This window comes from Lathyrus oleraceus, chromosome 6 (assembly GCF_024323335.1).
Source record: "Lathyrus oleraceus cultivar Zhongwan6 chromosome 6, CAAS_Psat_ZW6_1.0, whole genome shotgun sequence".
Taxonomy (NCBI): domain Eukaryota; kingdom Viridiplantae; phylum Streptophyta; class Magnoliopsida; order Fabales; family Fabaceae; genus Lathyrus; species Lathyrus oleraceus.
Window position 1 is genome coordinate 4,694,483 of NC_066584.1, and position 63,018 is coordinate 4,757,500.

General features: G+C 37.6%; 3 protein-coding genes across 3 annotated transcripts; all 3 read left to right on the forward strand.

The window, feature by feature from the left end:
* The first annotated feature begins 9,948 nt into the window (after positions 1 to 9,948).
* On the forward strand, positions 9,949 to 15,864 carry LOC127092423 (uncharacterized). Its single transcript, XM_051031289.1, has 13 exons — positions 9,949 to 10,403; positions 10,490 to 10,632; positions 11,441 to 11,557; positions 12,073 to 12,187; positions 12,707 to 12,844; positions 12,951 to 13,046; positions 13,146 to 13,259; positions 13,598 to 13,666; positions 13,835 to 13,905; positions 14,033 to 14,126; positions 14,993 to 15,121; positions 15,242 to 15,331; positions 15,469 to 15,864. Exons 1-13 carry the CDS (start codon positions 10,044 to 10,046, stop codon positions 15,565 to 15,567), a joined length of 1,635 nt encoding a protein of 544 aa, XP_050887246.1. The 5' UTR covers positions 9,949 to 10,043; the 3' UTR covers positions 15,568 to 15,864.
* Positions 15,865 to 43,118: 27,254 nt separating this feature from the next.
* LOC127092343 (peroxidase 9) lies at positions 43,119 to 44,844 on the forward strand. The gene is made up of 4 exons (XM_051031197.1): positions 43,119 to 43,424; positions 43,542 to 43,733; positions 43,964 to 44,129; positions 44,215 to 44,844. The coding sequence occupies exons 1-4, from the start codon at positions 43,155 to 43,157 to the stop codon at positions 44,625 to 44,627; spliced, it is 1,041 nt and encodes a 346-aa protein (XP_050887154.1). The 5' UTR covers positions 43,119 to 43,154; the 3' UTR covers positions 44,628 to 44,844.
* Positions 44,845 to 46,580: 1,736 nt separating this feature from the next.
* Positions 46,581 to 47,710, forward strand: LOC127093611 (uncharacterized). Its single transcript, XM_051032554.1, has 3 exons — positions 46,581 to 46,935; positions 46,984 to 47,499; positions 47,667 to 47,710. The coding sequence occupies exons 1-3, from the start codon at positions 46,581 to 46,583 to the stop codon at positions 47,708 to 47,710; spliced, it is 915 nt and encodes a 304-aa protein (XP_050888511.1).
* Positions 47,711 to 63,018: the final 15,308 nt, after the last annotated feature.

Consider the following 63,018-nt stretch of genomic DNA (forward strand, 5'->3'; position numbering starts at 1 on the left):
TAAAATATTATAAAATAAACAAAATTAAAAATTGCATCGAATAGAATTTTGGTAGATTTAGTTAGATAATTTAAATTCAATTTATTTTTTTATAATGTTTTAGAATTAAAGATATATTAAAAAAGTTAAATATTTTTCACTATTTTTTCTAGAGACTAACAAAAAAATATTTATTAGATTAAATCGTGAGTATATAAGACCTTTATTTGTTTTACTATGTAGTTAACCTATATTAGACCTCCAAAAATTTAAGACGGTTTTTAATATACCGGACTGTCCATATGACCTAATAAGATCGATCCAATTCAAAGGCTCAATCTAGAATTCACTTGCTCAAGATTGATGAATAAGTAGACCCTCACCACGGGGTCGCGTACTAGAGTCATGCATGAAGCTCATCTCATTCATTAGAGTCAATACAACGGTCTCCCGTGTTCTACGATGTACTCTCCAGAAGTGGTTCTATCTATCATTATGAATTTTTATAATCACTAGACGTGCTTTCATATTTTATCTCTTTTTCAACTTTGGAGCTTCAAGTTCCCTTTCTTATTTATCGCTAGTTTAACACTTCATATGGGACTTGACTCTTCTAATTGACGAGGCTTGAGATAATTTCTTGATCGAGTACCATCATTAAAGAATGTTAGACAGTTGTCACCAAAGACTTCATCGAACATTGTTTAACCTAGAGTGTTGTCGTCATTGATATGACTTGTTATTTGATCTCACAAAGAACATCTTGACCATTGAACCATATTAATATGTAAAGACTTCACAAAATTATGTTTGATATAAAATGTTGTCATCATCAAAACCAACAGGATCATGTAACTGTTATAAACACTAGTACATGCATAACACATAATCTACACAAATATATTAACCATCCCTCTTTTAAAATGTAAGTAGTACTGAATCGACAAAAATATGCACACACAAAATTTCACTTAAGCTATGGGCTCCCTCGAGTCCCAACTTTTCCCCAAACATGTAGTATGGTCTCAACTCCTTTTTTTAACATATTTGAATTCGTCATATGTGTCTCCACGACTACCACTACTTCGGTGAAGCGGTCAACGTATTTATATAAGGTTTATTTCTTCCACTGAGTGACCCTAATGAGTATAACCATTATTGTGGGTTTCCTGTTTTGGGTGGTGAATTGAGAGGTCAAAGCTCCACAAAGGTCCTTCTAAGAATATATGCTTCAATCTGGGAGGGTCTTGAACAACTTCATCGTGTACCCAGTTAACGTTAATGCAAATAGATTATGCTTTAGCGTCCCTTGGGCGTGATAATAGTCTAATTGGTTATCGATGTGTTTAACAGGTTCATTAGAGTCTCTATTTTCGTTGTAGCTCTGCAACTTCGAAGGCTTCTCTAATGACCTTAAAATCTTGCTATCAAGGATAAGAACAATCATATGGTTCCTTTTTCGCTCCGAAACCAGAGCGTCTTCATCATACCTCTCTCTCTTTCTAGGACGGTGGACCTTTAGGGGATTTTAGCTACAATTTTTTCCTTTAGGGTTGGGGGATGAATCCTATGTCTTCCGTGAAAGTCACGAGCATGCGACCTTAAAGCTTCTCCTTGTGGTACTGAGGCTAGTTTAGGAACAATTACTTGATTGCCTTTGGAGGCTGTCTCTCGCATAATATTGTTTCTTAGCATGACATGATGCAAACTCTCTTCAATTTTATAGAGCTTTTCTACCAAGAATTGAGAGTTATGTTATTGTGCCATATTATAAACATTGTTTATAAGATCGAAAGTTTCCTATATCCCAAGGTTGACCTGTAACAGCTAAATGACATAAAACATTTCCTCTCCTGGTATTGTAGGTAGTGGTGGAGGTTGATGTGATTGTTTTCCTTTGTGGAACCGTTGTATAAGCTCGAATAACCAAAAGTCTTGGAATGCTCCTTGGTTAACTCTTAGTGGATCATGAGTTTTATGTGAATGATTGGAAGGAGATGCTATTAGGACTACACCTTCCTCTATTTGAGGATGGGGAGGTGGAGCTTTATTAACTGCACTGACGAATTACAATTGAACGATATATTTAGTGGCTTTGGATGCCGTTGTGGTTGATGAATCGAATGATGGATTTGTTGGATGTTGAAGAAGACCACAAAACTTTAAGAACGAAGATCAAGAAATAGAGATTTGAACTTTATCATAAAGGAGATATGGATCTTTGGATTAGAGGAGATATCAATCATATAAATACATGAGAATCATATTTCGTTTTCCATAGACGACACCATTGTTCTACGGTGGAACCAAAGATGTATGGTGAGTGGAGCAATGATGCTTTTCTACGATGGACTTGAGCTTCAGATGTGGTGGAAAAGGGTCTGACCTGCAAGGTTAAAACTCTAATAGCTAAGTCAAAGAGAGAATGAAAAATAAAGTGAGAGTAAGAATGAATTTTTTTTATACTTTAGAATGAAGTGCCTTTCACTTTATATATTAGGAGCGGTTAAAATCTCCAACGACAGACACAACGTACTACACGAGCAGTCGTCTGATTGATCTAGACGGTGAGTGATGCATCAAAGGAATGATTTATCTACTTTGGGTGAGAACAAGCATGCACATATTCCTCACGTTCGCGTCCCTCATTCTTTCCTTTGGGTATTTCCATCTTGGACCTTACAGATGATCCAAAACAATAACTATTAAGGCTAGAGTTTATTATTGAGAAATATTATTTTTGTAACTCATTTTTAATCTCTTATAACAATATTTTGAGGTATAGTCGAAGAGTTTCTTTCTTCCTCATAGTAGATAAGTTTAATTGAATTGGATAAACAAATTATGTGTTATAATTTTTTATTTTATTCTTTTTCTGGTGTTGAAATTGCTACAAATTAATTTTGTTTGAGACCATTTATTTTATTTTCTACTGTTATTTGTCTCACACATAAAAAAAAGTCTTAATATGGTAAAATATTTATTTTACAATATTATGTGTAAAAAGTGTTAATATCATGGTACTTATAAAAGAAGACAAATCTTCATGTTTAAATGTTGAAATATTACTTAAATTCATGAGCTTTTGAAATTGTTATAGTATTTATTAAACACAAATATAAAAATATTAATGTATCAAACAAAACATTGGGTTGAGTCTAGGATTAGGTCTCTATCATTTGATAATTATTATTCTTTGCACATTTTCTTTTCTTTTACACTCTTGGGTTAGAATGTTGTGAGTTGCGAGTTAGATATTTGATTTAGAATGTGTGCGTGTATTGAGACTAATGGTGGTTGATGGTAAATTATGTATTGTAATATTTTTTCACATAATATTATTCTCTAGTTATTAGATAGAGGTCGTGGGTTTTATCCAATTTTGAAGTTTTTATGTTATAGTCTTGTGTTTTTATTGTGTTCATTTATTTTTTCTATGTTTATTTTGTTGGTGAGTCTGGGAGAATCAGGAACACCAATGAGACTAATGCTCCAGGTTCACAAGAGAGGGAGACGTCACATCTCAACCAAAAACCTTAAGGTGTTAGATAAATGAGTCATCTCTCTTATAAATTCAATATTTCACCCATTCATAGACAACGTGTGACTTTAACCACTCACACTTGCATCCAACATTCTCCCCCACAAGTGTGAGTCCCTACATCCTATAACAGGACCCAACACCGGATCCAGCTCCCGCTCCCCACAAAGCCAAACCAGGACTCTGATACCACTGTTGGGGAGTCCATGAAAGTTTAGAGCACCAATGAGACTAATGCTCCAGAACCACAAGAGATAGACACCACATCTCAACCCAAAACCTTAAGATATTAGATAAATGAATCATCTCTCTTATAAATCCAACATTTCACCCATTCATAGGCATTACAGGACTTTAACCACTCACATTTGCATCCAACATATTTTTCTTATATGACCATAGCAGTCCCAACTAGTGCAAATGATATGAAAACTTTTTGTACCAATCACAATTGATCCAAATTTTTCTGACCATTAAAAGGAAAAAAGTCAACTTCAACACAAACTCGGACAGATCTTTTACTCTTCACTTTCATAGTATTGTTAACCACTTTAAGGGCAAACGACCGTAAAGACATAACAAATAAAAAACTTTGATCATAATAAATCAAATTTAATCTTAGGAAATGTATCCGATACTAGTTCTATCCGAAACTAGTTTTAATGAAAGATCACAAGGTACTGGTCGAAAACCATCCAAGGTCCATATAAGATAACTCTTTCTTTATATGTGGCTTAATCAAATAAACCTTATATAATCAATTATCACTATTAGTGATCTTGAATTCTCCTTGATCATGGGGAGTCACTTCTTCACAGTTTTATATTTGATATTTTTTCCCCATAATTTAACAACAATATCAACCTAAAGTGTACACACGTCTTTAAAAAAATTGCACGAGATTAATTTATGAGTATCATAACTTCTTTATCTTAAATAATCAAGAGGTAAGTATTACACTGACCAATCAAAATATTTTATATTGCTAAATCATAATATTATTTTAAAAATAAAAATGTGATGGGATGAGATATACGAATCTTGTTAATTGACAATGTAAAAATATTTTTCACTATCGGTGCATATTTCTTTTTCTCAATAATTAATATATGATTGTGTTGTTTTAATATCTTATCACATAATGAGGATTTTGGTAGAGATGTCTTGTGAGAGATATTATAGGATTCTTTATTAGGTTGAGGACAATTTTTTTCTTATTATAAAAAAAACAATTTCACCATAAAAAACTTTAAAAATGAGAATCTTAACCTTAAGTGAAAATATATAGTTTTTGCATAATAGTTTTTCTTTCAATTATTCCTTTCATTTAAATTATTATAAAGCTTAAATTTAATTTTGCTTCCTTTACTTTTTTAATAAAAAAAAACACTATGTTATATAAGATTTTGCTTAAATATATATTATCTCTTGTAAATATAATTTATGAAAAAACCATATAAAGTGATTAGAGATAAACCGTAGCCTCTACATACGGCTGGAGAAATTGATTAGAAATAAAGGATTTAATGAGGTAATGAAAAATGAAATTATATTGAATAATTTGATCTAAGAGTTGAATTGAATGGTGCATAGGTTGAAGGACTTAATTGAAACTCAGCTTAAATCGCACCATATCTATAACTATATATAAAGGGGATACAAGTTTTTGGAATGACCTATTTTTGTTCCAAAATTACCCTTTATCTTTTTTATAAATAACTTGAGTGATTAGTATCTTTGGTTGGTTACCAATTGATAAACTAACTCTCATCTTCCACAAAATAATATATAATATCTATAACTTCCATTATCTCTTGAAGGATGACACAAGTTAAAAATCAACTCCTATTTTTCTTTTTTAATTTCATCTTTTTCTCAATCAACATACTATTTTTTTTGTTGAACTTTTTTGATTCTATTATATTTCTATCTTACTTTTGATTTTCTTTTGTAACTTTCTAATATGCAATTTTTTTACTTCCAATATAGTTTATTTTAATAACCTCTCACCGCATTTTTAAAATTGACAATAATTTCTTTTAATAACGATAATGACAATTTTTTTTTCATAACTTAAACACCTCATTGTTGCAAGATATGATCATATATAGTTGCTCTTAAAAAAGGATTTTTTTTTTAAACTTCACATAAATTTTTTAAAAGAATTGAAAAACACAAACCTAAAGATAAGTTTAATTTACTTTTCTCCATTATCATAAAAATATAAATTTATATTGGATATGATTTTCTTTTCCTAATTACACTTTAAATTGGTTTATTTATTCATTCTACTTACAAAATTGGTATCTCATTGTTGTGTAATAGATAATACATTAAATTTTTATAACCATGATTTATGCTTAACAAAATTGTAATTGAAACCATTGTTAGATTCCCAAAAGTGCTTATTTGAGCTATCATATGTGGGCATCTTTCACTCTTTTGCCTTGCTAAAATTGTAAAAATCACATTTGTTTTACATGGAATGCGTTACATTGATAAACAAGCTTGGTGCCTTTGATGTGTGTGTTATTGTGCAGGAAAGGCATGAATTAATTGATAATAAAGACACAAGAGAATTGGCAAAGGAACCAAAGAAAAGGAGCATTTCATCTGCCTGCTCGCTAGGCGAGGCTGTGGCGAAGAATGGGTTCGCTAGGCGAGCTCCTGGCGAACAGCTCCAGTAAATTAGCAAATTAATTCGCTAGGCGAGCTCATGGCGAAGTTTGCAGCGAATTCATTCTGTTTTGGTGAAAAGTGCAGCCAACACTCACTCGCTAGGCGAGGCTCTAGCGAGTCCCCAGCGAGCATTCCAGTAGCAAAACTTCTCAACCTCGCTGGGGCGAGCTTGAAGCGTTTCCTTCGCTAGGCGAAGGTATGTTCGCTAGGCGAACATGACAGTTCACCAACGCCCTGTTTTCTCTGGGCGCAGGGGCCTTTTGTGCTCATATTTGACCTTCGCTAGGCGAGCCATTCTGCTCGCCTAGCGAACATGACAGTTCTGCACTTGTCTATAAGTAGCAGGTGCCACTTTTGGGCACCATACCTCATTTTTACCAACTTTTCCATTTTTTGTACTTTCTTCTAGATATTTTACAGCATTGTTTTGTGGGAGCTTTTATGCCCTAATTTCATTTCTCTTCATCTAGCAACCATCTTCCACAAAAAGAAGGTGGATTCCCATCCAACTTCGATTATCCGACTTGGATGTTGATCAACCCTCTTTCCTTACTTGCCGACCAAGCTACCATGAAAATGAGTAGCTAAGTCATCCATTTGTCAAGGTTAGATGTAGGTGATTTCTAGCTTTGTGTGTAAATGTAAGGATCCTCATATGTAAACTCTTTAATGGTAAATATATGATGAAAACTTTGCTTCTATTTAAAACTATTTGTGTTGGTATTTGATCGAGAGATGTTTACCGATTCTTGACCTAGGTTTTCATCCAAACTTGTTTGTTAGCTAGAGATAGTAACGAATGATTTTGTTCACCATAAGGTTGAACCAAAAAGTTGTCATTTTGATAGATTGTGTTCGAGAGAAACAATGGATCAAAATAGCAAAACTCACAATGGGCGTTCGAGAGAAACGCATTGAGAGGACCTTGTGAAATTATTTATCATCTAAAGGAGTTTATAATATTGTTGACCGAGCAAATACATGCAAAGTGATCATTGAAACCTAACTTTGACAATATTTCTCATATTACTCAAAACATAACTTTTTCCGCAATTAATTACTTTGTATGCAAGATAACTTGATTAAAACCAAAACCCTAGTGTTACATTAAGTTAAGATTAATTCAACCATTGAACGGCAGTGATATCTTACAATCTCTGTGGATACGATAACAAAAACCTGACACGAAATATACTTTTCAACAACCATCATTATTTTATTTTCTTATTCGTATTAATTTAGAATTTTATATGGAAGTAATGATAAGCAACTGTCTATAATTTTATATATATGTCTCTCTTCTTTATTATCTCTATTTTCTTTCATGTGTTGCAAATCTGGTTCGATATCATGAATGGAAAAAGGAAACGATTATGAACACGTGGTTGTTTGAAATCCTGAAATCCAATTTGCAATTTTACTTTAAGCATGTTGCAGGTTTTCATTTCTTTTTTTTAAGAACCATTGCAGTAGTAGAAGTAGGAAGAAATGGGGAGTGACTGTGAGTATTATCATCACAAAGTTGATATTTGAGGAGAGAGAGAGAGAGAGAGAGAGGAGAATAAGGAACCACAAACACACAATTAGAGAGAGAGGGAGGGAGGGAGCGGAGGGAGATAGACCATATCACAAAGTTTTTTACAATACGTTATGAAAAAAAACTGTCATTATCGTTACTAAAAAGAAACTATTGCCAATTTTAAAAATGTGGTGAGAGGTTATTAAAATAAACTATATTGAAAGTAAAAAAACTGCATATTAGAAAGTTACAATAGAAAATAAAAAGTAAGATAGAAATATAATAGATTGAAAAAAGTTCAAAAAAAAAATATTGATTGAGAAAGAGATGGAATAAAAAAAGAAAAATAGAAGAGGAATTTTAACTATGTAAACTCATTGAGAAAGAGATTGAGCAAGTATTGTGGGAGATTATTGTGTTGCTTTCATAATTGCTTACAAATTCGCCTTCAAAATAACATTACACGCGTACATACGAATAATTTAATAACCAAATACATGTGTTATTGATTGATTTTTATACGATGCACATAGCAGAAAAAAGAGAAGAGAGAGAGTTCTGATTTTGATTATATGGTTGACCTTCCTATTAAGTAACAATGTCACTTAATATCTCTCTTTTAAAGTTTATGTTTATTTGCTTAATAAACTGTGAGAAACATTTTTTTCTTATTTTATCTAAATCTTCTTATGATTTTGAACAATCTATAACAATATATAAAGACAAAACTTAATTTTGGTGTCACCTATTTTCTTTTTTCATAATACCGTATTCCAAATCACCAAATTATCCCACTTACATTATTGATTTGTTTGAAAAAAAAAACGATTGAATAACGTCACGCCACAATGCGGTTTTCTCAATTCAAACAAAATTTAATACAAAAAATATTACATTGCAAATAAAATTTAATATGTATCTATACAACTATATATGTTTTATCAAATAAATAGTTTATATTAAAATCAAACTTATAAAAAGAGAAACTATTAATATTTTTACGTGTTAGCTCAATAAAACATTATTGATTTTTCACGTGTTAATATTTTACGATTGAATAAATATATAAACATATTCTCTTTTTTTAATGCGCACACCAGAGAAAAATAAATGACTGTTTTTCTTTTTATAAGGTTTCTATTGTACATCATATTAAAATAATATTATTGCAATAATATATATGTTTTGAAGCTATTTGGGTGGAGAGAGAGAGAGAGAGAGAGAGAGAGAGAGAGAGAGAGAGAGAGAGAGAGAGAGAGAGAGAGAGAGAGAGAGAGAGAGAGAGAGAGAGAGAGAGAGAGAGAGAGAGAGAGAGAGAGAGAGAGAGAGAGAGAGAGAGAGAGAGAGAGAGAGAGAGAGAGAGGTGTTCCGCCTTTTTTAATGTTGATTTCTCAAATTTAAGTCATAATTTACTAAAACATGTTGAAAGTGAATATATATCATCTTAATTTTATTTTTATGAAATGTGTCCAAGTAATATTCCTTTTAACATGACATATGTGAAAAACATCATAAAAGATATACACACGTAAGCACAATAAAAAAAGTGGACAGACGGATACGGGAGTAAAAACAAAAACTCAGTGTAGTGCAATAAGGAGACTTGAAAATGACCACGGGCTCAAATTAAATTTTCTTGATCCCACATTGTTTAGCTAAGATATATTTTGAATGTATTCTTTGATGATATGACGTTCCTTCATGTATTTGTAGTTTTTTAAATCTCAAGAGCGCATTAATAAAATGGTATATGAATAATTGATTTGAAGGTAAAAAAAGCTATATTACACTACGTACTATTAATTTTACTATCTTTTTCTATAAAAAAAATTCTAATTTGAGAGTCTTACATATTTTATTTACTATGAAAAATAATTGTAATGAAAAAGAAAATACTTCGAATAAAGATTTCATATTCGACATTCCTTTTAAAGAACATCATTGATTAAACAATATCAATAGTACTTTGCATGCTCCAATATAATTTTGAATATCTTTGTTTATCATTTTCAAAGTGTAATAACATTATTTTTAATGCGACCTACAATAGAAATCTCAAAGTGTAATAACATTGTTAAGTGTAATATCATTGAATAAAAATAAATATTTATTTTTCTCTGATGTGCGCATTAAAAAAAGCGGGCAGACGGGTACTCACGAGTGCCCGAGTGCCCGTCTGAACGCTAGTAGACTATAAAAAAAAAAAAAATAGAGATCCTTTTAATTTATTTTTAACGGCCTCATACACCTACCATCGGCAGCCACAAGTTAGTTACTACAATTAACAAGCATACGCAAAAACGAAGCAGCAGCTCTAACACAGAGATGATGAAAACATGCGCATGCCTTCACACTTCCTCTTATTCTTCTTCACTACCATTATTACCATCAACATTTCTATTTCAACAACAACAACTACGCTATCATCATTTTCTCAATTTTCGCTCCTTATCTCTTAACGCTACACCGCGCGAAATTCAACTTCAACTCTCTTCCTCTAACGACGCCGTTTTATCACAAAACCCTACACCGCCGCACATAGAAGAACCACCTCCTCCAACTCCACTTGTTCTCTCCGGTGACGATAAAACTACTACTAATAATAAGCTTAAAAAAAAGAAAGACATAAACGACGATAACAGTAGCAACTTCGATAACCGCTTCAAGCTCCGTAACGGTAAAGAGGTGAGTGATTTTCAATTTTCAATTTCGATTTCAATTTCAATTTCACTCTCTTCGATTTGATTCTTATCGTTTGCTTAATTTTTTAGGTTTTTGAAGAGAAAGCTTATCTGGTTGGTGTTGAGCGTAAAGGTGATGTGAGTGATTCTTTTGGTATTGAAGATTCTTTGAGTGAATTGAAACAGTTAGCTGATACGGCTGGACTACTGGTTGTTGACTCTACATATCAGAAGTAAACCGTTTTTCTATTCTTTCTTATTCTTCATTTCTATATTTGAAAGCTTATGAACTGATTTACTGAGATTCTCAAATAGTCTCATAAGTGTTTATGCTATTAGATAACTTCAAATTAGTTAATCCAATTCCAAACATATATCTTATCTTATTTTCACGTTCTAATATAATTTTCCAAAATCTATTTACGTTGTGGTAAGACATTGAAAACATTGAAATATGATTGGATATTATACACATAAAAATTAATTATACTGTTAGCTTGAATTGTCGGTGTATAGTTATAAACTCTTCTAGTGTTGTTTATTGTCCTGAAATTGGATTCAACTTTCTTTTAGTCTATATGATGTTGTTGTTGGTGTATTTCATTGCTTAAGTTTATGATTCTTCTTATTTTAATAGAACATTGCATCTTCATGCTTGCTTTTGCGTACATTGCTTTATATGTAGTTTGCCTTCTTTCCCACTATCTTTTTTATTTTATTTTTGTGAGTTTGGAAGAATTGTGCCCTAATGATGGAGATAATGGACCTTAGTTGCCAGTTAATATGCCACATTTTCCCTCAGACTCCTCTCTTTCTTCATGCTGGTGATGATAACTAATTGAAGCTTCCATTAAGGCTGTCGTTGCTTTGCATTGCACAATATTGTTTACAGTCCATAACTATGAATCATATCTTTCTTCTATTTGAGACATTGGCATTGCTGGATACATATGTCCCAGTTCCCTTTTTTCTTCTTCTGTTGAGATTTGGGACAACATTTTTTCATTTGACTCAGTTTCAGAGTTAATCTAAATGGTACAGGCTTGCATCTCCAAACCCTAGGACTTACATTGGCTCCGGCAAAGTTTCTGAAATTAAGAGTGCAATCAATGCATTGGATGTTGAAACTGTGATATTTGATGATGAGCTATCAGCTGGGTAAGGGACCTTTTTTCTGTGTCTCACATTTATGCTACGCCATGATCCAACTGCACACTTCCTGTTAAGTCTATTTTTTTCCATGCTGTCATTTTGTTGTTGACATTTGACTACTTCATTTATTGAAACTGGTTTGTCTTCAGAACTGACCACAAAATTTTCAACAACAACAATAAAAAAATAGCATTTTGATTTTTTTCTAGCTTTGATTTGAGATGATTGGAACCGTAAGAACCAGGTTGCTTAAGAGGTTCAGACTGAAATTTTGGTTTCCAGTATAATTGAGTATGATGATTTGGAAACTTTTGATTTTCAGGAAGATGGTTGTGAGGTATCTTAGACTATGCCGTATATTTGTTATTATTTTCCTTTATTCTTTTATAGTTCCAGGTTGTTCTGCATTGCATTATATTGGCCCACTTCTCCAAAAATGAATACATTATTATAGTTGCATTGTTGTGTAAGGAATGCCATTCTGAATCTCACACAAAATTACTGGTCCCTGCTAATTATAGGCAATTGCGCAACCTAGAAAAGGTTTTTGGGGGAGATGTGAGAGTTTGCGATCGAACTGCTCTCATCCTTGATATATTTAATCAGCGAGCAGCAACACATGAAGCATCTTTACAGGCAATTATAAATTTAAAAGGAGGTTTCTCCAGTATCTTTTGTTTTTAATAGGTTATCACTAATCAGTATCTCGAATAATTTGATAATGTAATCCACTTGATTGACATATAAATGCAAAATAGGACTTTTCTATGGGGTTTTATGTCTTCACTTATTTCAGTATCTATTTTAATCAGAATTAATTGATCATTTTCTGCAAAAAAAAATCATTATAATTTTTAGTTTGTTTTGAAATGTAATATTTTTAGATTTTGATCAAGTAAAATAATAAAATTTAAAAGTCAAGTATGGACAGAAATGATGTTTTGTATTTATATTTCAATTTAAGTGGGGCATGTTGCTAAATATTAGCCACTATTTTTTCTAGAGGTACTGATACCCTTAGAAAAGCAAAATGCATTGATGAAAATCTCCAAATCACACACACATACATATTTCATGTTATTACCTGAACCACAACCTTGGCAAATAGGAGAAATTTAAACCCCTATTCTGACAATTCTACTTTTTGATCTCTAGGTTTCATTAGCGCAAATGGAATACCAATTACCTCGTCTAACAAAAATGTGGACTCATCTTGAGCGTCAATCAGGAGGACAGGTGAAAGGAATGGGTGAAAAACAAATAGAAGTGGACAAACGTATTTTGCGTAACCAAGTAAGCATAGAAAGATGCGTTCATTATTGGTGTTGTTTGATTTATGCTAGTGTAATATTGTGTTAGTAACTTACCAATTTCATACATTATGCACGGGCTTTGACAGATTGGCGTTCTTAAAAAAGAGCTAGAATCTGTTAGGAAACATCGAAAGCAGTATCGTAATAGGCGTGTCTCAGTACCTGTGCCAGTGATATCTTTGGTTAGTTTTCTAACATTTTTATAGACAGATATTGGATATGCATTATTGTAATGCATTCCGTATAAGATGATGATATATGCTTATTTGCCATCATTTTAGGTCGGATATACAAATGCTGGTAAGAGTACGCTTTTAAATCAATTAACTGGAGCAGATGTTCTTGCTGAGGATAAATTATTTGCAACTTTAGATCCAACTACAAGGAGGGTACAGGTCAGTCAAAAATTTACCTGGATAATTTCTCATTTTTATTCACAACCTATACATTATGTTCATTGTTGAATGATTTCAACTATTGGGAATGTGCTTCTAATTTGTAATGAAACTCTAATACCAGCTTATATTCTATTTTTATTGAAGAACCAGTCCAAAAACTTATACCAACATTTACCTTCAGCTGTCAGTTCCTATGTTTACAGTGTTCCTTGGCTGTAGGATGTCTAAAATCCGTTGTTAATGATGTTTTTAAGTTATGCAATAAATTCAGTCTTGTGGGGATTGAATTATAGGTATTTTAACATGTTGTGCTTTGTTTATATGCTTTCGTCCAGATGAAGAATGGAAAGGAGTTTCTCCTAACAGACACTGTTGGTTTTATTCAGAAGTTACCTACTACACTAGTAAGAAAGATACCTCCTTTGCAATTTATTTTGCTTTGGGTGTTATACAATTGATTTCTCATATTGTTTTTTGACATGATTTACAATCAAATTGAAATTTTTCCATTAGAACTTAACCCAAATTATGAAATAATTCCTCAAAATTGTCATTTTGTCTGCTCTCTGTAGGTTGCTGCCTTCAGAGCCACACTCGAGGAGATATCAGAGTCATCACTTCTGGTTCATGTTGTTGATATCAGGTTATATATCAGTAAAAGTTATGGGAGTCACTTTATTTGTAGAGAAAGGAAATTTAGACGAAATAGACAATAACTTGTTGACTTACAACATATCTCATCAGTCATCAAATTTTTAATAAAATTGCAGTCACCCCCTGGTTGAGCAACAGATAAATGCTGTTGACAAAGTTCTGTCAGAACTAGATGTATCATCAATACCAAGATTGATGGTCTGGAATAAGGTATTAGAAAATTGTTTTTGCTGGCCACATAACTGTTGCAGTTTGTCTTTCATGTTTTATAATGAATTCATTTTCGAATTTTTTTATTGATTCATTCTATGAAAAATATAATGATATCCTTGTCAACTCCAGTTTATTTCTATTCTTAACATTATCAGAATCTCAATAACATCATATTTGGGATGAAATTGAGCCCACTTATGTGAAGGACTTCAACAATGAAAAGCGGAGTTGCCAAATAATTTATTTAGATGATTCTGGCCAAAAGTCTATTCATGTTCTGTAAACCAAGTTTATCACACTGTCACCCCCCCATTCTAAACTGTAAAAGCAAATCAGCAGAAGATAGATGGGTCCATGCATTGTCCTTGTTTCAAACCAAAAGGTTTTGTGTGAGAGGATATGTCATAGCAATAAACCACTCACATGCCTATAGCATCTAGGGTAGTTGGTTCATGAGGGTAATACGAGGAGTTTGGCTTTTAATCTCAAAATGTTTTCCATTCAAGGATTTTTATGCATAGTTTCTTTTTATAGTATCACATTGTATAAGATCATCATTATTTTATATTGAGGAGTAACCATAATGCTTTAAAATCAGCTCCTGGATTATGTACTGCTTTTGGTTCAAAATTGGCTGTCATTTTAATTTTGTTTATCAGTTTCTCTCAGCAGTGAAATTCTTCTCTTAAAATTAGACTGATGTGTTCTTCTATTGCTTTTGGTGTTGGTCACTCTGTTAGTTCTTTAGGAGGACTGGGATCCGTTCTTCCCTTAATTGACAAGCTTTACTGCGCGGTTGATGTTTAACTGTTACAACATGAACTCCAGCCTGAACATTCTGGCATGTTTCTTTCTTATGTCAGATTGATAAGGCTAGTGATCCCCAGAAAATCAGGCTAGAAGCTGAAAAAAGAGATGATGTTGTATGCATATCTGCTTTAAGTGGCGATGGCTTACAAGAATTCTGTGATGCAATTCAAGACAAACTAAAGGTACAAAGTTGAAGCCAGTCTTGATATAATTTAAATGTACTTTTTGTCTTTCCATATCACGTATTCTATTTGTTAGAACGGTTTGCATTTACCAGTCGAAATTATGTTATTCTTTGATAGGACTCAATGGTATGGGTGGAAGCTTTGTTACCATTTGAAAATGGGGACCTTCTCAGCACCATACACCAAGTTGGAATGGTTGAGAAAACTGTAAGTAAATACCTTTGTCCATCATTTGCTACCCGTTGATCATAGTCTGCACCGCAGATTCTATACTATTTAGCATATCATGGATTTCCTACTTGATATTGATGGATTTCCTGACATTTTATCTAATTTGTATATAGGAATATACAGAGCAAGGGACATACATTAAGGCTCATGTGCCCCTACGTTATGCAAGATTGCTTACACCTATGAGGCAACTGTGTGTATCACGACCTTGACTTTCTTACATGTGTGTATAATTTTATTTAACATTAACTTTCATATATCTGTCATTCGGTGGTGTATAAAATGATTAATACAGTTTAGCCTCAGTTATGATTGAGGCCATGGGTGAGAAACACTTGGCTTGCAGCATAACAGGTCCCATGTAAAGCTGTACATATGTATGTAATTATTGAAGGACTGAAGTCATAATCAGATTAGCAAGCCCTTGAAAATGTTGACACCTTGAAGGATGGCAATGCAAAGTGTGTTTGCACTTTGCAACCACAGTTTATCATACATATTCAGCCCAATGTTTTGTTTTTAAACAGCGTTTAGTTACTAACTGATGAGATATTGATATTTATTATAATTGATTTATTAGTATTCTTAGGAATTATAGTAGGATTGCATTCCTATTTAGACTATATTGCTTATGTATATAAATAGTTGTTTTCAACCTTTTCAATGACACAAGAAATACATTTAATATGGTATCTAGAGTATAGTTTTTTCTTAGGGTTCCACTGGCTAGGGTAACCCTAATATTTTTTATTGGCATTTGGTTACCGTGGGGCACAAACCCATGGCCACAAGATTAAGAGTATTTCCGTTTTGTGTCGTTTGGGAACATTAATAGCACGTGAGTCTCAATTTTGAGAGGTTATTTAGAGCTTTCTTTGTAGTTGGTTGTCTCTTTCAATTATTTTTGCTGTGTTTTAAGGCTTTGCTGGCCATTCTCTTTTCACTTTAGCCTACCACTTGCTACAAATTTGTCTTCCAATGTCATTCAAAGGTAATTTTGATTAGTATAATGATGGTTGTCCAATATGTTTCATCTTCAACTGCTCTGGCTCATTTTGGTAATTCCACGACTTGCCTAGCCTATCTCATTGTGTGGGTTCATAGATTTTAGATTCTGGTGCTTCTGTTCATGGAGTTGGTAATCTGTTTCTTATTTCTAATCAACTCCTAAAATACCTCAATTTTACTCTGGTTAATGGTTCTAAGGCACAAGTTATTGCTATTGATCAAACTTCACCTTTACCACCTCTATCATTAAATTATGTGTTTTGTACCTGGTTCTCCCTTTAATTTGATTTCAATCGGTAAACTTACTCGCTTTCTCAATTGTTCCATAACATTCTCTTTCGAATTTTTCTCTATGTATGATCCTAGTGCATGAAATACATTTGGAATGTGATTTGAATCACACCTTCATCATTCATCCACCATTTGTGGTGTTTATGCATCCTTGAATATAATTCATTGTTGTTCGGGTCATCCAATTTTAGATAAATTAAAGGTGTTGGTTCATCAAACTTCACATTTAAAGTCATTGGATTGTGAGTCATGTCAAATTGGCAAACATGTCATAGCATCTTTTCTAAGCAACTCCAATAAAAGGATCCATGTCACTTTTTGATATTGTTCATTATGATGTTTCCGGTCTTAGTTGGATGTCGTCTCCTTTGGAATACATGTATTATGTTACATTCATTGATGATTTTTCTAGATCACTTTATTGAAGGGATCGTTCACAATTATTTGATGTCTATCAAACGTTTTATTTAGAGATATAATCAATTTGGACAAGTAATTTGAATTTTGTAGAGTGACAACATAAAATAATATTTTTCTTCATTCAACTCTATCATGGTTTTTCATCGTATTATACTCCAGTCTAGTTGTCCACACACACCATAACAAAATAACGTCGATGAAAGAAAACACTGTCATTTAATTGATACAACTCGAACCTTATTTGATCAATGCCTACATGCCCTTTATATTTTTGGATGATGTTATTCCCATTATTAGTTATTTGATAAATGCGTGCTATCCTCAATATTGGATAATAAGATTTCACAGTGACTCTTCTTAAGGAAACATTGTATGGTGTCCCTCTTTATGTGTTCGACTTTAGATGTTTCGTACCATGATAAAATGTTTACACTAGATGGCAAATATGTGTTTTTGAGATATTCTAACACTCAAAAGAGGTATTAGTGTTATTCTTTATCTCCACATCGTTTTTTATTTCAACATGTGTTAATGTCTCCCTTTTACTTTGCTTTTGTGTCTGCTTTGTCATTTATCTCTATTAGAAAAAATTGGTAAAAGCTGTTATATTTTATTCATCAGCCTTAGCTGGTTTATATAGTGAAGATACAATAATTACAATTTATTTTATCCTTAATTGAGAATAAAGAAAAATAAAGGTAGTATTAAAGACAATAATAAAATCAGAAATAATATATTTTTCAACACCCCCCTCAAGTTGGTGCATAGATATCTATCATGCCCAACTTGTCTATCAAATACTCAAAAGTAGGCCTTGCCAAGCTTTTGGTCAGGATATCCGCAGTTTGTTGACTTGAAGTCACGAAGGGTAGACATATGATTCCCGCATCTAACTTTTCCTTTATGAAGTGTCGATCAATCTCGATATGCTTGGTTCTGTCATGTTGAACTGGATTATGAGCTATGCTAATAGCAGCTTTACTGTCAGAGTACAATTTCAATGGAAACTCAATTTTCATCTTAAGTTCTTCTAGGACTCTAAGGATCCATAATCCTTCACAAATACCTTGAGACATAGCTCTAAATTCGGCCTCTGCACTACTCCTTGCTACAACTCCTTGTTTCTTGCTCCTCCATGTCACAAGATTACCCCAAACATAGGTACAATATCTAGATGTTGATCTTTTATCTGTGACTGAACCTGTCCAATCGGCATCGGTGAAGATAGACACATTTTTTTCACTAGTCTTCTTAAAAAATAATCCTTTTCCAGGATTTCCCTTCAAATATCTCAGTATCCTATATACTGCCTCAAGATGTTTCTCGAAAGGAGAATGCATAAACTGACTCACTACACTAACTGAGAAAGCAATATCAGGTCGGGTGTGTGACAAATAAATCAATTTCCCAACCAATCTCTGATATCTCCCAGTATCAACAGAAACATTACCTTCTCCCCAAAGTTTAGCATTAGGATCCATAGGGGTATCTGCAGGACGACATCCCCTCATTCCTGTTTCTTTCAACAAGTCTATAATGTATTTCTGCTGTGAAACCACAATACCATTTTTTGACCGAGCAACCTCCATACCTAGAAAATATCTCATGAATTCCAGATCCTTGATTTCAAAGTCTACTATCAATTTCTCTTTTACTCTTGCCATTTCCACTGTATCGTCTCCAGTAAGGACAATATCATCAACATAAACAATCAGGACAGCAACTTTCCCATCGTGGGAGAATTTTGTGAACAAGGTGTGGTCAGCCTGTCCTTGGATGTACCCTTGTTTCTTCATGGACTGAGTGAATTTTTCAAACCAAGCTCTAGGGGACTGCTTTAATCCATACAAAGACTTATTTAGTTTGCACACATTTGATCCAAATTTGTTTTCAAAGCCAGGAGGAATGTCCATATATATTTCTTCTTCTAGATCGCCATTAAGAAAGGCATTCTTAACATCTAACTGGTGCAAAGGCCAATCCAGGTTAGCAGCAAGAGACAAAAGAATTCTGACAGTGTTCAATTTTGCAACAGGAGCAAATGTCTCTGAGTAATCTATACCATAGGTCTGAGTAAAGCCTTTAGCCACCAAGCGAGCCTTGTACCTTTCAATTGACCCATCTGAATTATACTTCATAGTAAACACCCATTTGCATCCAACTGTCTTCTTGCCATCTGGTAGTGGCGTAACACTCCAAGTTTTGTTCTTTTCTAGAGCTTTCATCTCCTCAAGTACAGCTTCCCTCCACTTTGGAATTTCTAGAGCAACCTGTACACTTTTTGGAATTTCTACACTAGACAATTTTGAAGTGAAGGCAGACATAGATGAAGACAAATTTGAATATGATATAAAATTGGACATGGGATGTTTAGTGCAAGATTTGACAGGTTTTCTAATGGCAACAGGATCATCTATATCAGGATACAAAATACGACTCTCAGAAACAGAGATAGACTTACCTTTTCTTTTGTTAGGAAATTGATTATTCCCTGGTTCAGATTCCTGGCAGTGTTGAGATGTGGACTTGTCCTTTCCTTTATGGTGCTTTTTCACAAAAACCTTTCCTTTCCAAGTCCCGTTTCCTAATTCAAATTTGTTTTGTTGAAGTGACTCATTATTTTGTGGCATTTCAATTAGATCATCATTATCATCGTTTTCAGGATTCTCATTATTTTCTACAAGAGAAAATGTAGGCTCGGATTCACAAGGTTCCTTACTCATGACAGAAGTAGGATCAAATAAAGAATCGCGGCCATTTTCTGTTGGTGCAGGTGTAAAAAACTTAGAATTTTGTGATATTGGTAAAGATAAGTTATTTAAAAAACTCATGTCCTCAATTTGAAACGAGTCTTCGTTTATCTTCCCCCCTTAAAGATGAGTGTCATCAAAAAAAGGTTTATTTTCAAAGAATGTAACATCCATAGTGACAAACATTTTCTTATTTTTTGGATCAAAACATTTATATCCTTTTTGGGTCGGGGAGTATCCAACAAAGACACATTTTATAGCACGTGGCTCAAGTTTTCCAACATTTTTATGTTCATGAACAAAGGTTGTGCAACCAAAGATTTTTAAAGTCAAACCAGTTAAAACACGAGTACTAGGAAAACATTCTTTGAAGACGTTAATAGGAGTTTGAAAATTGAGAATTTTGGAGGGCATTCTGTTGATTAAATACGCAGTTGTTAAAACAGCTTCGCCCCACAAATAATTTGGTACTTTATTTGAAAAAAGTAGAGCTCTAGCAACCTCTAGTAAATGTCTATTTTTCCTTTCGGCCACTCCATTTTGTTGAGGAGTATTAGGACATGAACTTTGATGAACAATCCCATTTTTTAGAAAAAAAATCACCCAGGATAGTGTTAAAATATTCTTTGTCATTATCACTTCTAAAGATTTGGATATTTGTTTGAAATTGGTTCTGCACCATTAAAACAAAATTCTTTACAGCCTGACAAACATCTGATTTTCCCTTTAACAAGTACACCCAACATACTCTTGTATGGTCGTCTATAAATGTGATAAACCATTTTTTGAGAGAGAGTGTACTTGTACGGTTAGGGCCCCAAACATCACTGTGTATAATAGAAAAAGGCTTTGATGGTTTATAAGGTTGTATTGAAAACTGGGAACGATGATGCTTTGTGTTTCCATTGTTGTCGTCATTACTGCCACTGTTTATGACCACCGACGGTTCCTCATGTACACCGTTTCCGCGGCCACTGCCGTTTCCACGGCTGAAGCCCGAATCAGATTGTTGTTGGTCGTCATTACTGCTATTATTTATGACCACCGACGGTTCCTCATGTACACCGTTTCCGTGGCCACCGTCGTTTCCACGGCCACCGCCGTTTCCACGACCACCGCCTGAATCAGATTGTGGTTGGTCGCCATGCTTGGATCCAGTGTAGGCTTGTGATAGGGGAGGCCACATGTTGTTGTCATTCGCCATAGAAGGTTAATAGAGTATGTGAATTGGGTCAAAAAATATGTTCAGGGAAATTTTATGGTAACCCCTAACCCAAAAAAAAATAGGTTGAGGAAAGCTTTTACGGTAACCCCTAACCCAGTGCTCTGATACCATATTAGAAAAAATTGGTAAAAGCTGTTATATTTTATTCATCAGCCTTAGCTGGTTTATATAGTGAAGATACAATAATTACAATTTATTTTATCCTTAATTGAGAATAAAGAAAAATAAAGGTAGTATTAAAGACAATAATAAAATCGAAAATAATATATTTTCCAACCGTCTCAATTCCTAAGACAATTCATGAAGTATCATCTCATCCATCTCATTTAGGGTGGAAACAAGTCATGATTAATGAAATGATAGCTTTAGATACCCATACTTGGGAGTTTGTTCCACCTCGTTCTAGAAAATCTGCCATTGATTATTGGTGGGTGTCATACGGTGAACTGACTTTGGGTGCTTTTGCTTTGGAAAACAAATGTCGCGGATAGCAAGAGTCGCCACCGACTTTTCTTTTATCCAATAAGGAAAGGTGGAAAATAACAGAAAAGACCTTAATTAGATTTTGGGTTTGGGAGGTACATTATACAAAGGGAAGGTGTTAGCACCCTTTGTATCCATGGTTATCCATGGGCTCTTAATTGCTTGATCACTTATGTTTGTCTGAAAAAAGTGTTTGTGAATTGCTTAAAAAATGTTTTGAAAAGAGAGTTTAACTTTGTAATGATTCTTGTACGAATGTATACAAAGTATTTATCTCGTTTTATTTTGAAAGCTGTTTAGAAAAATATAACTTGGTAATGATTCTAGTATGAATGTATACCAAGTGGTGATTTTCTAGTAGATGTTTTGCAAAGTGAGAGGTGTGAAAAGTATTTTGAGTTGTGATTCAGCATTTAAGAGTTATACCCACCCAAGGTCTTTATGGGCATTTCCTATCCTTATGAGGGTAAAACTGTCCTTACTATTGAGAAGTAAGTAGTCTTATCCCTTTGGATGTAAAGGGAGATCGTAGGGTCATCATTTGGTCATTGAAGGCAACATTTGTAAGGATACCTTAGCATTCGAAGGGACGATCATCATTTAACCGTAGGCTACAACGACGGGTCATCGAGGGACAAAATCATATATTCGCAGGCAACATCCGAGGGACAATGATTTATTTTATAGGGACATGACGATTTAATCGAAGGGTCTTTGCTAAGTGTATCCCCACATTCGCGGGACATGACCATAATACCGTAATATCGTGAGGCAACAAAGAGAGGTCCAAGATCACATATTCAAAGGCAATATTTTATAATCAATTAGTTAGTTGTAATCAATTAGGTAATTAGGTCCACGTTATAATCAATTAGGTAATTAGGGTGAATCTCCACAAGGGTATCCCACAAATAAAGTGGAATACCTAGCAAGCTACCTTCTCGGGAATATGTGAACCCTTACAAAATTCAGCAAACAGGTCAGAATACCAAATCAAGGTGCGGTCAAGAGTTGCACCCAACAAAAGGCATCACAACAGAAATAGTGTTAGGTGAATAATGTATGATTACAATAAAACATGTCAGATAAGCAAAAATCAGAACGAAAAAATCAGCGACTGTCACGTTCGCTCCTGCCTCGCCTAGCGACGGCTTAACGAATGCTCGCTACATGCTCGCTTAGCGATGTGCTAGCGAGCGGCTGCGGGTTCTGGTTTTAATAACAGTACAATTCCAGAAAGCTCCAAATCCTATGGCATCCATCATAGAAATTACATGGTTAAACATTCAAGACATTCATACATACTTAAATTCACATGCAAGACTTAAGATATTTTTATAAATTCAATCATAATGCCACATGCAAATTAAGAACATAAAGCGGTAATGGTAATGCAAACCTGCTTGCAATTGAATTGCAACCTTGAATTGGCAAGTCACTCTTAGGGTTGGCGCCGGATTGAGTTGGGCGGAGGTAACCTTGGTGCAGATGAGTTTCCTTCAGGGTTTCCTTGAGGGTTGCTCTGAATTCTCTGGGTTAGTCTCCAGGGTTTGCTGTGCCTTCTTTCTATCTCCTCTTTTCGTTCTCCCCTTTTCTGAATGAGGTCCTTGGTATTTATAATAGTTTTTGTGACCTAATGGGCTCAGAATGAAGCCCAAAAATTCTGGTATTCGCAAGCTTCGCTAGGCGAGTGGTGCAGCGAAGAGTTCGCTAGGCGAATGATTTTGCTCGCCTAGCGAGCAAGCCATTTTAAGCCATTTTCTGGATTTGACCACCTGTGTACTGGGTCTTTGTTCCTTTAAGATCAATGCCTTGAGTAATGAGTTGGAGTGCCTCGAAAATGTCTTGCAAAATTAACGGGCAAATTTTGGGGTATGACAGCTGCCCCTGTTCAATTTTCTTGAACCGAGAGAGTTAGAATGGTATGTACGCCATTCGTGGTCTGGAGGTGGAAGATTATTGAACACTTAGAATGCCCCAAAATTTTCACTTGTTAATCAACAGTTAGTCTTGATGAAGATAGGCTTAAAGATGCCATCCAGGAAGTTCGATGATGAGAGCTTCAGAGTGCGTCGTACATTAGACGATATCTGAAGACATGGGTGTCATACCGGGTCATACGCTAGACCGTATAGTGAGTCATCCATTAGGCTGTCGACTTCGCTGGGGAGTCAGAGTGTGTTATACGCTGTTGGGGATAAGGGATCAGAATGGATCATACGCTAGACCGTATCTGAATAGCAGAGTGAGTTGTCCCTTAGGCGGTGACTTCACTGAGGATGAAAGATCAGAATGGATCGTACGCTATATCGTATCCGAGTTGCAGAATGAGTTGTACATCCGGCTGTATCTGAGGATGAAAGGGTAGTCGTACGCTAGACCACGTTTCAGAATGTACCGTACGCTGGGTAGTATCGGAGGAATAAAGATCAGAATGGATCATACGCTAGATCGTATCCGATGGGATGAACATCCAAATGGGTCGTATGCTAGACCGTATTGGAGCAGTTGGAGGGACCATATTGTTAGGCTGAATCAGAATGAACCGTACGTTAGGCTATATCTGACAATATTTGTACATGTTGGATTTGCAATAAATGTCTGGGATGGGCTTAAAGATGCCACCATTAGGAGAATATCAGAGTGTTTGTCCGAACGGATGTTCATGTGGATTATATCTGAAAGATGTAAACGTAATCGATAAAGATGTCCGTCTGAATGGATCTTTATTTGGACTGTATCCGGAGGATAATTAACCTGAAAAATAAAGTTAGCTTCATGCCATGTCATGATGCATGAGATATTTTATGCTTATGAAAATAAATGCGAACAATGTATGCATGCGTATGCTGTGAAATGATGTAATGAATGAATTATGCGTCTGAAAAGTTTTTCCTGGCGACTCCCTGGGGAAAATAAATCCCCATTTTCTGGTTGGAGATACTTGTATTGATGACCCTTTCTTAGCTAGGGATACTTGATTTCTGTCTGATGGTGGAAACACTCAACAGAGTCGGGCTGGGGATGGAAGAGATGACCAGTCTGTCTGGTGATGCCAACCTCTTCTGGGAAATAGCTGGTTTTTGTTGGGGAATAGAATTAGCAACCGGATTCATTGGAACGCATGGTTAGACCTTACCTCGATCCTGAAGTCTTGTAGTAATCGCTATTTTTATTTTATGCATGCATTTTGGTAAACATCAATCATATTCAAATACATATATTAATTCAAATTAAATCAATGGACGTTTATGCAAACAAAACAGAAAAAGTAAAACAAAACATCTTTTTGGAAATGAAATTGTATTGATTTTGAAAGAGGGCCTATAAACAGGCAATTTGAATACACGGGGACAGAAATCCTAGTAAGAGGAAATTGTCGAGAACATAAAGAAAAAGCTATGAAGGAAAAGTCCTATTGATTTTAATTCTGCTACTGTCATTATGTCTTCAAGCGTCTCATCTCCTGCTGTCGGATAGAAGTGATTGGCTTGTTCAGTCCCTTTGACTTGGGTGAAGCTGACTGAGAACGGGACATAGTCATACGCTTTTAATCCCTAATTTTTGCCTGGACCGCCTTTTCAGGTTTTCAGTCCACCCGGATACCCTTTTTTGCCCAAGCCGCCTTTTCAGGTTTTCGACTTGCCGGGTGTACATTTTTATATGTTTATCCCTAATTTTTACCCGAACCCTTTTGGTTCGCCGGGATGCCCTTATTTTTGCCTAGGTACGTCGACCTAGCGGGTCTCTTTTATGCGTAGTATTTTTTGACTATGTCTGCGTTCACGGGATGTGGGAAGTCTTCGCCATCCATTGTAGCAAGTATCATGGCTCCACCAGAGAATACCTTCTTAACTACAAATGGCCCTTCGTATGTGGGGGTCCATTTGCCTCTGGGATCACCTTGTGGTAGAATGATACGCTTGATCACCAAGTCGCCAATTTGATACACCTGTCTCTTGACCTTTTTGTTAAATGCCTGGGTCATGCGCTTCTGATATATCTGCCCATGGCAAACAGCCGCAAGTCTCTTTTCATCAATCAAATTTATCTGATCGAGTCGAGTTTGAATCCATTCATTCTCGTCTAAACCTGTCTCTTTCATGATTCTTAGAGAGGGAATCTGAACTTCCACCGGTAAGACGACTTCCATTCCGTAGACTAAAGAGAAAGGAGTTGCCCCTGTCGAAGTGCGTACTGAAGTGCGATAACCATGAAGAGCAAATGGTAACATCTCATGCCAGTCTTTGTATGTTACTGTCATCTTTTGTATAATCTTCTTAATATTCTTATTAGCAGCTTCTACGGCGCCATTCATCTTTGGCCGGTACGGAGAAGAGTTATGGTGTTTTATCTTGAACTGCGTGCAGAGTTCAGTAATCATCTTGTTGTTCAAATTAGTGTCATTGTCAGTGATAACTCTTTCAGGGATGCCGTATCGACAAATGAGATTATTCTTGATGAATCGTGCCACCACATTCTTGGTGACAGAAGCAAATGAGGCTGCCTCTACCCATTTTGTAAAGTAATCAATAGCAACGAGGATGAAACGATGTCTATTAGAAGCGGTAGGATTAATCTCCCCGATCATATCAATGCCCCATATTGCAAAGGGCCAAGGAGCTGTCAACACGTTTAATGGAGCAGGAGGCACATGTACTTTATCTGGAGTGATGGTGGCAATCGGCTTCCATGGTAGACCAATAATACCCTGATCTCAGAATCTTCTTGGTCATTGTATGTCCGCTAGAGTGAGTCCCAAAAATACCGTCATGCATGTCTTCCATAATCTTTTCTGCTTCCTTTTTATCCACACAACGAAGCAAAGTCGAATCATGATTACGCTTGTATAATATTCCATTACTCAAAAAGAATTTAGCGGAGAACTTCCTCAGAAATTTTCTGTCATTGATGGATGCCCCTTCAGGGTATTCCTGAGTTTCTAAATATCTTTTCACTTCGTGGCACCAAGGTTTCTCCTCTACTCCCTCAGTATTAAGGTCATAACAATATGCTGGTTCATCTAATCGTTCAATGGTGATCATGGGAGCTTCACTGTCCCATCTGACTCTGAACATGGATGACATGGTAGCCAATGCGTCCGCCAACCGATTCTCTTCTCGTGGAATATGTTCGAACTTAATCTCTTCAAAGTGTAGGATTAACGTTAACACCTGCTCTCGATAAGGGATGAGATTCGGATGTTTAGTGTCCCATTCTCCTTTGATCTGACTGATTACTAATGCTGAGTCTCCGTACACACTCAAAAACTTGATTCTTAGGTCTATAGCAGCTCTGAGTCCCAAAATACATGCTTCATACTCAGCCATATTATTGGTACAATCAAAACATAGCCTAGCGGTGAAAGGCGTATGGCAACCCCTGGGAGAAATAATGACCACACCAACATCGTTGCCCAATGCGTTGGAAGATCCGTCAAAAACCATAGTCCATCGGGATCCCAGTTCGGGTCCTTCATCCGGTCCAGGTTCTTCATAATCAGTAACAAGCATGACATCCTCATCCGGGAATTCAAAATTCATAGATTGGTAATCATCCACCGCTTGATGAGCCAAATGATCAGCTAGCACGCTTCCTTTGATTGCTTTCTGGGTAGTATACTGGATATCATACTCTGTTAAAATCATCTGCCATCTTGCTATTCTTCCGGAGAGGGCAGGTTTCTCAAATATATATTTGATAGGATCCATCTTAGAAATCAATAAAGTGGTGTGATTCAACATATACTGTCTTAGTCGGCGAGCAGCCCAGGCCAAAGCACAACAAATTTTCTCGAGCAATGAGTATCTTGTTTCACAGTCGGTAAACTTTTTGCTAAGGTAGTATATTGCATGCTCTTTTCGACCAGACTCGTCATGTTGCCCCAACACACACCCCATTGAATTTTCTAACACGGTCAAATACATGATTAGAGGTCTTCCTTCAACTGGTGGTATCAGAATTGGAGGTTCCTGGAGATACTTCTTGAGTTTGTCAAAAGCTTCTTGACATTCATCATTCCATATCATCTCTTGATTTTTCCTCAGTAGTTTGAAGATGGGTTTGCAGGTAGCGGTCAAATGAGAGATAAATCGGGCGATGTAATTCAAGCGTCCCAAGAAACCTCTGACTTCTTTATCTGTACGGGGAACTGGCATTTCTTGAATAGCTCTCACCTTAGCCGGGTCAACCTCAATTCCTTTACCACTGACAATAAAGCCCAAGAGCTTACCGGATCTTACTCCAAAGGTGCATTTGTTCGGGTTCAATCTCAACTTGTACCTCTTCAACCTCTCAAACAGTTTGTATAAATGATCGAGGTGTTCTCCTTCAATATGAGATCTGGCTATCATGTCATCCACATATACTTCTATTTCATGATGGATCATATCATGGAACAAAACCACCATAGCACGCTGGTACGTTGCCCCTGCATTCTTTAAACCGAATGGCATTACTTTATAACAGAAAGTGCCCCATTGCGTCACAAACGTAGTCTTCTCCATGTCCTCAGGCGCCATCTTAATCTGGTTATAACCTGAGAATCCGTCCATGAATGAGAATACCTTGTGTTGAGCGGTGTTATCTACCAGAACATCAATGTGCGGAAGAGGAAAGTCATCCTTGGGACTCGCTTTATTCAAATCTCTGTAATCTACACACATTCGCACCTTACCATCCTTCTTTGGCACTGGTACCACATTAGCAACCCATTGAGGATAAGAAGTAACAGCCAGAAAACCTGCATCAAATTGTTTCATAACCTCGGCTTTGATTTTCTCAGACATTTCAGGACGCATGCGACAAACCTTTTGCTTAACAAGACGGCAATCTTCCTTCATCGGCAAACGATGCACTACTATATCAGTATCCAGTCCTGGCATGTCTTCGTAAGACCAAGCAAAAATCTCTACATAGTCATGTAACATCTGAATCAATCTTCCTTTGACACTGTTTTCCAAGCCTGCTCCTATTTTGACCTCTTTCTTGTCTACTTCGTGTAACACCTCAAAATTTGCCCTCCTCTCTTGGGACTAGCTTAACATATTGCATATCATTTTTAGGTCATTAGTCATTGCATATTGCATATCATGTGGTTACATTGTGCAAAGTCATCCTCACAAGTCTTGATCAGAAGATAGGAGGTCATGTGCAAGCTAGGGTTTCATTGGACTGGTTATTGATCATCTGAGGATGTGCAGGTTCAAATTAGGGTTTCATGATTCTCAAAGGATATTGGTCTTCATCTTGTTTGAAATGATTCATCATCATCATCATGATTTGGTTTCATCAAGTGTTGAAGCACATTCCTTGAGATTAGGGTTTTGACCACTGGTCAACCCTAATCAGTTGCATTGGGCCAATCAGGGCATGATCAGGAGATGGGGTCTATGATGTATATGGGGATCATCATGTGATTATATGGAGCTTATTGAGGCTAGGGGTTCACCCTTGGGCCATTTCATCAGAGGATTGGGGCTCATATTGATCAATGCATGGCCAAATTCATCTATCAGTTAAAAAGTCAGCTGTGGTCAACTGTACATGATTTTATGGATTTAGAGGTGGAATTGAGCTAGATATACTTCATTCATGTTGGAACAAGTGTTATTTGACATTTCAAAGCTCAGGAATGGAGAAAATCAGGTCAGAACAAAAACTGCCAAAAATAGAAAGTGACTTGTAATGGAAGTTTCCAAAAATGGAAAGTTTTTGACCTCAAAATTACATGTCCAAGGAAGCTTCAAATGGAAATTTGTTCAACATGAAAGTTGTAGATCTTGGTCTCACCTTTCCAAAAAGTCCAAGAACTTGAAAATCCCATGTATGGTTGGCAAGTTATGGTCCATTCAATTTCAAAAATGACCCATAATCAGAGGGGCATAACTTCCACATGGAGTGTCCAAATTGAATGATCTTTTTATGTGCAAACTCCATTTGACATGTACTTTCATGGTGCATAATTGGAATTCATCAAAAATGGTCAATGCAAAAAGTCAATTTTCAAGTGTACAGTTAAAGATCCAAGGGCAAAATGGTCCAACTTGGGAAATAATGGGAATTTTTGAATGGGGATTTTTGCAACACCTCACCAAATGCTATTTAGAAATGGTTTGAATCATCATAACATGTCAAGGCCTCATGGTTGAAGGATTCACTTTTGAAATGAACTTGAAAATGCATAAAAGTGCCATGACATAGTGAAATTGCAAAATATTCAACCAATGAAGATGGGACAAGTTGCAACAGCTCACACATGTCATTTTGAGAGTGTGTGAGTTGTCAATACAGCTGTCATTGGCCTGTGGTGAAATGGCATTTTTGCCCTTACTTTGAAAATGACACATTTGCTAATCTCATTTCATTTGGTTAATTAAGTGATTAAGGCTTGATTAATGTGAAGTATATATTCCTAATCCTAACAAACTTCTAACAGAATTCACATTTCCCAAAATCTCAATCTCTTTTCCCTCCAAATTCACCAAATTCTCTCAAGAACACACAAGAGCAAATTCCAAAAATCTCTTCCAATTCTCCATCAATTCGAGAATTTCTTGTTGCTGCCATCCCTAATCATCTTATGCTTCTACTGTTTTGGCAATTCTTCATCCAAATCATCACCAAACGCAACTGTTCATATGAGATTCATCAATGGCTTTTGGAGATTCCTTCCATTAGAGGCAAATTCGAGATAGGCAAACACTTCCATTCATCTTCCCTAGCTTCTTTCTTCAACTGTTTTGGACTTTCACGAGCAAACACATCAAATTGCAACACTGCCTTCAAATCAAGGTTGGAATTCGAAATTCACCATTGCTTTAATTGTTATAGGCGTTTTGTAGACTGTTTGACATAGATTATCATGATGTAATTGGTTGTTGAAATGATGAAACATAGCTCGAGTTATCTTGAATTTTAGTTATGATGTGAAAACCTAAAGTGTTCGATTCGTGAGATTTAGGAACAATTAGGATGATTCATATACATATTTGGATTCCTCTCGCTCAGACCTTTCCAACGCATATTCATTTGTAAATTTTCATTGAGTTTTGACGTTTGAGTGTTCATGTGAAATCTGGAAATGAGCGATGAAGATGATGAAATTCTGGACATAAAACCTCATTTGATCCGTTTCTGCGCTTGGTTTTTTAAATTCGGTGTTTACCGCGCCCTGACATGTTAATTACAATAATGCCACTGTTTCCACTTAATTAAATTAAAACATTCAATAAATATTTAACAAATCATATAAATCTTAGAAAAATCATAAAAAATTAATGGAAAGTCAGAAAAATATGAGGATTTTTTTTATAGTTCCCATTTTTCCTCTAGAATTTTATGGACATGATTTTAGAAATTGTGCATGGTGGAAAATTGATTTTGCTTAGGGATGTTTGACTTATGTCATTTTTGTGCATGTTTTGCCATTTTCATTGTGAAATACTCATACCTTAAAAGAAATTCTTGAAATTTTTTGTGGTGATTCTAGACATGTTGCTGGTGATTTACATGTAAAGTTTGTGAATTTTGGATACCTGTGGAGTGAGATATGATTTTTTGAACTTAGGTGTGACAATTTGTGTCACACCTAACTAGGTCATCTTCATGAATATTTTTGCATGACCTAGAGATGTTGGAATGGAGTGAAATTTTGCATGAATGATTATGGATATGTTGAGATGCTATGTGAATTTTTCTGGATTTTTATGTGGCATTTTCAATTTGATTGATATTTTTCATCTTTGTATGTCAATTGTGCAAGCTCATGTGACACATGTTTGTGTTATCTTTGTGAAATCCTCATATGGTTTTAGATGAACATGAAATTTGGTATGCTGGTTGTAGACACATTGTAGGACATCCCTGTTTTGGTCCCATTCATTTCTTAATTGTTTTCACTGATTTATGAATTTTTGAAGTGAATGCATGTGTTGATGCTATGAATTGGCTTACATAATTGTGTCTGGATTTCTTGATTTTCATTGGCCTAGTTCCTTTTGTCCAATTGATCTGAAAATTGACATGCTATACCTTGAATAGGTCCTGTTTAGGTGTGAATTATTTGAGGATTTTTGGAATTGTTTTGGTATGCTTTTGATTGAAGTTATTCTGTTTGGACATTGGATGTTGCATTTGACCTAGTTTGTGATGTTTTGATCATGAAATGAATGTGGTGAATGATATGAGTATGGGATCAATTGCATTTGTTTTCTATTTGCATTAATTTGGTTTTGGTTGAGAATTGTTTGCTGTTTAGAATTTTTTCTCCCTTTTGGACCCTAGGCTTGGCCTAGTGGTCTAGTTTCTCACATTTGGATTGACTTTTCAGGATGAAATGCATGGTGCTTAAGGAGAATGCTTCAAGTCAATTAAATTGAGATTGTTGGATGTTTTGAACTAATTTGACTTTGTTTTGTAGGTTGTGAAGCTTGAGCTTGAGCTTATAGCTTGCACTTGTGTGCATTAACCTGTGTTGCTTAATCTGTATAGTCTGACTGATTAACATTTGCTGTTTATTGTTGTTTGTCTGAGTACTGATGATACTTGATTGATTTCAGGTACATTTAGTCGCTTACAGTTCTTTAAGAACTTGCTTGCTGCTGCTTGGTTTTTAAACCACTTGAGGTAGGACTTCTATTCTTCATGTAGTCTGGAAGACCTGGCCTGTTACCTGGCCAGGCAACTGTCTGAAGTCCTCCTTAAGAGGCGATGATTGTGATTGTTTACTTTTGTGCTAAGCAGGTAAAGACCTCTATGAGGCAATTGGTGGATCAAAGGGATATGCAATCTATCCCCCACTATTCTGTGAGTCGCCCTTCTGCTCACACGGCTGTGTGTTGATGCATTGGGACACAAACCCAAGATCTCGTGCTGTTGCACAATCGAGTCAGAGTCTTTGAGCGTAGAAGGGTCCCTCCATTCTGGACCCACGCTCCTTTGTCTAAAAGCTCTCCCTGGTCAGGGATAAGAGCTGTGAGGTCTCATCCTCACTTCACCTTTTCATCTGCTTCACCTTAGCCTCGTAATGGCAAGGTTAAGAGCGAGCAATACCCATGTACAGATGACTTGCTTCGGCAGTCAAACCCATTGTGTGAGCCTCACTTGATTGGTTATAATGTGTGCTATGTGAATATTTGTTTGAAATGCTTGGGTTGTTCTGTTTGTATGCTTGTATGCTTGCTTCTTTCTTGGATAGGATTAGTTTGCAATTGTGCAAGTAGGTAGAAACCTGAACGTAGGGTAACGATGCATGACAACACTAGGCTCGAGTCCAGCTCCCTGGTAGTGTGTCTTCCCTTGGTTTCTGGCTAGTTTTTTCTTTCCCTTGAGGGGGAACTACATCGCCCTGATCCTCGTTCCAGACGAGGTATGTAGGCAGGAGGTCGTGCGAGACCTCTCCGGGCACTTTTTTTCTTTTGTGTGTGTTTACTTGTCACCTGATTGTGTGTTTTGGTTCGGATGCTGACGTAAGTCCAGTGATTGGCTGTCGGGCTCCACGTTTGCCCTTTTGAGTGTGTTTTGGTTCGGATGCTGACGTAAGTCCAATGATTGGCAGTTGGGCTCCATGTTTGCCATCTGTTTGTGTGTTTTGTCTTGTTTGGCGTGTGTAAGCCGAACTACAGTGGCTCTGATTCTCGTTCCAGACGAGATATGTAGGCATAGGATGCGATGTCCTATCGAGCTCCCTTCTCTTAACCCCACCTGCGTTCCCTGTGTGTGTGTGTGTGATGTTTTAGCAACCTTTTCTTTTCTTAGAACGTGGATCCCATCGAGTACGACGGACGTGAGGGGTGCTAATACCTTCCCCTTGCGTAACCGACTCCCTTACCCTTTCTCTTTGGTCGCGAGACCATTTCCTTTCCAGGTTTCTCTGAGCGTTTCCTTTCCCTATCTTGGGAAAAATAACGCGCAGTGGCGGCTCTGTGTTGTGTTTTTATTTCAGCCCGCCGGTTGTTTTTTCGCGGATGCGACACTTCGGTACCCAGATTTACAGTTTCGACTGACTCCTCGTGCGGCTGTATAGTCCTTTCTTCTTGCAGTAACAGTCTGGCAAGTTCTCCAGGTACTTCACAATCTTCCTCACTTCCATCCTCGGCTTGGTAGATCGGATTTTCAAAGTCATAATGAACAGTAGTAGAACTATTATCAACAGGATCCAGAGTGGGTATGAATCTGCAATTTGTTACGTGAGTGTGTGTAAGAGCGCAATATTTGAATGCAAAAAGTCCATTGATTTATTGAATGTGAATATGCTTATGAGAATGACAAAACCCTTAACAAATTAGCTATTGTGCCCCGGGCATAGACACAATGCTTTAAGAAGTTCAATTGTAAAAATTAAAAAATTGCAACACTAAAATAGACAATAACAATTACTCCTGACTAAAGGAAATCGGGATAGTGTCTTCAGCCTTCCAATTATTGAGTCCGTCACCAATTGTTGGGAAGATCCAGCTATCCAGGTCGCAATCGCTATCAGCATCTTCTACAGCATTAATTTGATCTTTGACCACTTTTTCAGAGCTAAATCCCAGGCCGAATCTATCAGACTTGTGCGGGACATCGACCAGTTGACCCCAACCAGTAAGACCACCATTTTCCACCACGGCTTGAGCGTCCTTCAGAGAAATCATAGCAGGAGGAGCACGAATAACCTTGGGCACACAGGAAGTTGGCTTAAGGACAGGATTAGTCTGAGGAACTACTTCGAATGACTGAGAAGGAGTCTCAAAGAATTCACCATCCATCTCGACGTATTTGAAGGTATGTACACTACTGACAATATACTCTTCTTCCCCACACACAGTGACGATCTTACCCTCTATTGGATACCTCAGCTTTTGATGGAGAGACGAAGCTACAGCACTTGCCCCATGAATCCAAGGGCGTCCCAGCAAGCAAGAATAGGCAGGACGAATGTTCATTACGTGGAAGATAGTGTTAAAGATTTGAGGTCCTATCTTGATAGGGAGGACCACTTCACCGTGGACAACGCTCTTCGCACCATCGTAAGCACGCACCACAACGTCACTAGGTTTCAGTTCAATGCTTTTACAGTCAAGTTTATCGAGCACAGCTTTCGGTAGCACGTTCAAAGAAGAGCCATTATCGATCAACACATGAGACAAAGTGATCCCCTTACACTCGATGGAGATATGCAGAGTTTTATTGTGATTCTTTCCTGCTGGTGTCAGGTCAGCATCGGAAAAGCCTAGACCATTGTCAACAGCCAAGTGAGCAACATAATTTTCGAACTGATCGACAGATGTCTCCTGAGGTACATGAGCGGTCTTCAAGAATTTTATCAATGCATTGGCATGAGATTCGGAAGATAACAACAAGGATAACATCGAGATCTTGGACGGGGTATGCCCCAACTGTTCTACCACATCAAAATCACTCTTGCGGATGATTTTCAGCACTTCTTCCATTTCTTGTTTGGCAACATCTTCGGTAGTAACTTCGACCGGTGTCTCTGACTGAGAAGGGTTGACTGGTTCCTTTCCTCGAGTTTCAGGGGCGGGAGGTGAGATTTCTGGAGAGAAGATCCTTCCACTTCGAGTAATTTTACTAGTCCCAATAATGCCATCAAGATTAGCAGAATTATCAACTTGCTTTACGCCATGGATGTAAACATCACCTCCATAATTCCACGGAATAGCTTTGCTTGAGGAATACGGTATTGGGCCAGGTGCAGTAATGATTAGGGGAGCCACCTTGGGCTCAGCAGTAATCTTCACAGGCGCCCTAGTAGCGGTAATCTTCACTGGAACTTTGGACCTAGCAATCACGGATATTTCTTCAATAGGGTTTTCCACCTTAGGAATCTTTTCGAAGAGAATTGTACGATCGTCCATCAGTCGTTGAATACCATTTCTCAACTTCAAGCAATCATTGGGTCGGAGTATACAGAGATCGCAACTTTCAGCACAACCTGGAAATAAACCAGTTTGCAATAAATTCTCCTTGATGGTCAGGAGAGGAGATGCTAAGTCAGCTACATTAGAAATGTGAGAATTGTCATTCACAGCATTAACAGTCTTGTCATGGTTAGGCATAGGTGCAGTGATGACATTAGGAGTCTCTGGAGGATCAAATTCAATTTCTCCAGCCTCGATCATATCCTGAATCTTATTCTTCAACAACCAACAATCGTTTGTATCATGCCCGGGGCTATCGGAGTGATATGCACACCTGGCCTTGGGATTATAACGAGGAGAATTAGTGTTGGGATTCGTAGGAGGATCCCTGAGGGTAATCAAATTTGCTTTTAGCATACCCTGCAGTGCCTGTGCTAAAGTCATATTGATCTTGGTAAACTGCCTTCTTGGCCTGTCATGTCTGTGCTGGAAGTTCTGGGATGGCGGTGCTGCAATCGTAACTGCCCCAATGGTATGGTCACGATTTTTCTTGTTACGACCCCTTTGACCGTACACTGCATTTGATTCGTTCCTCCCCTGATAGGACCTTTTGGTGCTTGCAGAGGTAGCCGCATGTATCTTTCCACTTCGAATGTCGCTTTCAACACGTTCACCTGTCAATATAAGTTCAGTGAAACCCGATGAAGAACTTCCCAGTAGATGGCTGTAGAATGGGCCAGTCAGTGTACTCATGAACATGTCCACTAATTCTCGATCAGTCATAGGGGGTTTGACTCTGCCAGCCAAATCTCTCCATTTTTGAGCATATTCTTTGAAGCTTTCTTTGGATCCCATAGTCATATTCTGCAACTGTAGCCGAGTAGGTGCCAATTCAGAATTACACTGGTAGTGCTTGTGGAAAGTTGTTGCTAAATCAGTCCAGGTGCGGATGTTAGAGCTCTCGAGCTGATAGTACCATTCCAACTGGGTGCCAGCCAGACTCTCTTGGAAGAAATGGATCCATAGCTTCTTGTCAGTGGTATACGGCTGAATCTTTCTCACATAAGCTCTCAGATGCATTTGAGGACAAGACGCACCATCGTACTTAGTGAAAATGGGGATCTTGAATTTGCGAGGAATGACCACGTCGGAGACCAGACCCAAGCTTTCGAAATCCAGACCGGGCGCCTTCTGACCCTCCATAGCTAGCATACGTTCTTCCAGCAACTTGTACTTGCCATCTCTTGGAGAGTACTGTTCATTCTCATAATCTTCATCGTCGTCCTCATGGTTAAAGAGATCAACATTCTCCTCTTCTGAATCATTCTCTGTCTCCTCTTCTTGATCCTTCGGAATTCTAATCTTGACTCCTGCGGCCTGTCCTTTAAGCCTTCTTCCCGGGTTGATGTAACTCACAGCTTTCTTGTCTTTCTTCTTCTCGAGCAAGAGAGCCTTCAGTTCCTCCTGCCCCTTGGATAAGCTCAAGATCATCTCCTGGAATTGAGCATTCTGAGCCTGGAGATCTTTGACAGTTTGTTCGAGAGCCATTTTTCTGTTTAGAAGGAAGACCGTGAGAATATTGATCTTTTAGGATACCTGTTATGCAATGTTATGTTATGTTATGCAATGTATGAAATATTTTCAAGGACTTCTGGAATTTAACTTTGCGTAAACCACCAAAAAGAGGGAAACTTTTATTAACAATTTCTTTAATCAATGTTCATTACAAAAAGGAAATAATAAAAATACAATGAAAGCTCAAGTCTCCCAGGGACGGCTTCTTTTTGGGCGAAGATATGCATTGAGTCTTCGTTCCTCATTAAGCTGGCTGGTGAGCTCTAATACTTTCTTCCTTTCTGCAATGAACTGGGTCTCAAAAGTATCCCTTTCCTCTCTCAACTGGATCCAGGATCTCTTCAGTTCTTCAACATTGGTAGGCATATCTGGATAAGGAATGATCCGAGGAGTACCTCCTTCAACTCCTGGTTCAACAATCAGCGGTCCGACTGCCAGATATGGCATGACAAGTTCACGAGCTCTTGCGCGTACCCATCTGAGATAAGGCTCCATAGGGATAAAGTTTTTCTTCCCTAAAGTACTTCTTTTCACCATGCCCCAAGCTCGTACAAACCTTTGACGGAGACCTTGAGAGTCGTTGTCATAGTCAAACACAGTGCCTTGAATAATTATTTCATGTGGACCATCTCTTCGAGCATAACCAAACTGGCGTAGGGCTAAAGCTGGGTTATAAGTAATACCTCCTCTTATCCCCAGGAGTGGTACGTTAGAGAATTCTCCACAACGGTCAATGATGATAACATTTTCTTTGATATGAGGACACCAACGGATGTCTGAATGGGAGAGCGACATTATCCTTTGAGACCATTTCAGATTTTGCTCATTCTTCAAGTCTGATTGAGGAAGGTGCGAAATAAACCACCTAGACAATAAAGGTATGCAGCACATGAGAGTCACTTGTCTCTTCATAGTACGGGTGTGAAGGGAATGCAAAATGTCTCCAAGCAAGGTAGGTACAGGGTTATGAGCGAGAAATATCTTAATAGCATTCACGTCTATGAATTGGTCTGGATTAGGGAATAACACCAAACCATAGATTAGTAATGATAGGATATCTTCGAAAGCATGGACATCCGTAACTTTTTAGAATTCTCGGGCCTTATTTATCAGAAATTTGGCAAGTAAACCCTTAATTCCACTTCTTGTTACCCAATTAGTTTCAATATCGGACTTTGTCATGTGTAAAGCCGCGACAACTTCTTCAGACTTCGGAATCTTTTCTAAACCACTGAAAGGTGTTTGATCAAGGATAGGTATCCCAAGCAGCCTGGAGAATTCTTCTAACGTGGGCACCAACTGATAATCCGGGAAGGTGAAGCAATGATGTTTAGGGTCGAAGAACTGGAATAAAACTCTCATCATATCTTCCTTGAAACCGGTGGTAACTAAATTGAGGAGATAACCATGTTTCTTGATGAACTGAGCCTGATCAGGAAGTTCTGACGCTAAATTCTTTAGTTGAGGAGAGATTGCTACAAAATTGATCTGAATGGTCTTTCTGGAAGCCATAGCCCTGTTACAGAGCAAAGTTAAATCCCTAAGTCCTTGAAATGGTTAGTACAATGCCATGATGTTATGATGTTATGATGTTATGATGTTGTGATGTTGTGATGTTAAGTAAACAATAAGCACAAATAAGTCACACAACAATCATTCCTAGGTTTTAAGGCTTGCATGAGTTCCATAGGTAAGTACCCTCCCCACCGAAGTTTGGTTGGTTCAACCTGTCCTAGAATAGTAACCGGGTTCTAGAAGGATCTCAAATCATTGACCTTCCTTTAAGCCCACTTCAGTGCAACACCAAGTGGTTGACCGAAGCTTCCCTAAAGTCCAATCTCAAAGAGTGTAGTATCGAGTCTCAACCAACCCCAGTTGGAACCGAAGTCAGTTATCTCACTACTTTCTAATGGTCAGGATGAGTCAATTAGGGTTCTAAAGGTCTGGTTAATGCTTTGATGACACCACGCGGAAGCCAAATTTTTCCTCAAGTAAACATGAGGAACATCAGGACATCCAAAGTGTCACATTAACCGTAGCCATCATTTTGACCATTCCAGTATACGCCAGATAGTCGCGATGATCTTTTGCTACTTACCTAAGGTACACTAGATCCGGGTGTAGAATCTTTCACTCAAGTATAAAATAACCAAGCAATCCCTTAAAAGTAAATTAGACAATTTAAATAAGTGATCTTATTTTTAAGGTAACCTCTCTTTAATAGTCCCCAGTGGAGTCGCCAGTTCTGTCATACGGTGAACTGACTTTGGGTGCTTTTGCTTTGGAAAGCAAATGTCGCGGATAGCAAGAGTCGCCACCGACTTTTCTTTTATCCAATAAGGAAAGGTGGAAAAGAACAGGAAAGACCTTAATTAGATTTTGGGTTCGGGAGGTACATTATACAAAGGGAAGGTGTTAGCACCCTTTGTATCCATGGTTATCCATGGGCTCTTAATTGCTTGATCACTTATGTTTGTCTGAAAAAAGTGTTTGTGAATTGCTTAAAAAATGTTTTGAAAAGATAGTTTAACTTTGTAATGAATCTTGTACGAATGTATACAAAGTATTTATCTCGTTTTATTTTGAAAGCTGTTTAGAAAAATATAACTTGGTAATGATTCTAGTATGAATGTATACCAAGTGGTGATTTTCTAGTAGATGTTTTGCAAAGTGGGAGGTGTGAAAAGTATTTTGAGTTGTGATTCAGCATTTAAGAGTTATACCCACCCAAGGTCTTTATGGGCATTTCCTATCCTTATGAGGGTAAAACTGTCCTTACTATTGAGAAGTAAGTAGTCTTATCCCTTTGGATGTAAAGGGACATCGTAGGGTCATCATTTGGTCATTGAAGGCAACATTTGTAAGGATACCTTAGCATTCGAAGGGACGATCATCATTTAACCGTAGGCTATAACGACGGGTCATCGAGGGACAAAATCATATATTCGCAGGCAACATCCGAGGGACAATGATTTATTTTATAGGGACATGATGATTTAATCGAAGGGTCTTTGCTAAGTGTATCCCCACATTCGCGGGACATGACCATAATACCGTAATATCGTGAGGCAACAAAGAGAGGTCCAAGATCACATATTCAAAGGCAATATTTTATAATCAATTAGTTAGTTGTAATCAATTAGGTAATTAGGTCCACGTTATAATCAATTAGGTAATTAGGGTGAATCTCCACAAGGGTATCCCACAAATAAAGTGGAATACCTAGCAAGCTACCTTCTCGGGAATATGTGAACCCTTACAAAATTCAGCAAACAGGTCAGAATACCAAATCAAGGTGCGGTCAAGAGTTGCACCCAACAAAAGGCATCACAACAGAAATAATGTTAGGTGAATAATGTATGATTACAATAAAACATGTCAGATAAGCAAAAATCAGAACGAAAAAATCAGCGACTGTCACGTTCGCTCCTGCCTCGCCTAACGACGGCTTAACGAATGCTCGCTACATGCTCGCTTAGCGATGTGCTAGCGAGCGGCTGCGGGTTCTGGTTTTAATAACAGTACAATTCCAGAAAGCTCCAAACCCTATGGCATCCATCATAGAAATTACATGGTTAAACGTTCAAGACATTCATACATACTTAAATTCACATGCAAGACTTAAGATATTTTTATAAATTCAATCATAATGCCACATGCAAATTAAGAACATAAAGCAGTAATGGTAATGCAAACCTGCTTGCAATTGAATTGCAACCTTGAATTGGCAAGTCACTCTTAGGGTTGGCGCCGGATTGAGTTGGGCGGAGGTAACCTTGGTGCAGATGAGTTTCCTTCAGGGTTTCCTTGAGGGTTGCTTTGAATTCTCTGGGTTAGCCTCCAGGGTTTGTTGTGCCTTCTTTCTATCTCCTCTTTTCGTTCTCCCCTTTTCTGAATGAGGTCCTTGGTATTTATAATAGTTTTTGTGACCTAATGGGCTCAGAATGAAGCCCAAAAATTCTGGTATTCGCAAGCTTCGCTAGGCGAGTGGTGCAGCGAAGAGTTCGCTAGGCGAATGATTTTGCTCGCCTAGCGAGCAAGCCATTTTAAGCCATTTTCTGGATTTGACCACCTGTGTACTGGGTCTTTGTTCCTTTAAGATCAATGCCTTGAGTAATGAGTTGGAGTGCCTCGAAAATGTCTTGCAAAATTAACGGGCAAATTTTGGGGTATGACAGTGGGTGTTTGATATCAAAGTGAGACCTAATGAACATGTTTGGTGTGCAAATTACAAAAGTCGTTATTGCCCTAAAGCCATCATCTCTGGCATGGTTTGGCTGATTCAGTAAAGTTTTACAGCAATTTAGGATGATCTGTTGTAAATTAAACCAGTTTTTCTTTCTTAAATGCTCATCATCAACTAAATATATGTATCTTGTAGTTTATAATGATGACATCGTGATTACATGTGATGATTATGAAGGCATCAAAATATTTAAATAAAATCTATTTCAAAACTTTCAAACTAAGATTTTGGGTGCTCTACATTACTTTCTTGGGCTTGAGGTGGTTCAATCAAAGTCAAGTATTATTATCTCTAAAAAAAAAAGTATGTTTTTGATATTTTGGAGAAGGCACATCTTATAGATTGTAAATAACTCAACACTATATGGATCCTAATATAAAGCTCATTTCTGATAATGGAAAGCCCTATTGTGATCCAGGCATGTACCGAAGACTAGTTGAAAAAAATTGACTTATGATAAGGGGAAGTCTTGTTGTGATCCAGGCATGTACCGAAGACTAGTTGGAAAATTGATTTATCTCGCCCTAACCAGACCAAATATATATTTTCTAATTAGCATTGTAGTCAATTTCTTAGCTCTCCTTGTGACAGTCATTGAAATGAAATTGTTTGAATTCTAAAGTACATCAAAAGAGCACTTAGAAAATGACTTGTTTTTAGTGATATAAGTCACACTAATATTGTTGGGTATTCAAATGTTGATTAGGCATGAGATGTAAGTAATACGCGATCTATTTCAAATTATTGTATTTTTTGGATGGAAATTTGATTTCATGGAAGAGAAAAAAAAAAGTGTTGTTGCCCAATTAAATACATAAGCCTAGTATCAAATTATTGCTCATGCTATATGTCATGTGATTAACAATACCATACTCAAGAATCCAAACATTCTTAAAAATATAAATATAAACAATAAAAGCCCGAGAGTACAAATTCTTATCATTAATTATTGAAAATGTATCATAATTTATAATTTCTTCCATAAAAAAGACAATAAGCGTTGACAAATAGTTCAATTAAAATTAGTGGCAACAAAAAATACCTCAAAACATGAAATATGTTGAAATTCGATTTCAACCATAGAACACGGAGGATAAGACTAGCAAATTGGCGATTGAAAACAGAACAAAGAATACCAAATAATATCTATTTAGGAAAGATTATTGAAAAAATATCAATAATTCACGTTAATAAACATTTAAAAAATGTTATAATTTTTTTTTTTAAATCTTAGTATCCAGCCTTACCAGCTTAAAAAGTTATGAGTTTTGATAGCGTATTGTAAAATTCTATCCATTTTGAATGATTCAATCAAGTTAAACTCAAGTTTTAACACATGGTGATTAAGAGTTTTATCTAATGTAAGTTGAATCAACTTCTATTAGGATACTTATATATAAATATTCAACTATAAATAAGAGGAGGTGTATTAAGAGTCATGAATCACTATTATCTAGTCATAGAGCTAGAAAAATAAACCTAGAACAAACTTGTTAAATTTAAAATACCGACATATAATATATGATTATTTATTATGTTGTATACTCGTTGAGTAACAAGTTTATTCATTCGTATATGAATTTCTTGATAGAGTTGAACCCCACAAAGATTTGTTGGTTCTACGACCAAGTCCCAAATCCTGTATATAGAATGCTACTCATCTTCCTTTCTTGTATCTCAAAAAGCAAACACACAAAAACAACAAAAATGTTAATCTTCAAACACAACTATCCAACGCGGTTTCTCACCATTGCAAATGAATTCTGCACTGTTTTGATCCAGTCATGGAGCAGGTAAACCAAAACCACTATCAAAACTAGAACACATTGCATCACATGTGAGTGGTTTGATCCTTTTCTTTACCACTCACTCTCTCTCTCTCTCTCTATATATATAGATATCAAACAGTTCAATCCAATAGGACACAAAAATAACAATCATGTCTTTCATCAAACTCATTGTTTTTGTGACATTTTCCCTCTCATTTACATTCTCCAATGCTCATCCTGTAGGCTTCAACTTTGGCTGGGGTGCTCATCATCATCATCATCATGGTGGAATGTCCTTTGGTCTTTCTCCTCAATTCTATCAGTTTTCATGTCCTCAAGCTAATGACATTGTCATGTCAGTCTTGGAGAAGGCCATTGCTAAAGATATAAGACTCGCCGCTTCTCTTCTTCGACTTCACTTCCACGATTGCTTCGTCCAGGTAACCTAATTACAGACATAATACCAATACTTGTTTTAAAAATAGGTCTTTGGCCGCAATCTGAGTCGCAACATCAAAGTTTTTTTTTATGTAACACAAACTAATATTTAATGACAGGGTTGCGATGCGTCGGTTTTGTTGGACGATAGTGTGACGGTTGCTAGTGAAAAAAATGGCGGGCCTAATAAAAATTCCCTCCGAGGTTTTCAAGTGATTGATGAGATCAAAGCTAAATTGGAACAAACATGTCCTCATACAGTCTCTTGTGCAGACATTGTTGCACTTGCTGCTAGAGGATCCACTGTTCTTGTAAGAAAAAAACACACATGATTCAAATTGAAATGACCACCTTGTACATACTTTACATGTCACATAGTACATAGTACATGCTTAAATAGGTTGATAATCTAAGATGATAACTCGAGTTTATAAGCAATTTGAGTCGAAATATATTACCTAAAAACGTAAATGAGTTAAAACTTGATTTTAACAATCTTTTTTAATTTGAATTTTGAACCTTCACTATTATTTTGAAATAGAGTGGAGGACCTAATTGGGAGCTACCCTTAGGAAGGAGAGACTCAAAAACAGCGAGCCTAAGGGGTTCAAACAAAAACATCCCTCCACCAAATGCCACTATTGAAGGTCTCTTAACATTTTTCAAGCGTCAAGGTCTCGATGACGTAGACCTTGTTGCTCTTTCAGGTCGAACTTTTATAATCTTTAAAACGGAGACTTTTAATGGCATTTTCTATTAGTGTTACATTTTAAACATTTTTTCTTAATGTAGGTGCACATACAATTGGTGTAGCAAAATGTGCAACATTCAAGCAAAGACTATACAACCAAAATGGAAACAACCAACCAGATGAGAATCTAGAAAAAACATTTTACTTTGGTTTGAAAACAATGTGTCCAAAATCAGGTGGTGACAACAATATTTCTCCTTTGGATTTTGGTTCTCCAAGAATGTTTGATAACACATATTACAAACTCTTACTTAGAGGAAAAGGATTACTTAATTCAGATGAAGTGCTTGTCACCGGAAATGTTAGAGAAACTCATGAACTGGTGAGGACATATGCACAAGATGAGAGTCTCTTCTTTGAACAATTTGCATTGTCGATGATCAAGTTGGGAAATCTTCGTCCTCTTACTGGATTTAATGGTGAAGTTAGAAAGAATTGTCGCCGAGTTAATTAAGATTAACAAGCATAATTATATGTTATTATAATTAAGAGTCATTGAGTGTTATGTTTTGCATTTTTTTAAATGTAGAAGGAAGGAAGAATTTATAAGTGCTAAATCTATGGTAGTTATGAGAGTTTGAATTGTGTTGCATTTATATAAACTTAATAAGCTTGGTGTTGAAAGTATGTAGTTGAGTGTTTGTGTTGCTTCTATCAATATTTTCTTTGGATGGAAATTTATGTTGCTTCTTTGATATCTCTTAGATTTTTGAACTAAAAAATAGTTATATAACATGTTTTAAATATAATAACATATAATATGATGACGTTGAGTGAGATATTTAACACCTATTTGGAGAGAGGCATTGTTAAAGTCTGTTCTCATATTAAGGCAAATTTATCTTGAATCGTGGATGATGGCCAAAATGTGTGTTTTGAATGGATTTTTGGATTTTTGGAGATTGTGTCACTTCTAACATCTCTCATGTCAAAAGTGAGTTTTCGATTATTAGTCAAGCAAAGTTCAACGGAATAAGTTGAGATATCGTTCAACCAATTCAAATAACTTTGATTTGTTTTTCTCTTTTGCTTGAAATTGAAATATTGTTCACATAGAATCCAAACCTTTAATTTGAAGTTGAGTCGTGGGAAGTTACTTATTAATAAGAAAATGAAGCATACAAATATTTGAAGTTTAATGCAACATGCATACAATAATTATGATGAGTCTATTATGCATGTTCTTTGTGATTGTAAAGACGTTCACAATTATTTGGATCATATATTACTAACGATAATTGAAGCAAAATTTTCAATCTAGACATGTATGGTTAACTTCATTGGAATCTCACCACTTTTAATATTAATAATATTAAGGGTGCCAACCTAAATTGGTCTATTTTCTCTGGAGTAACAATTTAGAGCTTGTGGAAGAATAGAAACACATATTTGATAGTAAAACCAATCTTGATATCATCCTTCATCATAGAGTCTCACTGTCAAAAAAAATACTTTTAATAGCACTTATTTTAATATTTAATAGAACTTATTTTAATATTTAATAGTGCTTAAAAATACTATTAAAGTTACTGCTATTATATATTATCTAGCTATAATAGCGCCTTTTAAGCGTCATTAAAAAAACAATTTTTAATAGCACTTCTTATAAAACGCTATCACAGCCTAATTTAGGCCTTTTAAAATATATGGTATATTAAATAACACTTTTCAGAAAGCGCTATCATTTCCCATATCATTAATACACTTTAAGAAAACGTGCTATTAAAGGTCCTCTTTTAAAACCCAATTTAATGTGATGTTTTTAACTCAAAACGGTAGAAAAGACAACACAACTAATTTTCCCAAAATGTGAATATAAAAAAATAGGTAATAAATAAAAAAATTCTAGAACAAACTAACAATTTCAATGCATACAAGATTGATCAATCTATTTGTATTGATTAAAAATGTTGGAAATTGTTTTGTAATATTAATTCCAAAATGACAAAAGAGTTAAATAGCATTTAATGATTTGCTTTTAGTTATTGTTTTGTTTGAATTTTGAATTCAATTTTCATATCTTTTCATGAAATAGTGTCATATATGAAACATTGTGTTTTATGGTGAAATGGTGTTGTTTCATCAAAGGTTGCAAACTTTTGAAACAACATCCATATCTCCTATAAATATATGATTCTATTCAGAAAAACAACACAAGAACTAAAAACGTATTTCTCTTCCAAATTCCAGAAAAACCTTCCTTGCATTTCGGGTTCTTCACTTGTCTTGTGCAGACTCGAAATTAAGGCTGATATTATCCTGAGTGTTCTTGCATTTTCCAACTCTAAGACATAATAAAAGAGTGCTTGAAATACTTTTAAGGAAAGTGATTCTCAATCACGATTCAGTCCTGGATCCATTTAATTTTACCGAATTTTCTAACAATCTTAAAAGTATTAGTAACATAATGGCTTCAGACGCTGTTGTTTCAAGCATCAAAGTGATGAACCAGGATCTTGTCAAGTTAGATCGATTTGATGGAACAAATTACACAAGATGGCAAGACAAGATGACATTCCTATTGACTGCCCTGAAGGTTCACTATGTTCTTGATCCCGACCTACAACCAATACCTGAACCAACAGAAAATGATTCGGAAGAACTCAAGAAGGAGCGCAAGAAACGCAAGGAGGACGAACTGCTTTGTCGTGGACACATTCTGAATACTTTATCTGATCGTCTCTACGACCTCTACACAGACAATCCATCAGCAACAGAAATATGGAAGGCACTAGAATTCAAGTTCAAGGCTGAAGAGGAAGGTACGAAGAAGTTCTTAATATCTAAATATTTCAATTTTAAATTCTTAGATTCTAAGCCCATTCTTCCCCAAGTGCATGAATTGCAAGTTCTGGTCAATAAAATAAAGGCAGTAAAAATAAACATCCTTGAGACCTTCCAAGTCGGTGCAATTATTGCAAAATTACCACCTTCATGGAAAGGCTACCGAAAGAAATTGTTGCACAGTTCCGAGGACTTCTCCTTGGAGAAAATTCAGAAACATCTTCGAATCGAGGAGGAATCGAAGGAGAGGGAGAAATCAGAACCCCCTACTCATTTCAAAACAAACGTTGTGACCAACAAGGGAAAGAAGAGACATGATGGCATGAAGAGTCATCTTGGACCAAAGAAAGAACATAACAAGTTCAAGAACTCTGGCGGTCATAAAGGTCCAAAGAACGGATGTTTCGTATGCGGTAAACCTGGACACTATGCTCGAGATTGCAGACAAAATAAAGCAAAAAATGAGATCAATGCAATTCGATCAGATGATGACATAATTGCTACAGTGAGCGAAATTATGGCAATCAAAGGAAAAGTTCAAGGTTGGTGGTATGTGTATACGTGCGTTTTCGACGCCATGAGATTTGGTGTAAGAAATGATTTTTTCGACAAATGATGACATGGGTTGAAACGATTTGATTAATAAGTATGGTTCGACACTTCGACAAAATGGAAGTTTCGTCATTTCGACAAAGATGTTTGCACCTAGGAAAAGCACTTTTGACAGATAGGGAGAACATTGCAGTATGTTGATAATTCGACAAAAATCCTGAAGGAAGACGTCATTTCGACTTAAAAGTAAATTTGAATTTAAAAGGTTGTGACGTTTGGCAGAAGACGCGTGGAAGCATCTGGCGAAAGGAGGAGAGCCATGTGTCATAGTTTTAGGATTTAGTCGTTAATAACAGTTATGTTATTTGTGTATATATAGGGTAGTTATTATCTAAAAAAAGGGTGTGAAGAATTACTTATACAAAATTCCTGAAAACACTCAAAGTACCCGTGTGAGAGAAAAGAGTCATATTTGGAAAATGTATGTGTAAACAAACACCAATTCCTTCAAAGTTTATTTTATAAAGTTCAAAGTTCTTTACAAATCTCTTTTATGTTTTCCAGTCATTTATCTTTCTGCACTTTATCCTTTTCGACACTTTACATTTCGTCAGTTATTTTCCGCCATTTACTTTATCTTGTTAAATTTACATCCACTTAACATTGTAATCAACATATTTCGACGTAAAACACTTAGAGAACAGAAATGAAAGATATGAAAGTGATTTTAGACATCTTCAAGACTATCTAGATTTTGCACATGTCCTAGGATTTGTGTGGTTGATCCTGCAAGTAACCCAATTCTACAAGTTTTGGTAAACCAGAGGTTGTTCGCCAAAATTCACAGCGAACAAATTGGCACGCCCAGTGGGACTGTGCAAAAATTTTAGAAAGTTAGATAATCGCTAGTCAAAATCTGTCCTTCATTTGTATGAGACTGAGAAGCGGTAAATTAGCCGTATCCGAAGTAGAAATACCTAAAAGAACAAGGGTAAGGAAAATGGCGAACCAGCCAAATAATCCTAACGAATCCATCCCAGTATCTAACCCTGTCCCTTCGACAGAAGGCAATATAGGATCGGTCCCTGTGTCAGAGGCTGTACCTTCGTCAGCGGGGTCGATACCAGCGGTTTCGATGTCACAAAACGCGCCTAGTTCGTCCTTCAGGGCACAACAAATGCCCATTGGGACACCCCCCCCTGTGGGAAACACTTCTAGGCCTTTTGTAACGAATTTCACCATGCCTCCGCCTGGTAGGGAACAACCCTTCGGAATGCCAACTTCGGTGATGGCAAATTTACATAACTCCCCGTTAATATATTCAGACTCGATGGCCAACGTGTCTTCACCCTTACAAGGGTCAGGATATGGTGGAAATGTGAGTAGACTGAATCAACAACCACTTTACGTGCCGCCGATAACAAATAATTCGGCGCAAGTGATTAGACAGCAGATGGACGAGAGTAATCATGATATGGTCCAAATGTTGACGCAACAAATGGGAGCGGTGTTTAATCCACTGATACAGAACACCACTCAAACAAACCAAGCGTTGGCAGCGCAAATGACGCGCATTGCTGATTTCTTTGGAGTCCCTCAAACTCGACACAGAGAACAAGTGGTTCATAACCCAACGGTAGCGGTCCAAGAAGAACCTACGATAAACCAGATACCGTTAGACAATCCTCAAACGAACGTCAGAAACCGAGAGGATGTAGTCGAATAGCCTCGTGTCGAAATCCCCATTCCACAAGAGCCTAGAAGGATAGTAATCCAGAGAGGCCAGGACGCGGATGTTGTATTGCAACAACGGATGCGGTATAATAATCCGCCTGTCGAAAATAATTTGGCAGCCATGGTCGAAACGATAATGGCACAAAATGGGATGAACATGGGTTTACAAAGGCCTAGTTACGCATCCCCACTATCAGAATATATTCTGCAAGAAGAATTGCCACCAAGGTGGAAAGTCCCTAAGTTCACAAAGTTCTCAGGGGACACTAGTGAGTCCACTATAGAACATGTGGCACGTTACCTGATCGAGGCAGGGGAGATAGCCCGTAACGAAAATTTGAAAATAAAATATTTCCCTAGTTCCTTAACAAAAAACGCGTTTACTTGGTTTACATCTTTGCCTGCAAACTCAGTATACACGTGGACCCAATTAGAAAGGCTGTTCCATGAACAATTCTACATGGGACAAACAAAAATAAGTCTGAAAGAATTAGCCAGTGTCAAGAGAAAACACTCCGAACCAATAGATGATTATTTAAATAGGTTCAGATTGCTAAAGGCTAGATGTTTCACCCCAGTGCCAGAACGTGAGTTGGTCGAAATGGACGCAGGGGGACTAGACTATTCTATAAGGAAGAAACTAGATACCCAGTATCTGAGGGATATGGCACAATTAGCGGATAGAGTGAGACAGGTCGAAAGGTTAAGGGACGAAAAATTCAGTGCAAATAAGAATAAAAAAGAGAGGGTAGCCTACGTAGGGGTTCGCCAAGATGATGAGTTCGACGAACACGAACCAAGTAGCTTCGACGAACAAGAAATCGACCTAGCAGAACTAAAACAAGGGCCACCTTATTCGTGCAAAGTACTAACTCCGTCGAACGGAAACCCAGTCGAAACCAACGATAAGTTCCCCAAAAGGACTTATACGTTCGACATTACCAAATGTGACGAAATCTTCGATCTGTTGGTTAAAGATGGTCAATTAATAAAACCACCAGGCGCTAAAGAACCGCCTATGGAACAACAGAAAAAGAGAGGTTTTTGTAAATACCATAATTTTCTGGGCCATAAGACGTCTCGTTGTTTCCTTTTCAGGGATCTCGTTCAAAATGCTATCCGGGACGGAAGGCTGAAGTTTGGTGACAAACCAAAACAATAGATGAAGATCGACTCGAATCCTATGCAAGCAGTCGAAGCCCACTACGCTGAACCATCCGTCGTAAACATGGTGGAGGCCGAAGTTGCTCCTGATGGCAATTTGGAAATGGTGGAAGCCCCTGGAAGCTTCGACGCAAATGTCAACATGGTCGAGATTACTGATGATCTCGCAAGCCAGAAAAGAATAGAAACTACTGAAGGTTTCGACAAGAAGGACGGTGACAATGCTGTCGAGAATGTGGAGTTTCGACAAGAGGAGAATTGGGACCGCTTGGGACAGCCAAGTGGGAAATATGATTTTCTTGTGAAGTACAACGCGCCGGCAAGCTCTCAGATCGACATCAACACAATCCAACCAAGCGGTTGGGGAGATGCCTCTTCAGAAAACAATGAGGAGACAGTCGACGCAATTGAGCATGCCCCTAATACGAAGGGGAGGGTTACTGAAGACCCAGCGATTGAAAACAAGGCTGCTGAAGGCCTTGATTCTAACAAAGCAAAGAAAGGTGATATCGCCAACTGCGTCAACACCATGGGGCCTTTCAGTGAAGAGGTCACAAAAATCAAAGCGGAAGCCGCTAACGGTCCTTCGAAGTCCATGATCAGTGGGATTCTGCGTAGGACAATGGAAGACCCCAGAAGGAATTGGAACAAATGCTGTTGCAAACATGGTCCCAGGACCATATCTTGGTGCTGTTGCCCAGAGAAAGAGTTCGACCAGACACCAAAAGGCGTCGAAGGCGAAGAAGAGAGGCTCATCAGGAAGATGAACGAATTAAGCATCGCCGACGAACAAAATGTTGGGGTAAATATGGTAGAAATATCTCAGAAGGACCAGGTCGAAAAGGGCGAAGAGCGTCGTCAGAAAGAGTACCAAAGGCTGGCGTACCCTAGAGAGGAGGAAAACTTAATGGAATTCATCAAGAGGTGCCAAAGGATGAAAACCGAAGTGATGTTGTGCCCACGCTGCAGCGCAGTCTTCGACAGGAAGGCAGCAACCAACCTGGAAGCGGTGGATAAGACCAAAAGGAAAGAGAATTGGGGAACAGTGAGATATGACCCAAGGAGAAGTGATCACCACCAGTGGAGGCACGGAGAGAGACGCCAGAACACCTATAAACCATCTGACAAAGCGACGGACGACAAATGGGTTCAACCCATTAGGGACGCCCAGGGGCAGAAGAAATGGGGAAAGTTCGAGGTTCAGAGAGGCGCATCGATGGAGGGCAAGAAGGAAATGGAAAAACACAAGCCAAGACCATACCCGTTAGAGAATTACAAAGGCAAAAATCCCATGTCCAGGTCCCAATGGAGGAGGTTCCAAAGGCAGAAGAGGGCAGAAATAGAGACGGCGAAAAAGAACATGAATGGTCCAAACGAAGCAGAATCTAGCAACAATCGTCAGACAAGGAGCAGGAAAGAGACTCCCCTCCAGATCAATCCTAGCGGAGTTGTCGAATCGGTGGCGTCGAAAGAGAAGATGCAGGAAGATGATGAAGTAACCGACAGTTTTAACTCTGACTCAGAGGCATCCTTCAACGTGATTTGCAACGTGGTCTCTGTTCTCCCTAGAGACTATGATAGAGTCATGGAAATTGAGGATGAAGGAGACGAAATGGAGGAAGAAACAATGGCACACAAGCCCGTCTGCTACTATGTGATGAACAACAGATGCGTCGAAGAGCAGAACGCTTTTTTCGAAAGACCAGACGACTCCATGAAAGCGCATTTGAAACCTCTGTTTATAAAAGGAAAGGTGGAAAATGTCGGCGTGAATAAGATACTGGTGGACGGGGGAGCGGCAGTGAATTTGATGCCCCACTACATGCTGAAGAAGATTGGAAAAGACGATTCGGACGCGAAGCCTCACAACATGGTGTTGTCGAATTACGAAGGAAAGATAGGGACAACTATGGGAGTCATCCAAGTGAACTTAACTGTAGGAACCATAACAAGACCTACAATGTTCATAGTCATCGCTTCGAAAGCCAACTACAACCTGCTGCTTGGTAGGGAATGGATTCACGGCGTAGGAGTTGTACCCTCTTCAATGCACCAGCGGATAGCCATATGGAGGCCAGATGGAATCGTCGAAAACATCGAGGCTGACCAAAGCTACTTCATGACCGAGGTAAACACTGTCAACAGCCAAAGCTTCGACAAAAACCTGGCTCATATACCTCCCTGCAGCCCGGCAGAATTCGACTTGAAGACGACAGACAATGCCTATTGCTCCATGTACCTACATCCAACGCATGGTTTCCAGTGGGATAAAGAAGTGATTGGCGAAACTTACATATGGGGAACCACTCATATAGCGCCGACGGGATGGGATGGTGAATTTGACGATGACGAGTGAACAATCAGCGATCGAAAAGATTACGGCTTACATGGCCGAAAACAAACTAAAAGAGGCCCTTGAGGCTGAGGTAAAAAATATGGCTGTCGAAGCCAACCAAGAGAACTCCAACAAACAATGTCCTCAAGAAGACGTTGCGGAAGATCATGTCACCAACCAAATGGGCGGATGGCAACACCAAAAGCTTGACGCCATTTACGACGACGAACCTCTGGGGTTCGAAAAAGATCCAGTGTCAACTAACGAGAAGATGGTGGCGCAGGATCCTTTAGAAGAGATAAACATAGGAGCGGGGGCAGAACATAGACCAACGTACATAAGCGCAAAAATGGACCCCCAGTTCAAGGTCGAAATAGTCCAGTTGCTGAAAGAATTCAAAGATTGCTTCGCATGGGATTATGACGAAATGCCTGGTCTTGACAGAAGTCTGGTCGAAATGCAGTTGCCAATAATGGAAGGGAAGAAGCCAGTAAAGCAGACTCCGAGACGCTTCGCACCAGAAATCCTGTCGAAAATAAAAGAAGAGGTCGAAAGACTTCTAAGATGCAAGTTCATCCGCACAACCAGGTATGTCGAATGGATTGCAAATATTGTTCCAGTAATTAAGAAAAATGGCAAACTTAGGGTATGTATTGATTTTCGAGACTTAAACTCGGCTACCCCAAAGGATGAATATCCTATGCCAGTGGCAGAAATGCTCATAGATTCTGCAGCCGGCCATGAGTACTTAAGTATGTTAGACGGATACTCTGGCTATAACCAAATTTTTATCGCTGAAGAAGACATTCCTAAAACGGCTTTCCGTTGTCCTGGAGCCATAGGAACGTACGAATGGGTAGTAATGCCTTTTGGTTTAAAGAACGCTGGAGCGACTTACCAACGTGCCATGAATTCCATCTTTCATGATTTCATCGAAACTTTCATGCAAGTGTATATTGACGACATTGTGATTAAGTCTGTTTCAGGAAAAAATCATATAGATCATCTTCGACAATCCTTTGAAAGGATGAGGAAGTTTGGTTTGAAAATGAACCCACTTAAATGTGCTTTTGGTGTGCAGGCGGGTGATTTCTTAGGCTTTGTGGTCCATAAGAAGGGGATCGAAATAAACGAAAATAAAGCCAAGGCCATAATGGAAGCGAAAGCACCATCAACCAAAAAGGGGTTGCAGTCTCTGCTAGGGAAAATCAACTTTCTCAGAAGATTCATCTCCAACCTCAGTGGGAAGACACAAGCTTTCTCTCCTCTACTTCGACTAAAGAAAGAAGACTTCACATGGGGGCAAGAACAGCAAGCGGCTTTCGACAAAATCAAGGAGTACCTGGCTAATCCCCCAATCCTGATGTCTCCTTGCAGAAAAAGAAATATGAGATTGTACATTTCGGCATCAGACAAAACATTAGGAAGTATGTTGTGTCAAGAAGATGAGAATGGCGTCGAAAGGGCCATTTATTATCTCAGTAGAGTCCTGAACGATGCCGAAACTAGATATAGCATTATAGAAAAGTTATGCCTGTGTGTATATTTCTCTTGTATCAAACTAAAGCATTATATAAAACCTGTCGATGTATATATTTCTTCCCATTTCGACGTAATAAAGTATATGTTATCTAAATCTATTTTACATAGTCGAATTGGAAAGTGGGCTTTAGCTTTAACAAAATACTCCTTGAAATATCTGCCTTTAAAAGCAGTGAAAGGACAAGTGGTCGCTGATTTCATAGCGGACCACTCTATAAACGAAGACGTGGAATACGTCGAACTGGAACCTTGGAAACTGTACTTCGACGGTTCCAGTCATAAAAACGGAACGGGCGTTGGGATGTTGATTATTTCTCCTGAAAAAATTCCAACAACATTCAAGTACAAAGTTGAAAGTCTGTGTTCAAATAATGAAGCAGAATACGAAGCTTTGATCGCTGGACTTGAAATCTTGTTGAAATTGGGGGCAACGAGAGTCGAAATAATGGGTGATTCTGAACTGGTAATAAAGCAGTTGACGAAAGAGTATAAGTGCGTGAAAGAAAATTTAATCATGTACTTTGTAATAGCCAATAGACTTCTCAAAGCATTCGACAACGTCGTCTTCAGGCACATTCCCAGGTTGAAGAATCAAGAAGTGAATGATCTTGCTCAACTAGCGTCCGGATACAAAGTGTCGAAGGAAAAGTTAGAAGAAGCCATTGAAGTCAGAGGAAGAGTCGTGTCCACCAAGTTGTCCCCATCAGATCTAGAGTCAATAAGATTAGGATACGGTGACGAAGAAAACTTCGAGATATTCAACATAGATGATTCAGGAATAACAGACTGGAGAAAGCCTGTCAAGGATTATCTACAAGACCCAAATCAGAAAGCGGAAAGAAAGGTAAAATACAGAGCTTTGAGTTACGTACTTTTGGGAAATGAATTGTTCAAAAAGACTGCAGAAGGAGTTTTGTTGAAATGCCTGAGTGAGGACGAAGCCTACATAGCCTTGTCGAATGTACACAGTGGAGCGTGTGGCGCGCACCAAGCAGGTCACAAAATGAAATGGCTTTTATTTCGACAAGGAATGTAATTGGCCAACAATGCTGAAAGATTGTGTCGAATTCGCAAAAGGTTGTCAGGAATGTCAAGTACATGCAGGCATACCTCATGTCCCTGCAAGTGAGTTGCACTCAATTATAAAACCTTGGCCATTCAGAGGATGGGCGTTGGACCTGATCGGGGAGATTCGACCAGCTTCCTCAAAAGGGCAAAGGTACATTTTGGTTGGGATAGACTATTTCACAAAATGGACCGAAGCCATACCATTGGCGAATGTGGATCAAGAAGCAGTCATAGACTTTATCCAAAAATACATAATCTACAGATTTGGGATACCTGAGACAATAACAACAGATCAAGGATCTGTGTTCACCGGTAAAAACATGCAGAAGTTTGCACAAGAAACAGGTTTTAAGCTCCTTACTTCGACACCTTACTACGCTCAAGCAAATGGGCAAGTTGAAGCAGCCAACAAGGTAGTGATAAACTTGATTAAGAAGCATGTGGGGAAAAAGCCTAGAAATTGGCATAAGACTTTGGATCAAGCCTTGTGGGCTTGTCGAACGTCCCCCAAAGAGGCAACGAATTCGACTCCATTCAAGTTGACTTACGGACACGATGCAGTTTTGCCAGTCGAAATATATCTGCAGTCAGTCAGAGTGCAAAGGCATCATGAAATCCCATCAGATACATATTGGAGTATGATGATGGACGAACTAGTGGATTTAGACGAAGAAAGGCTGCGCGCGCTAGACCTAATAAGAAGACAAAAGGAGAGAGTCGAAAGATTTTACAACAAGAAAGTAAGATTCAAGACCTTCTTAATAGGTGATCTTGTGTGGAAAGTAATCCTTCCTATGGATCGAAAGGATAAATTAATGGGAAAGTGGTCTCCTAAATGGGAGGGACCTTTCCAGGTCTTGAGAACATTTTCAAACGGCGCGTATGAAATAGAAGAAATAGAGAAGGATAAGAGAATCCTAAGAATAAATGGCAAGTATTTGAAAAAATATAAGCCTATATTGCAGGAAGTAAAAGTAGTAACAGAATAAGTGCAAAACATAATTGTGATAAGATGGGCCAAATAAAAATGGCATTCAAAAGTTATTACAAAGAAAGCCTCAAAGGGCTGAGAGTTGCTAAATAAATTCGACTAAAAATTAAAATTGGCAAAAGTATCCCTCAAAGTGGCAAACTTCTGCCTCTGGAGTTGGAGTCGATGATCACAAAGACTTTTGTGAGTAGAGAGAGTCTCAATCTCCTGACTAAGTTGATGGGCTTTCTCTGCATGTCGAATACCCACCCTCAATTCTTCGTCAATCTCGCTCTGCTTGGGTTGCTGAATGGATGCCTTACGTTTCTCCTCTTGAGAGATCTTTTCTTGAAGTGCTGCTATCTGTGTTTTCCATTTTTGAATATTGTCATTGCAAGCAGCAACTTCTTCGACATACGTTTCAGAGAGCTTTTGCAATTTTGAAACTTTGTCAGTCGAAGTCGAAACAGCATCCCATTCAGCAGTTTGAGTTTCAGACTTGGAGGAGATTTGATTGGTAAGATCCCTTTGACGATGGAGATCTGCAGTGGCCAAGTCAATGAGAGTCATCAGCTCCATCACAAAACTCCCAATCTCAGCAGAAGCTTCCAGGACATTCACTTGCTTCAGAATTTTCTTAAGACCAATTTGAGCAAGGGAATTTTCTTCCAAGACTTTAAACAAATCGACATCAAGGATTTTCGTTTTCATTTTGGTCAGGAGGTTGCCAAGTGATGGTGCTTCAGAAGTTGCCCCAGAAGTGGTCGAACTACTCTGCGAAGAATCCTGAAAATTAAAACGGGTGCTAAGCATGGCTTTCAGATACTCCAAAGGTCTTTGCACTTTGAGATTCTCAAGCTCCTCGCGAGAAAAACTGGTCGAACCAGTTGATTTGCCACTCCCTTGGGCCCGGTCAGGAGCAGGTGGAGTGTTTCGCGTCGAAGTAGGCTCAACCTCTGTTCGTTTCAACTGGTTGTCCCCATCTTTGGCAGCTCCATCTTCAGGATCATCTTCGACTACAGCCTCCATTTCAATATCATCACCCTGAGGTGCAACATGTAATCCTGGATGAGGAGGAGATTCATCTTCAGAAGCTTCACCCACTGTAGTGTCGAATTCTTCTACGGTTTGCATGTCATGGTCACTGGCGGGGATATCTTCCTCTGGCGCTGTTTCCTCCAAAATTTTCTCAGACGTTCCTTCGACAGCCACTTGTTCCTAAAAATAAATTCTAAGATTTAGAAGAAAGATGTAGGAAAGGTAAACATATGTTGTTGAATTGAAAAAATTACCTCAGGAATTTCAGTGTTAAAACCGGATTTCCCACTCCCCGTATCTTTCGACTGAGGCTTGGCAGGAGAAGTACTGGCAGAATCCTTCCTGATTGGGTTGACGATGGACCTTTGGGAAGAAACCTTCGTGAGTTTCTTTTTCTTCTGAGGAGGAGGGACTAACTCTGGAGATTCATCACCAGACTCTTCACTAGGGACTTTATCCTCTTTTCTCTCCTCTTCACTCTTCTTCTTTTGGATGGTTGAGGGTTTTCGACTTACCTAGTCATACAGGCCAAAGCCAGTTAGTTTTGAATAATGGAAGGAAAATAATAAGAAAAAAAAGTGTTGTACCTTTGTCGAAGGCTTCTTAGCAGTACTGGGCGACGCTTCGACAACAGCTTTCTTAGCAGGGATCTTCACGGCTAAGGAAAGAAAGAAAATTCAGAAACAAATATAAGAGATACATGATAAGACAGTTAGAATAACAGAAAGAAAAATCATATTTTTCTGTGAACACCTTCAAGAATGGTATCTTCCACGCGAACGTGTTCTATTCCAATATGAAGGTGTCCTGGATATTCGCCCAGATGATACTTAGTCGGAACCACACGCTCAGCAGGTTTTTGATACTTTTGACGAAGAATTTTCATAAAATCCCCACAAAGGAACCAGTCTGGAAGTGGAAAACCAAACGCCACCCCAAAGTCAGCAGTTGGCAAAGGAGGAAACTTTGGTGGATGACAATTGAAAGCCAGGTCATAGCGCGCCTCTGGTGAAAGATTGGAAGGCAATGACAGTTTTTTAAACTTCTCTGTCAATTTACGTTTTAATTCGGCCGCTGCTTCGCATATGGTTCGACTAAGATCATCAGGTCTATACGCAGTTTCAAAATATTTTTGAAATTTATGTATTTCCTTAATATGTCGTGGAATACCTTTTTTGGTCCGATCCTGCACAAAAGCGAAAGCATTTGTCAAATGTGTAGCAAAAGCAGCTACGTCAAAAAATTTGTTGGAATAATAATCCTTCCACCATTCATCAAACTCAGGAGTGCATAAGAATGATGGTCGAAAAATAACTGGTCGAATGTCGAGAGAAGCATCAGCTAGTTTCTTCGACAGCTCTTTGCCTTCGTCTTCAGTGTGAAGGGAGTTATAAAAGATGATGGACCCCTTTTTGGGGAATATAGGTTGAGGTTTGATTTGGATTAGACCAAATTGTCTAGAAACAAGGTTGGGTTGATAAACTATTAAAGCAATTTGGTTTTTAGTGGTGTTACGATAAGAAAAAAGGAGCCTAGGGGTCAAGAACGATTCCCAAACATTCAGAAATGTGTTTTCATCCTTTTGCATCTCCAAGGGCAGCTGTTGGGTAAACCACTTAGGTCCGATTTTTCTATCAGCAAAAGGTGCCATGGTCGAAGTAAATTGATGACTTTTAGCAAACATCATAACATAGATTTTAAAAGCTTGTCGAAGGCTGATTCCTTCATCAGTTGGCGTTAGTAGCACTAATCTTGGCCATTCGACAGTCCTATTGTTTACTTCTTCTTCATCTATTTTTGGTGCTACAGGAAGACTAGCTTCAAAGGTGGCATTGAGCCATAGTTGCAAGAGCCAAAAAGGTCCTGATAAGTTGATTTTCCCTTGGGATTTGGTGTTCTTTAAGAAATGTACGCTCTCGCTCAGAGATTCATAGAGATTCGCCAGAATCATTTCGCTCAAACATAGTTTCGTGCCTGCATGAAGCTGATTGGCTATGGTGATAAATCTCTTGGCAACTTGAAGAGAGCGAGAACAGAACACATATTTGGACAGCCATAGTGTCAAAAAGGCTATATGTTCGACATCTAAAACTTCAGTGGTACTCTTATCATGGTAATAGGACATGAATAAGGAGTAGGGTGCAAGGCTAGTCTCGAAAGCAATGGTATCTTCACCTAAGACAGTAGGGTCGAAATCTATACCATTGGGGTGAAGACCAACAATGGCTGCTGCGTCGAAAAGGGTAGGCGTAACCATCCCACAAGGAAGGTGAAAGGTGTTGTAAGTACTATCCCAAAAGTAGAGAGAAGCCAAAAGCATATTTGGGCAGATATTGGGTCCTACTCTCGACAACTGGATAAGGTCGAAAATGCCTACTTCTTTCCAAAAAGACCCTTTAACTTTTTCGATTTTATCTAACCAAGATACGTAGTCAGAAGGATCTTTCGACCATGGGCAGGTTCTAAATATCCTGGGAAAATTCAAATAGGTTAAGTCCAACTCTCCAATATCCGTCGAACTTGATGAATCTTTTTGTTCTACAACTTTCTCTTTAGGCTGAGGTTTTCTTCCAGCGCCTATGGGTTTTGTGTGAAAGTAAGATGGAAAAAATTCTCTTAAACGCTCTGGTTTAATCTCTGGATTTGGAAGGGGACCTAACATAGCGTGATAATTTCCAGAAATAAGAACAGGGATTAGTACCTGAGATTTATAGGTGCAGTCTTTTTCCTTTTCATTTGGAGGTTCCGGAACATACTGTTGATTTCCAATGGTCATTGGCCCTTTTAAATCATGCACAGGAGGAAAAGATGAGTCTTGTTTCTTCTTGGAGTGTTTACTGCTTAAGGGTTTTTGAGGCGCCATTGCTGGAAAAAACTGAAGAAGATTTCTCAGAAAATGTGAAAAGCTTGAGAAATGGGTATGAAAAAAGGAAATCTGAAACGTAAAAAGGTTTAAAGAAAAGGTTTATGGGTATTTATAGGAAGAAGATGTTGAAACGTTTTAGATGTAATGGTGTTAGTGGGACACGTGGCCATTTCTGATGGAAATGATAAAGAGGTGGAAGTTGAAAAGAAACCATGATGTGAGGAAATGATGGAAGTAGATTGTGAACGTGGGCTAGACGTGACATTGTGGAGAAAGTGTAATGATGAACCTGCATTGGGAATTGAGATTATCAGACTTGCATTTAATGAAGATTAAATGACATGGCATCAAAACACTGATTGACAACAAATGACTGTTTCTCCAGAACAACGGTCGAAACGTCTTTGCTGGGGGGCAATTTGTATACGTGCGTTTTCGACGCCATGAGATTTGGTGTAAGAAATGATTTTTTCGACAAATGATGACATGGGTTGAAACGATTTGATTAATAAGTATGGTTCGACACTTCGACAAAATGGAAGTTTCGTCATTTCGACAAAGATGTTTGCACCTAGGAAAAGCACTTTTGACAGATAGGGAGAACATTGCAGTATGTTGATAATTCGACAAAAATCCTGAAGGAAGACGTCATTTCGACTTAAAAGTAAATTTGAATTTAAAAGGTTGTGACGTTTGGCAGAAGACGCGTGGAAGCATCTGGCGAAAGGAGGAGAGCCATGTGTCATAGTTTTAGGATTTAGTCGTTAATAACAGTTATGTTATTTGTGTATATATAGGGTAGTTATTATCTAAAAAAAAGGGTGTGAAGAATTACTTATACAAAATTCCTGAAAACACTCAAAGTACCCGTGTGAGAGAAAAGAGTCATATTTGGAAAATGTATGTGTAAACAAACACCAATTCCTTCAAAGTTTATTTTATAAAGTTCAAAGTTCTTTACAAATCTCTTTTATGTTTTCCAGTCATTTATCTTTCTGCACTTTATCCTTTTCGACACTTTACATTTCGTCAGTTATTTTCCGCCATTTACTTTATCTTGTTAAATTTACATCCACTTAACATTGTAATCAACATATTTCGACGTAAAACACTTAGAGAACAGAAATGAAAGATATGAAAGTGATTTTAGACATCTTCAAGACTATCTAGATTTTGCACATGTCCTAGGATTTGTGTGGTTGATCCTGCAAGTAACCCAATTCTACAAGTTTTGGTAAACCAGAGGTTGTTCGCCAAAATTCACAGCGAACAGTATGACACTTGTGCTACGGTGCATGTTACTTATGACAAGGCTGCATTCAAAACCTATTCTGAAGAAATTGATGGACAAGAGGTACAAATGGGAAATGAAGTCCGCTCTAAAGTTGTTGGAACCGGTTCGGTCGAACTTAACTTCACTTCTGGAAAGAAAGTTACACTTGTAAATGTGCTTCATGTTCCAGACATGAATAGGAATCTTGTTAGTGGGGATTTATTGGGAAAATCGGGTATTAAATCTGTATATGAATCGGGCAAACTTATTTTGACCCGTAATGGTGTATTCATTGGAAAAGGATATTCCGCAGAGGGAATGATCAAACTATGTACTAATGATAATATTATTAATGAAATTTCTAATTCCGCTTACATGCTTGATTCCGTTTCTTTATGGCATAATAGATTAGCACATTGTGGTATTAGTTCTATGAAGAGACTAATTAAATCTGGACTAATTTCATGTAACATAAAGGATTTCAAAAAATGTGAATTATGTGTTGAATCAAAAATGATTAAGAAGCCTTTCAAAAGTGTTGAAAGGAAAACGAAATTACTTGATCTTGTGCACTCAGATTTGTGCGAATTTAATGGCATGTTGACACGTGGAGGGAATAGATACTTTATTACATTCATAGACGATTCCTCTAGATACACTCATGTATATCTCTTAAAGCATAAAGATGATGCATTTAATGCCTTTAAGACTTATAAAGCAGAAGTCGAAAATCAATTAAATAAAAGTATAAAGGTCCTTAGAAGTGATAGGGGCGGCGAATACTTTTCAATTGAATTTGATGCATTCTGCGAAGAGCACGGTATAATACATGAATGTTCGGCACCACGAACACCGCAACAAAATGGCATGGCAGAAAGAAAGAATCAAACATATCAAGAGATGATGAATGCCATGTTGATGCATTCTAAATTACCCCTTAACTTGTGGGTGAGGCATTATTGTCCGCCTGTCATATAATCAATAGAATTCCGTTAAAGAAAACTGGTATATCTCCATATGAGTCATGGAAAGACAGAGCGCCAAATATCGGTTACTTTAAAGTGTGGGGGTGTGTGGCATACTACAAAAACATGGACCCTAAAAGAACCAAGTTGGGTCCTCGAGGAATAAGATGTGCTTTTGTAGGATATGCACAACACAGTAAAGCATATAGACTCTTAAATCTAGAATCTAATGTAATTGTTGAATCCCGGGATGTAGAATTCTTTGAAAACCTTATCACAAAGGATAAAGGATCGGAGTCGGCCACTAATAAAGAATCTCATGAAGATAACTCTTCTCGGATTGTAGAAATACAAACTGAAGGCACTCCTATAATCATTGAACCAGAACCCGAGCCTAGGATAAGCAAGAGAATTCGGAAAACAAAGAATCTAGGACCAGATGAGATTGATTCTCAATCTATTTCCTTTTATCTTGTTGAGGGAAATTGTAAGAACTTTGTTCAACGCATTCCGATTATTCTTCAAGTGGAAGATGATCCAAAAACTTATAAGGA

What these genes read in the sequence shown, in the direction of transcription:
- LOC127092343 (XM_051031197.1), top strand. Translation starts at nt 43,155, where the DNA reads ATGTCTTTCATCAAACTCATTGTTTTTGTGACATTTTCCCTCTCATTT. An exon ending in TCCACGATTGCTTCGTCCAG is followed by an intron (nt 43,425 to 43,541) that starts GTAACCTAATTA and finishes ATTTAATGACAG; the next exon opens with GGTTGCGATGCGTCGGTTTT. An exon ending in CTAGAGGATCCACTGTTCTT is followed by an intron (nt 43,734 to 43,963) that starts GTAAGAAAAAAA and finishes ATTTTGAAATAG; the next exon opens with AGTGGAGGACCTAATTGGGA.
- LOC127093611 (XM_051032554.1), top strand. Translation starts at nt 46,581, where the DNA reads ATGGCTTCAGACGCTGTTGTTTCAAGCATCAAAGTGATGAACCAGGAT. An exon ending in GTTCAAGGCTGAAGAGGAAG is followed by an intron (nt 46,936 to 46,983) that starts GTACGAAGAAGT and finishes TTAAATTCTTAG; the next exon opens with ATTCTAAGCCCATTCTTCCC. An exon ending in AATCAAAGGAAAAGTTCAAG is followed by an intron (nt 47,500 to 47,666) that starts GTTGGTGGTATG and finishes GTTTGCACCTAG; the next exon opens with GAAAAGCACTTTTGACAGAT.
- LOC127092423 (XM_051031289.1), top strand. Translation starts at nt 10,044, where the DNA reads ATGATGAAAACATGCGCATGCCTTCACACTTCCTCTTATTCTTCTTCA. An exon ending in AACGTATTTTGCGTAACCAA is followed by an intron (nt 12,845 to 12,950) that starts GTAAGCATAGAA and finishes GGGCTTTGACAG; the next exon opens with ATTGGCGTTCTTAAAAAAGA. An exon ending in GATTGATGGTCTGGAATAAG is followed by an intron (nt 14,127 to 14,992) that starts GTATTAGAAAAT and finishes TTCTTATGTCAG; the next exon opens with ATTGATAAGGCTAGTGATCC.